This window comes from Helianthus annuus, chromosome 1, assembly GCF_002127325.2.
Source record: "Helianthus annuus cultivar XRQ/B chromosome 1, HanXRQr2.0-SUNRISE, whole genome shotgun sequence".
NCBI classification, from domain to species: domain Eukaryota; kingdom Viridiplantae; phylum Streptophyta; class Magnoliopsida; order Asterales; family Asteraceae; genus Helianthus; species Helianthus annuus.
Window position 1 is genome coordinate 128872500 of NC_035433.2, and position 72089 is coordinate 128944588.

Consider the following 72089-nt stretch of genomic DNA (forward strand, 5'->3'; position numbering starts at 1 on the left):
TGTTTTACCAAAAACAGATGTGTTTTAAAGCACATTATTTTTTGTTTTGACTTAGGAAATTACATATGTATTTAGAACATACCACTAGCAATGGCATTGGTCCAAGGAAGGGGTCCTTTGGTGTCCATGCTTCCACCGTTCGATCCAGACATCTGATCATGTACTCACACCAGTTAAAACTTTTGATATCCTTCCCTCGATGCAAGGCTGGTAAAAACTTCATATTAATTGATGAATTCGTAGTTGTCTCTCCCAGAAGTGTGTTGTAGAACAACAAAAAGTTCAACACAAAGATCCGTCCGCTCGCTTGTTGCCCCTTCATGTATGTTTTGAATTGAACAGGCGTCAAGCGTGCAGGATCACTTTCGAATAGAACAACAAAAAGTTCAACACAAAGATCCGTCCGCTCACTGTTTGTACATTCGCAGCTTTCTTTTCATCCGGTATGATTCCAGCCTTTTTGTGCTTCCTCTTCTTACCGGTATTGTTTCCCTTTTTGATTGTGTCGGCTGATTTAAAGCCCATAAAATTTGTTAGTATTATGCTGTTGTGTTTTAACTCATTAAACATAAGCTTTCACGTTTGTTCATTTAACTTACATATGGGAATTTCACTTTTTTCGTTTGGTTCCGACTGTAATACGACATTTTTATCCATTACGTTCGGAAAGAGATGTGCAATGTCAGACAGAAGGGTACCGGCAGGCGGTTGTTGTGTGGACGATACTTTGTTGTCTATTGTTTCTTTATGTTTTTAACACGCTCAACTGTTTGTAACAAAAAATAACACAACTGATCAGACAGGTGGCCATATAAGTTACCCACCCCCCCCCACACCCTTAACTGCCACAACTAACCGTACCCTGTAAAGGTGATCCTTCTTCTGTGTCTGATTCATCCAGTATTATTGGCTTGTCCGGTGGGTTTCCGGGTACCCTTGAAAGCCATTTTCCTTTTATTCTCTCACTTTTTCTCCGTTTGACTGAAAACACATCTTTATTATTTATAAAACACATTTCTACTGCCTTATCTAATAAATTAACCTTAAAACAAAGCATGTTCACCGTAAACTTATAACCAAAATGACCTTAAAACACATATGCTTTACGCACACCTCTAATAAAAAACCCATTAACAAAAACAGTTTTTGGATAACACATCATTAACCTAACCGTAAAACACAACATGCTAAAACATTCCAATAAAACACATCTTGTTCAAAACGTGTAAATCAAACATATTTTTTACGAAAAAAGCACTTTACAGGCTGACAGTAAAACACATCTGCACTGTTCAAGTAACAGGCTGACATTAAAACACATTTCAAGTAACATAACCATTAACAAACACAGTTTATGGAGAACCCACCACACAACCTATCCTTAAAACACATTATCTTTACACCTTTCCCATAGTACATAAAACACATTTGTCCACTGAAACCATCTAACTACCTAACCTTAAAACACATCACTGGAAACTCACCCATAAAACACATTTGGGGCAAACTCATTAACACAGAGAATTGGTCCACACACAACTCACACTCACAAATTGATACTCTATACAGAGTGTAAAACCTATATAAACATTCCATATCACACATAACCAACAACAAAAAAATCAAAACAAAAAAAACACAGTCATCCCCAACAATCGAAAATCATACTCACATTTTTTACTCTAAAACACATACCTAAGGTTCTCGCTACTACAACTTTGCTCCCGGATACTGGGTTTTCACTTTCACCGACTTTGATTTTGCTGGAATCCATCTTGTTTAAATCCTCTTTTTTTTTTGAATTTCTTACCTACAAACATAAAACACTTCAATGTAGACAACTATCGAATCCTAATCGCCTTCTAAAACACAGCAACCAATGTCCAATTGATCTTACGTATATAAAAGATTGAAAATCTCTTATCTTCATCCATGATTCTCGATATTTTTGGTATGAATTTTTTCTGATTTCCTCGATGGTTTAGAGAGAGAAAGTGAGAGAGAGGGAAATTCGCGTGTATTAAGGAGATGTGATGTGTTGACGGTTATACTTGATTGTTTTAAAACACTGTTAAGACGATTTTGCCCCTCATCATTTAAAACATTCTATTAAATTTAGTTGAATATTACAATCTTGCCATTGATTTGATCTCAACCACTAAACACACCAATCCAATGGACAAGATCGCTTCCTAGACTTTCTAGGAAAAACACACTTTCCGTGCCAACCCTACTCTATATATATATATATATATATATATATATATAGGGTAGGGTTCATGCGAGAACCACCTTTATTGTGAGAACCACGAGAACTGATGTGAACACAACAAAATAAACCCACTACACCACCAAAAACCTAAACCCCCACCCCCCCCCCCTTACACACACACAAGCTAAATGCTAAAAACTAAATCCCCAAAAAAACCTAAAAATATCTAAAAACACATAATTTTTTTTTATTATTTAATCGCTACTTTTAGTAGCCAATTTTTTTTTAAAAAAAATTAATAACAAAAAGTAGTGAATTTTCCATAAAAATCTTAAAAAAAACATATTTTGTGTTTTTTAGATTTTTTTAGGTATTTTTGGTTGTGTTCACATTGGTTCTCGCAATAAAGGGTGGTTCTTAAATGATCCTTCTCCTACATATATATATATATATATTGAAAGGGGATCATGAGAAAACTACATATAAATGAGAAAACTAGAAAACTAACTAAGAAAACCTAAAAAAAAGCTAAAAAACATACCAAAATCTTTTTTTACAATTTTTTATAAAAAAAATCGCTAGTTTTTATATATAAAAAAATTAAAAAAAAATTTGTTGTACTGCACATGTACATTATATGTGTACTACACATGTGCACTATATCCGTAATAGTGCACATGTGCAATACAACAAAAAAAAATTATTATTTATTTTTTTGAAAATTTTTTCTATGCATAAAAACCTGTGATTTTTTTTATAAAAGTTTAAACAAAAATTGGTATGTTTTTTGGCCTTTTTAGTTAGTTTTTTGGTTTTCTCATTTAAACTAGTTTTCTCATGATCCATCCCCCATATATATATATATATGTATATATATAGAGGCCGGTTAACATACAATATCACTTATCCTACATTATGTACGGGATATCCCCAACCGTAGGATCTTCAATCCATCAAACTAATTTATATCATTAAATTAATCATATTAATATATTCAAATCTTATCGAAAAGGTTAAAATCGTCATTACGAGATCGTAATCTCTGTAACTGACGGAAGATAATTCAAAATCGAACCCTAAATCCTCGACCATCGATCGAAGAGGTTAAAATCGTCATTATTCACAACCTCCTTTTGTTCTTCTTGCTGCGATTTCATAACAGCTGATTTGGAGTTCTGAACTACAATAACAACGATCGACCATCGATCGAAGAAGATGATCCAGGTTGGTAGGCCATGCGAAATGTATCCTGAACATGCGAAAACAATTGAAAAACAAAGAAAGGTTATTGTTTTTTTTAATAAACATGGAAAACGAATTGAAACATGCGTAAATATGTCATGTTTTGATTATTATAACATGCGAACTATATTAAAGTATGGTTTGAAACATGCGAAAATAAAAAGGTGATATTGTTGGTAGATTGTTATAGTGCGCGAATTCTGTTTCGACCCATATGCGATTTTAAAAACATTGATTCTGATGATTTCATATAGCTATATCAACGTTGATTAAAGTGCACAATAAGAAATTATGAATTGATAATTAAAATAGATATAAATTTACTATTTTATATAAGAAAAAAATGAATTTAATACCGATGTGACTGTAATGTGACTTGTAATGATCACATTTAACATAAATACCCTGAAGTTACCACCCTACCTATATAATAAATTTACTATTTTAATGTATAATACCCAGTTATAACAACCTTCCATATTAAGACACCAAACACAAAACACACAAAAGGAAAAAGTACGAGATAAAAACGAAAAAAAAATATCTTCTGAAGATTCTGAACAATTGAAGAACATTGAAATAAAGGAACAATTGTCAACTTGCATGTTGGCAGAAATTAGCACCGATGTCAACTCTTCTCACTTGATTCTTGATGTGCAGGGGAAGATTCTTTCAGAAATCAAGAAAAATCAACACATGTGGGAGAGACTCCTTGAACAACCACCCTCGAGCTTCAAAGACGCCGCATTGGAACACATCAAGGAACAGTCTCGAGCTGACGACTTGGTCTTCTCTTTTCTGAATGATGCTCTGTCTACAGTGAAAGAGAAGATGGAGTTCAGCTCGATAGAACGTGACAAGATCTTTGCTTCAAGTAACTAGGTTTCTGTTAAACTTTTAATAGTCTTTTGTTGTGTTAAACAATAATTTATGTTTATTATCTTGCATTCTACTTATTTTGTATACATATTTTATACATCTGATGGTTCATTACTTATATACATATCGCATGACTGAACCACATATATCGCATGTTGGTAACACATACAAGATAACATAAATCGCATGTCATATCATGGAACCACAATAAAATCGCATGTTACATTACTTATAAACTCATGTATATGAAATCACATGTTTAGATAGTAAAATCGCATGTTAGTATACTAAAACCCCTATGTATTAAATCGCATGTTTCTCGTGTAAATCGCATTTACAATTAAAAATGGCATGATTCTTTAATCTTCATCATCTGAAACCTCTTCCCAAACATCTTCTTCACTGCCATCATCACTCCCTCCACTATAATCATCGAACTCATCTTCCTCTTCATAATCTTCGTCTTCGACCTCATTGACTTTGTGGCTGGGATCTTTTTCAATCTGGACTCCCTTCATCTTCTTTTTTTTACCTTTCAGTATCTTGCAAGTCCGAATATCATGACGTTTTTCATTGCATACACTACATGTCCTTGTCCTCTTCCCTTTACGGCTGATCAGTTGTTCCTTCTTTTATTTAATCCTTTTATGCGAGCCAAGACCTTTGTTTCTTATACCAGTTGGGACACGGATAGTAGGAGGTGCATTAGTTACTGGTTGTTGATAACCAATCAACTTTGAAACCGGTCAAACTTTGGATCAAGCGGCTTGGTTATACGACTCTGGTCAATTTTTTCTTTAATCTCCTTCATTTGATCCTTGACTAAAACGAGTTGATCAAGGTCAGTAATCAAATTGCTAACCAGATACTCCCCTGTATACATGATTTCGCGAGCAATCTGTTTAGCCTTGTATTGCGCATCCTTAGCATCGACCTTTACATCAAACATGGAGTTTAATTCATTCGGAACCACATCTTTTGTCCATCTCTTCATAACATATTTGTTTGGTATTTCTTTAACGCCAAACATCTTGAAAAGAAAATAGATGTGTTTACATTGCAGCCCATACTGTTCGAAACGCAGACAGCTACCTTGTGCAGTTACATCTTCTTCAAGTTTCTTGAAACACACCTACAGAAAAAAAAAACAAAAAACCAAAATAAAAAATTAAAATCGCATGTGTATATGAACAAAATCGCATGTATAAAAATGATTTTCTTGAAAATAATTTAAATTCGCATGTGTTCCTCAAAATCGCATGTTGTAAAACATGTTCTGTATTAAATTCGCACGGGGTTTGTTAAAATCGCATGTTTTAAAGTATATTTTGTATTACCTCTAAAAACCCTTCTCCATGAGCTTTAAAGTCTTTCAATGATATCCTTATCTGGGCACCCTCGATTTTGGTGTCCATTGGCAGACATTTGGTAATAGTTCCATATATCTCTGTCTACTGATCGAAGTATATAGACCTGGTGTATATCTTTGCAGCATCTGCATCTAAAGTAGTTTTGCTCCAATCATCAGGCTCAGTATATCTTGAAATATGATCATTCTTTCTATGATTGAACCGTTGGACATCCATTGAACCGTCAAAATGATTCATAAACTCTACAAGAGTGAGTTGTGAATTAGCCACCTGGCAAAAAAAATGGTTCTCACTCTCGGATCTTGAAGTTGTTCTCATAAGTCCAGACATTGGCTCGTGCCGGTAAAAGGCCGGAATCCACATGGATCTCATAACAAACATATCATCAATCCATTTATTTTGTGTAAGACCGAACTCAATCATTACCAACTTCCACTGTCTCTCAAATACTTCTAACTTAATGGAATCAGTCCATACAATATCGCACATCTTCCTTTTAAACTCCTCATTGTTGCACAACTCGTGTCCAACCTACACCGATAAATAGTTTTCATATCAACATGTAATGGATATATAGTGTAAAAAAATGCTAATGACACATAGTATATCATAGTCTACCTTATCTACCACTTTTTTCATTATGTGCCACACGCACAATCTGTATCTGCTGGTAGTAAAAACACCCTCGATAGCCTGTTTCATCGCAGGGTCTTGGTCTGTCACTACGACCTTTGGCTGACGTCCAAATGAATTTACAAATGAATTGAGAAGCCATTTATCTGAGTCAATGCTCTCCGATGCCAACAACCCAGCTCCAAGGGTTACATTTCGACAGTGGTCGTCAATCCTAGTGAACGGAACAAACACCATCTTATACCTGAAATTCAATATAATTCATGATTTAGTAACGTGCGAAATAGAGAGTATAACATGCGAAATAGACATTATAAACATGCGAATTAGACATTATAACATGGGATATATTCAACACCTAACTTTCAATGTATATTAACATGCGATATTCCCATTTTACATGATCATATAACATGTGACAATATTAAAAAACATTAATGTAACACTTACTTGTTTGTTTTGAAAGTAGCATCAAACGATATCACATCCGTGAACTCCATAAAGTTACGCTTGCATAACCCATCGGCCCAGAACAAACCAGTTAACCATTTGTCCTCATCAACAGAATGTTCAAACGAAAAATCAACTAAAAATTCTTTTTATTTCAGTCAGCCTATTGATCACCATGTCAGCGTCATATTCTTCTATATAGCTATTAATTCAAGTTCTAAAGTTTTTGCAATCATCGACCGTGGCGCCAACATTCTCGAAACCATCGTATCGTTTCCTCATTATATGAAAAGCTTTGACATGACCAAGGTTTAGAGTACCTAGTTCCCATATCATTTCCTCTTGGACTTCTGACAATTTCCTGTAAGCTGACAGCATATGAATATCGTGTGGACATACAAACTTATGATTATGGCCATCAACAAATTTCTTGACTGTATATGATCTACCATCCACCGAACAAATCATAAGTTGGGCTTTGCACCCAGTTCTAATGGTCCCTATGTTCCTTGATTTGAATGGCTTTTTTGACTTTGAATAAGCATCGTCAATAAACAATGGCTTATGTCCATCTTTAGAACAAACAAAATACTTAGTTTTGATTATACCACCACTGTGTACTTCACCACATTTGCGAGTAGAAAAACCAGCTAACTTAGCATATGTTTGGTAAAACACGTATGCTTGTTCGAGAGAACTAAATTGCATTCCAACCACAGGTGTAGCAGATGCTTCAACCTCCGGAATATAAAGCCTTTCATCTACATAATCAAATAAAAAAGAGACAACACATGCGATTTATCGGACTCATAACATGCGATATATTTTCATCATAAGAACGTGCGAATTTTTGGACCCATAACATGCGAAATTGATATTTTGATAATATGTTTTACACATGCGATTTATGATATCATAACATGCGAAATCAACATTTAGAATTAACATCACATGTGAATTATTAGACTCATAACATGCGAACTTAAACACTTTGCTTTCATATCAATTATCCTCTAATAACATTCAAAACCTTCCAATCAATTATAATCATACAAAATCATTAAAACGATTAGACAAAAACATATGCGAACAATTTAAACATCTGAATTAACAAACTTACCATTCGAACACTAATTTACATGTAACACCTCGTAAAATCATACCCAATAAAATAAAGACACGTGTCATGTAAGATAAACGTGTTATAAACCCGGATCCAGATAAAGATGTACGGTGGGATTTAAAAGCGTCGACATGTTAATTTATACCTCTGAGCGACCTATTAATAAATCCCTAACCATGATATATTTAATCAACATCTAAATTATGCAAATAAATTTGGTTATCCTAAATAACAAATTGATTATAACTCAAGACTTGGATCCAATGTGAGTTCTCGAAAACGTTGGCACTTGAGGCATTCAACACAAAGAACCAAAATGTGTAAGAGCATGCAAAGCATGCAAGGTCTGAGCACTTGGTCCTTCTACTGAAAAGGAAAGCACAAGATTCGGACTTGTAAGGAATGCATGGTCAAAGCTTGGAAGTTTACAAATTTTTGGATTTTGGTCATCGGATACGGACCGCAAAGCCATGGGCTTACGGTCCGTAAGGATGGAACTGGGCGATATAATCCAAGGGCGGTTACGGACCGCAAGGCCAAGGGCTTACGGTCCGTAAGAGGTGCTTTCGGTCCGCAAGGCTTGTAGCTTACGGTCCGTAAGACAGTCGCTGGCAGCAGAAAATGGACAGGTGCTTGTTCAGCCTGTTGCACCGCCTTACTTGAGTGGTATTCGAATACTGAGGCTCCTGCAACTGGTTTTGGCATCATAGGGACACCTGGGATGATCTTGCAACACATGTAGACTAGTTTGGCATGATCTTGTGCATTTGGGTTCAATATATAAGAGAATGAAGTTGCAACCATTATGTTCACTTCATTCAAACTCATTTCAACTGATCTCTGGAGCTCTCTGGACAACAACCAACTTCTCTTAGGATCCATAAGCATACTTAGGACTCCTGTAAGTGTCCTTAATCCTTTTTAATTCAGTTTAGCTTAGTTAATTAGCTAAAAGTCAAACCATCGTAATTGAAGTTTGACTTCGAGATTAGTCCATAAATACCCAGTCAAATCTCGAATTAAAAATACCTATGAGTAGGTAATTATGTGGGCAATAAACCCTTAAAAGGGTACCCTCTGATTCCCACTCTATCTAGGTCAATTGTCGGGTCAAACTTGATCTTAAAAAGTCAACAGAAAGTTTAATTTCAAATAAATGCATAATTAGCAATGTAGAAGCTATACAACCTGTTTTATCATTAATATAACTTGGTAATTAATGTAAGAACATGTCTAAACATGTTCACCCCGACAATTTTCAGTTTAGGCTCGGTTCAAGACCAAAAGTCGCATAGTTTGACTTATACTTTGACTTTCAGTTTTGACCCGTTTAAGCCTAGTTTAGGATTGCCTTAGAGCTTCTTTTGGACCTAGTTGCATGTTAGTATAACCCTCTGTGATTATACGGCTTGGTTCATTAGTTGTCCAATTATTATGCAAGTTTCCGTTAATTGCCTAAATGTTGACTATTATGCCCTTTTCACCTTAAAATGTGATTTTTGAAAAAGTAAAAGAGTAGGAACCTTCACTACTGATTTATAAACTTGTACCCAAAATTTGATATCAGTTTGATGTCTAGAATAGGAGTTATGCTCATTAGCGTAAATAAGAAACTTTTTAGTAATTTAATGGCATAATTAGCGTATAGCCTATCTAAACCCAATTTTTGATATCAAAATTTTTACCTACTGATATAAAATAATATTTTGGGATTTTTTGAGATTTTTATTTATTTTTAGGCTGAGCATAACTTAGAGTTCTAAGCTTATTTCGGTTATTGCCGGTTTTGCCCTTTCGGGCTATAAAATGAGTTTTACAAATCCTTTTGATACCAAACTTTTTTCTACTGATCTAATATGATAAGTAAATTATTTTGAGCCTTCTGGAATTATAAAAATATCAGCTTTTCTTTGAAAACCCGAGAAATGGCTCCAAATCGCCTTTTTAAGCATTTTTAACGCATAGTATGTATCAAAACTAGTTTATGTATATAAGGGTTGATGCCTACGGATATTTTCAGTAAAATTGCATATTATAACAGTAAGCAAAAGTTTTAAACTCAGATTTCCAGTTTTGACCTTTTAGGCTTATGTGAAATTACCAAAATGCCCCTACGGTGCATAGTATGGTTATAATTAATAAATTTCACATATATATGATACTCTACTGTTATAACTTATTAAATTAAGTATATTTACTAAATAAATCAGACCTGTAAGTCAGATTACTATTTGAACTCTTTTATAACCTTTTTAAATGACTAAAATGCCCTTACGGGGCATAGTTTGAGTTTAAAATCATTTTGAGCATAATAGAAGATATCTTAGTGATGTCACAACATATTTATGGCATATTAGCTTGGGAAACTTGTATATGATTTATGTGGTTACTCGTTACGCACTTTCCACGTTCGGATCGGCTTATGTAACTAGTTTGCATATATTAGCCGAAACGGGTCAAACCATATCATTTTTGTCTCAAAATCCAGAATGTGATTAAGTTACCCACATTAAACAAGCATGCAAGCTTGTCGGGTCAAAACTACATTCTAAACCGGTCTTCGCCTTTCATGCGTTTGAACCGTATCTTCTTTAAAACTAACCGGTCTAAGCTTAGGCTTAATTAAAGACCCGTTAGAAATCTAATAGGTTATTATAAACATTCGTTCCAGAATAGGAGAACCGGTAAAAGCTACTTGCACTTGCTTATTGTGATCATACTTGCAAGGGTAAATACTTTTAACTTATTTTCCCTATACGGGCTTGGGGTACGGTATATAAAATACCGCTTGGTCGGGCGTGGAATCTTTAATCAAATCAAGGTTAAATCATTAAAATGACCCGTTAAAATTGTTTTGTTTGCTTAAAGCCTTTGGGGGGTTAATGACCATGTCTCGGATATCCTTGGCATCATTTTACGAAATGGCCACGACCTAAGCATGCGGGTGTAGGTGTACACCCGTTAGTGCATAAATAAATATCAAGGTATAACCGCCGTTTTTGGGTTTAACCGTTGCGGGACTATACCATGTGGTGTGTCTATTGATCTTTAACCCGGTGTCAACTCGGGCTACTGAATGCATAAGAAACATGTAATTCTTTTACAAGTTTATATTCAAATAATTATCCCAAGTTATAAAAATCTTTTTGTGCCATGTGCATTCAAATCAATTTTAAACCTTTTCAAAATGAGTCAGTTAAATTGTATTTACCAGTGTAAACTGACGTATTTTCCCAAAAAGGCTAAGTGCATGTACTACTCGTAATAGGCTGGCCTCTCCTTAGCATCAATAAGAGTCTCGCAAGCTTGGATGCATTAAGTCTGTTGAACAAGTTTCCTCTTTATTTTGATCTGCCTGTGGATCTGTTTCAACTAATTGTGATACTTAAATATTACAATTTTATTTGGTTGAAATAAATCTATCTTTTGCTTCCGCTGTGCATTTAAATTTGTGTTGTTTGACTATGATGATATCAACTACATCACGATACTCCCCATCGGGCCCACCGGTAATACGTGGAAATATCGGGGTGTGACTGGTTGGTATCAGAGCCAACACTGAGTGAATTAAACACTAGCCTTTTGTGTTTAATCTCAGTGCACAAATTGCACATTCCTCTATCCTCGAGTCTAGACAAATAACATAGGACAAATTCTGTTTGTTTTATTTTTGTCTTTCATTAAATATATATTCTTGTTGTTATCTTTGTTTATGTTGACAGGTTTGACAATGCCACCATGATTCCGGAGAGGCAGAGGCAAGGCCCAGTGACGGGCCATGACCACGAAGCCGGGCCTTCCCACCGGAGTACACCCTCAATCACCATGAGCACTAGTCCTCAGGAGCCTTGGAGGACATATATTGAACCCAGGAGGCAATCTGTCTCCCTAAGCTCCTCACCATCCTACTTTCATTCCTTTGGGCCACAGTCTGAAAATGAGCCCAACAACCCCCAACCTTCCTTCATACCTCTTCAGCGATCGAATTCGCACCCCTCTTTCAGCGACCCCACTCCCGCTTTTCAGAGCCGGTTCAACCCGGCTAATTACATACAAGAACCCGTGGGTTTTAACCCACTAGGACCCGAAGATCACTTTTCGGGTGACAACGACATGGACGAGGACATGGATCCCGTCGAACCAGCAACTGGGACCCTGAACCATCCCATCGAGATCTCTGATGGGTCCTCGTTTCATGGATCGCCTTACCGCGGTCCGGATAGCTACCAGCCGAGGTTCAATCAGTTTGAGTGGTATTTTACACCCTCAGAGCACTCGTCTCCGTACCACCAGCAACAGCAGCAGGATCCTTCTGTGGATTCCCGATTTGTGGCGGTCACTCCGCCACCACCACCACCAGTGGAGCAGTCGACTCCGGAACCACCGAGGCGGAGAAGATCAAACGCGCGGATGTCCGTGCGAGGAGGAGTCCGCATCAGCACTCCCCAGCCCTCGAGTGGCAGCCACTATCCGCCACTCCAAGAAGAAGACCTGCAGATGGGGGGACCATCAAACCCCGTCTCGGAGGCAAACTCTGCGCCTGTGGCGCCACCATTGGGTTTTGATAACCCAATCCTTGCATATGCCGGTTACGCGGCATATAACCCATTCGAGCTACCGGGCCACAACAGCTACAACTATGCCAATGTGGACCCATACTAGGAGGCGTGGGACTACAATGCTCGTCACCCTGAAGGGCCCTATGGTGGTCCTTGGACCACTGGGTACCCACCTTATGTGTACCAGCACCCGCCACCTCCTCAACCACTGCATCACCAGCCGCCGCAACCGCAACTAATCCCGCCGGAACGTCAACAAGAGGTTCTGGATAGATTGGACCGATGTGAGCGGGATATTCAAACGGAGCACAGTAACACTCGAGGCTTCTTCAAGGGGTTATCAGACCTGATCCAAGAGAAGGGGTCATTAAGGACCTTTGTTTATTTATTTTATTTTATTTTGTAATCAAGTCCCTGCGTGGACTTTTGTTTCAGTACTCAGCCCCTGCGTGGGCTTATCTTTTTGTATTCTGCCCCTGCGTGGGCATGTCTTTCTGTTAACCCCTGCGTGGGTATGTTTATTTGTTTCGCCCCTGCGAGGGCATGTTATTTTGTAGAAGTCCCGTTTAGGGCAAAAGTTGTACTTGTTAAAATTATTAATGAGATGGTTTAATTTAAATTTTCATTTTGTTTGTTTTTAATTATGTGCATGAACATGAAACATAAAATAAATGAAAATAGCATTCCTATTTAAAAGATCTACCATTATACTAAAATGGCAAAATCTAAAAAGGACAAGACCTAGCCACGTGTCATCATAAGACAGGGCCAAGATGGTAGTTCCATAATTAGATTCAGATCCACATTAACATCTCAATTTAGGACTGTTCTGCGTTAATTACTAAAAGGATCTTAAAGGTAAAACCTAGTCTAGATGTCGTTGCAGACATGGCCAAGATGGTAGAACCTACACAAAAGATTCCAATTCTTGTTACCATCTGAAAGAATGTTAACATTCATGACAAACTGTGATGCGATAAAATCACACAGGTCATCTTTTAATTGGGTTATTTTAAATTCCCTTAAGTATATAACCATCCCTTAAGGATGAAGTGCCTGCGGGCTATAATTAATGTTCTTTGAGACTAAAGACAGTAGTAGCTTACAACTCCCTGTCTAGAAAAGGTAATAAACTTTGATTCAAACCTTAATACCTTGATTCTGTAAAAATCTTGTTTTATAAATTAAATCTGTCTGTATGACTAGGCTTTTGTGCTATTATTAAATTAAAATTTAGGATTGTAATAAAGGTCCTGAATATATAAATAATTAACAAATTAACCAAAAATGGCTATTAAAACCATGGTTAATAATTCATAAAATACTGTAAAAGCTTCTAAATAAACCTTTCCCATTATTTTCTTGTATGCAGCAATTTAAGCTACATGGCCGGGTCGGATGAGGTAAACAGTCATCCGGTGGAAAACCACGAGAATGCTAGGATACAGATGACCGGTGCAGAACTGCAAGCACTAGTTGATAATGCTATTACAAGGGCTATGGATCGGCAGTATAGTGAATCTAGTGGGACTCAAAGTAGGACCCTATCTACGCCGCATTCCAAGCCTAAGACTCATTCCGAGGCTCACAGCAAGCCACCCTCTACCCAACCTAAGCCTAAGAAAGAAGAACCAAAGAAAGACGATGATCGACACTCCTCAAACCAAAACAGTGTTCCATCCAACAGGATAATATTTGATGGCAAACCACGTGCTAAAGGTTGCACCTATAAGTACTTTGTTTCTTGCAAGCACCAGGATTTCACTGGGGAGAAAGGAGTAATGGACTGCATGACCTGGTTGGATGAAACGGACACTGTGGTAGATATTAATGGATGTGCTGAAAGAGACATTGTGAAGTTTGTATCTCAGTCTTTTAAGGGTGAGGCATTAGCTTGGTGGAGGTCTTTGATCCAAGCTACAGGGAAAATCCCACTGTACAACATGTCTTAGGAACAGTTTGTGACATTGATCAAGGAGAACTACTGCCCTCAGCATGAGGTTGAAAAGATTGAAGCTGATTTCTTATCTCTGGTTATGAAGAACCTGGATTGTCAAGCCTACCTCACGAGCTTCAATACTATGTCAAGATTGGTTCCTTATCTGGTAACACCGGAACCTAAGAGAATAGCTCGTTTCATTAGGGGTTTAGCCCCAGAGATCAAGTCGAGTGTGAAGGCCTCTCGGCCAGCTACATTCAGGTCTGTGGCTGATATATCCTTGTCCCTTACTTTGGACGCGGTCAGGCAAAGATCGCTAAGGAACTCGGATGCCGAGAAAAGAAAGCGTGAGGATGACAACTCACGACATTCGGATAAGAAACACAAGGGAAACAATGACCACAAGAAAGGTTCTGGATCTAAGAAAGATGGTCATCAATCTGGAGATAAGCCCAAGTGTAAGGTCTGTAAGAAGCACCATTTTGGGAAGTGCAGATATGACTCAAAATCCCAGTCTCAGCCAAGGCCATGTGGGATTTGCAAATCTTCTGAACATAAGACTCTAGATTGTAAGAAGCTGAAGGACGCAACGTGCTACAGTTGCAATGAAAAAGGGCACATTAAGACAAATTGCCCAAAAGCTGCAAAGAAAGCTGATGAAGGGAAGAAGACCAATGCCAGGGTCTTTTAGATGAACGCACAGGAGGCGATCCAGAATGACAATGTCATAACAAGTACCTTTCTTATTTATGATGTTTACGCAAGGGTACTATTTGATTCTGGAGCAGATAAGTCTTTTGTAGATAATAAGTTCTGTGAGTTATTGAAATTGCCTGTTAAAGCTTTAAGTGTGAAGTATGAGGTTGAATTAGCTGATGGTACCTTAGAGACAGCCTCAACCGTGTTAGATGGATGTTTCATATCCATTAGGAACCACTCTTTTCCTCTGTCCCTACTTCCCTTTAAGCTAGCCGGTTTTGACATAGTGATAGGCATGGATTGGTTATCACATAACCAAGCCCAGATCGTGTGCAACAAGAAGCAAGTGGTGATCAAGACTCCGACTGGTGAGCCACTTACCATCCAAGGAGATACCCAGTACGGGTTACCCAAGCAAGTGTCTATGCTCAAGGCATCTAGATGCTTGAAGAAGGGTTGTGTCATTTATATGGCACAAGTAACCGTTGATGAGCAGAAACCCAAGATTGAAGATATTCCAGTCATTTCTGAATACCCCGAAGTTTTTCCGGAAGAACTACCTGGTTTGCCACCAGATAGACAAGTAGAATTCAGAATCGACATCATTCCAGGAGCTGAACCTATTGCAAGAGCGCCCTATAGGTTGGCACCAATAGAGATGAAGGAATTGAGGTTACAGCTAGATGATTTGCTAGCCAAAGGTTTCATTAGACCAAGCTCGTCTCCATGGGGAGCGCCAATCTTATTTGTCAAAAAGAAAGATGGGTCGATGCGTTTATGCATCGATTACCGTGAGCTTAATAAGATCACTATCAAGAATAGGTATCCTTTGCCCAGGATCGACGATCTGTTCGATCAATTGCAAGGGGCAAGCTACTTTTCTAAGATTTATTTGAGGTCAGACTATCATCAATTGAAGGTTAAAGATGAAGATGTACACAAGACTGCATTTAGGACTCGCTATGGCCATTACGAGTTCCTAGTGATGCCTTTTGGGCTCACTAATGCACCTGCCGCATTCATGGATCTCATGAATCGCGTCTGCAAGCCTTATCTGGATAAATTTGTCATCGTCTTCATCGATGACATCCTCATCTACTCGAAGAGCCAAGCTGACCACGAGAAGCATCTCCATTGTATTCTGAAGCTACTTCATCAAGAAAAGCTCTATGCCAAATTTTCTAAGTGTGAATTCTGGCTTCGAGAAATCCAATTCCTTGGACATGTTGTTAGTGAGCATGGTATCCAAGTGGATCCCGTGAAGATTGAAGCTACTATGAACTGGCAAGAGCCGAAGACGCCTACGGAGATTCACAGCTTCCTAGGATTGGCAGGATATTACAGGCGATTTATTAAAAACTTCTCAAGAATTGCAGCACCCCTGACTTTACTCACTCGCAAGAATAGCAAGTTTGATTGGGGGCCTAAGCAGCAAGAATCCTTCGATATTTTGAAGCAGAAGTTGAGCAACGCTCCAGTACTGACTTTGCCTGAAGGAATTGAAGAGTTTGTAGTGTATTGTGATGCATCACACACCGGGATGGGGTGTGTGCTTATGCAAAAAGGCAAGGTCATTGCCTATGCTTCACGACAGTTAAAGGTGCATGAGAAGAACTACACCACCCATGACTTGGAGCTGGGTGCCGTTATATTTGCACTAAAGCATTAGAGGCATTACCTGTATGGAACTAAGTGTGTGATCTATTCTGACCACAAAAGCCTTCAGCATCTGTTCAATCAGAAGGATTTAAAAATGAGGCAGCGACGTTGGATGGAAACTTTGAATGATTATGACTGTGAAATAAGATACCATCCAGGCAAGGCAAATGTAGTCGCTGATGCCTTAAGTAGAAAGTAAAGAGTGAAGCCGATGAGAATCAATGCCAAGAGCATTGAGATCAAGAATAGCTTGAATGAAAGGTTGTTAGCTGCCCAGAAGGAGGCTGTATTAGAAGCTAACTATCCCGATGAAAAGTTAGGAGTAACTGAAGAACAGTTATCCTATGGAAAGGACGGAATCCTGAGATTAAATGGGAGAATATGGGTTCCTGTTCATGGAGGACTTCGGGACGTCATCCTTCAGGAAGCCTACAATTCCAGATATTTCGTTCATCCTGGAGCTGATAAGATGTACCAAGACTTAAAGGCAAATTATTGGTGGATAGGCTTAAAAAAGTCTATAGCTGCTTATGTAGCTAAATGCTTGACGTGTGCTCAAGTCAAAGCTGAACATCAGAAGCCGTCAGGGTTGCTACAACAGCCTGAAATTCTCACTTGGAAATGGGAAATGGTGACAATGGATTTCATCACCAAGTTGCCAAAGACAAAGAAAGGAAATGATACTATATAGGTGATAGTAGATAGACTGACTAAGTCAGCACATTTCCTACCCATTAATGAAACTTATAGTTCTGACATGTTAGCCCAATTGTATGTTGATAAGATTGTATCTCTGCATGGAGTACCAGTGGCTATTATCTCTGACAGAGATACCAGATACACGTCGCACTTTTGGAAAAGTTTCCAACAGTCTTTGGGCACGCGCTTAAACTTCAGTACGGCTTACCATCCTCAGACGAACGGGCAGAGTGAACGTACCATCCAAACTTTGGAAGACATGCTACGTGCATGTGTGATTGATTTAGGTGGTAGTTGGGATAACCACCTGCCGTTGGTCGAGTTCTCCTACAACAATAGCTACCATACAAGCATTCAGGCTGCACCTTTTGAGGCATTATATGGTAGGAAATGCAGAACGCCTATTTGTTGGGCAGAAGTAGGAGAAGATCAGTTATCAGGACCTGACATAGTCTTTGAAACGACGGACAAGATTGTCCAGATTCGTGACCGCCTGAAGGCTGCCAGGGATAGGCAGAAAAGCTATGCGGATAAAAGACGAAAACCTCTAAAGTTTGAGGTTGGTGATAAAGTCCTGCTTAAAGTGTCGCCTTGGAAAGGGGTGATGCGATTTGGTAAAAAGGGTAAGTTAAACCCGAGGTATATAGGACCATTCGAGATCATCGAATGTGTAGGAACAATGGCTTATAAGTTAAACTTACCTGAAGAGCTCAGTGGTATTCACAATGTATTCCACGTCTACAACCTAAAGAAATGTCTAGCTGATGAATCACTAGTCATACCGCACACAGATGTGCACATGGATGAGAGCTTAAAATTTGTGGAAAAACCTTTGTCGATTGAGGATCGACAGATAAAGAAGCTTCGAAGGAAGCATGTGCCTATTGTCAAGGAAAAATGGGATGCCCGCAGGGGTCCCGAATATACGTGGGAGTTAGAGTCCACAATGAAAGAAAAATACCCTCAAATGTTTCAGTAAATCTCGGGGTCGAGATTTCTTTTAAGGGGGTGAGGGTGTAACACCTCGTAAAATCATACCCAATAAAATAAAGACACGTGTCATGTAAGATAAACGTGTTATAAACCCGGATCCAGATAAAGATGTACGGTAGGATTTAAAAGCGTCGACATGTTAATTTATACCTCTGAGCGACCTATTAATAAATCCCTAACCATGATATATTTAATCAACATCTAAATTATGAAAATAAATCTGGTTATCCTAAATAACAAATTGAATATAACTCAAGACTTGGATCCAATGTGAGTTCTCGAAAATGTTGGCACTTAAGGCATTCAACACAAAGAACCAAAATGTGTAAGAGCACGCAAAGCATGCAAGGTCTGAGCACTTGGTCCCTCTACTGAAAAGGAAAGCACAAGATTCGGACTTGTAAGGAATGCATGGTCAAAGCTTGGAAGTTTACAAATTTTTGGATTCTGGTCATCGGATACGGACCGCAAAGCCATGGGCTTACGGTCCGTAAGGATGGAACTGGGCGATATAATCCAAGGGCGGTTACGGACCGCAAGGCCAAGGGCTTACGGTCCGTAAGAGGTGCTTACGGTCCGCAAGGCTTGTAGCTTACGGTCCGTAAGACAGTCGTTGGCAGCAGAAAATGGACAGGTGCCTGTTCAGCCTGTTGCACCACCTTACTTGAGTGGTATTCGAATACTGAGGCTCCTGCAACTGGTTTTGGCATCATAGGGACACCTGGGATGATCTTGCAACACATGTAGACTAGTTTGGCATGATCTTGTGCATTTGGGTTCAATATATAAGAGAATGAAGTTGCAACCATTATGTTCACTTCATTCAAACTCATTTCAACTGATCTCTGGAGCTCTCTGGACAGCAACCAACTTCTCTTAGGATCCATAAGCATACTTAGGACTCTTGTAAGTGTCCTTAATCCTTTTTAAATCAGTTTAGCTTAGTTAATTAGCTAAAAGTCAAACCATCGTAATTAAAGTTTGACTTCCAGATTAGTCCATAATTACCCAGTCAAATCTCGAATTAAAAATACCTATGAGTAGGTAATTATGTGGGTAATAAACCCTTAAAAGGGTACCCTCTGATTCCCACTCTATCTAGGTCAATTGTCGGGTCAAACTTGATCTTAAAAAGTCAACAGAAAGTTTAATTTCAAATAAATGCATAATTAGCAATGTAGAAGCTATACAACCTGTTTTATCATTAATATAACCATGGTTGCAAAAGTCGCTAGGCGCTCCCTAGTCGGTCGACTGGGGAGTTGAGAGTACTCGGCCTAGGCGGAGAGTACACGGGGAGTACTCGGACATGCCAAATTATAAAGAAATTAGTTTTCGGAAATTAATTATATGTCAAATAACATAAATTTACTAATATTGATAACAAAATACGTGAAAATGATATTCACTCTTTAATACGATAGGCATAGAAATTATGTTTTATTTTATTTTAAGTCAACCTCAGCCCGAGTTGACCTACTAGATCCGATTTTGGCCGATGTTGACCGCATTTGATCGATTCCGAGTAATTAGTCGGAGTTGGAGAAAGTCGCCTAGGCAACCTACCTTGTAGCGACTACTCGGGGAATACTCGGCCTTGGAGACCTTGTTTTACAACCATGAATATAACTTGGTAATTAATGTAAGAACATGTCTAAACATGTTCACCCCGATAATTTTCAGTTTAGGCTCAGTTCGGGACCAAAAGTCGCATAGTTTGACTTATACTTTGACTTTCAGTTCTGACCCGTTTAAGCCTAGTTTAGGATTGCCTTAGAGCTTCTTTTGGACCTAGTTGCATGTTAGTATAACCCTCTGTGATTATACGGCTTGGTTCATTAGTTGTCCAATTATTATGCAAGTTTCCGTTAATTGCCTAAATGTTGATTATTATGCCCTTTTCACCTTAAAATGTGATTTTTGAAAAAGTAAAAGAGTAGGAACCTTCACTACTGATTTATAAACTTGTACCCAAAATTTGATATCAGTTTGAGGTCTAGAATAGGAGTTATGCTCATTAGCGTAAATAAGAAACTTTTTAGTAATTTAATGGCATAATTAGCGTATAGCCTATCTAAACCCAATTTTTGATATCAAACTTTTTACCTACTGATATAAAATAATATTTTGGGATTTTTGGAGATTTTTATTTATTTTTAGGCTGAGCATAACTTAGAGTTCTAAGCTTATTTCGGTTATTGCTGGTTTTGCTCTTTCGGGCTATAAAATGAGTTTTACAAATCCTTTTGATACCAAACCTTTTTCTACTGATCTAATATGATAAGTAAACTATTTTGAGCCTTTTGGAATTATAAAAATATCAGCTTTTCTTTCAAAACCCGGAAAATGGCTCCAAATCGCCCTTTTAAGCATTTTTAACGCATCGTATGTATCAAAACTAGTTTATGTATATAAGGGTTGATGCCTACGGATATTTTCAGTAAAATTCCATATTATAACAGTAAGAAAAAGTTTTAAACTCAGATTTCCAGTTTTGACCTTTTAGGCTTATGTGAAATTACCAAAATGCCCCTACGGTGCATAGTATGGTTATAATTAATAAATTTCACATATATATGATACTCTACTATTATAACTTATTAAATTTAGTATATTTACTAAATAAATCAGACCTGTAACTCAGATTACTATTTGAACTCTTTTATAACCTTTTTAAATGACTAAAATGCCCTTGCGGGGCATAGTTTGAGTTTAAAATCATTTTGAGCATAATAGAAGATATCTTACTGATGTCACAACATATTTATGGCATATTAACTTGGGAAACTTGTATATGATTTATGTGGTTACTCATTACGCACTTTCCGCGTTCGGATCGGCTTATGTAACTAGTTTGCATATATTAGCCGAAATGGGTCAAACTATATCATTTTTGTCTCAAAATCCAGAATGTGATTAAGTTACCCACATTAAACAAGCATGCAAGCTTGTCGGGTCAAAACTACATTCTAAACCGGTCTTCGCCTTTCATGCGTTTGAACCGTATATTCTTTAAAACTAACCGGTCTAAGCTTAGGCTTAATTAAAGACCCGTTAGAAATCTAATAGGTTATTATAAACATTCGTTCCAGAATAGGAGAACCGGTAAAAGCTACATGCACTTTCTTATTGTGATCATACTTGCAAAGGTAAATACTTTTAACTTATTTTCCCTATACGGGCTTGGGGTACGGTATATAAAATACCGCTTGGTCGGGCATTGAATCTTTAATCAAATGAAGGTTAAATCATTGAAATGACCCGTTAAAATTGTTTTGTTTGCTTAAAGCCTTTGGGGGGTTAATGACCATGTCCCGGATATCCTTGGCATCATTTTACGAAATGGCCACGACCTAAGCATGCGGGTGTAGGCGTACACCCGTTTATGCATAAATAAATATTAAGGTATAACCGCCGGTTTTGGGTTTAACCGCTGCGGGACTATACCATGTGGTGTGTCTAATTATCTTTAACCCGGTGTCAACTCGGGCTACTGAACGCATAAGAAACATGTAATTCTTTTACAAGTTTATATTCAAATAATTATCCTAAGTTATAAAAATCTTTTTGGCCATGTGCATTCAAATCAATTTTAAACCTTTTCAAAATGAGTCAGTTAAATTGTATTTACCAGTGTAAACTGACGTATTTTCCCAAAAAGGCTAAGTGCAGGTACTACTCGTAATAGGCTGGCCTCTCCTTAGCATCAATAAGAGTCTCGCAAGCTTGGACGCATTAAGTCTGTTGAACAAGTTTCCTCTTTATTTTGATCTGCCTATGGATCTGTTTTAACTACTTGTGATACTTAAATATTACAATTTTATTTGATTGAAATAAATCTATCTTTTGCTTCCGCTGTGCATTTAAATTTGTGTTGTTTGACTATGATGATATCAACTACGTCACGATACTCCCCACCGGGCCCACCGGTAATACGTGGAAATATCGGGCTGTGACATTACACCACTTGTATTTGCATTTGTAGAATTAGGATTTATAACTTCATCAATCGTAACTCTCTGATAAGCAGATAATTGAACCTGATCACAGACCGATCGAGCGTCGTTAAACTCAACATCTGTTTTTCGTCCGGTACTGCTCTGTGAATCCATTGAAAACAACAATCGATTCAAACCCTAATGCAGAAAAACGAAACTGCAGTGTATTGTTTTGAGAATTATGAAAATTTGAAACTCATACGAATCATAATTACCGGGATAGTGGTGTAACGAACTTCTCGCTGATTGAATGAATAGACTAATTTGGCCTCAGCTGATTGAATGAATTGTCTGATTTAACCTTATGAAAGAAAAATGAATCAAGGACATGTGTAAGGCCATGGATATAACGTACGTAATGTAGGATAAGGGTATTTGTATCCTACACTTCCTATATATATATATATATATATATATATATATATATATATATATAGTGTGAGGTTCATTGGGGAACACTAAAAAAGTGGGGAACCGGAGAACACTTTAAAAATTTAACTTAACATGTTATAAATCAATTTTTTTTTAAAATTGTTTCAAGCGCTTCTCCTTATAAATACTTGTAGAAGCATTTTTAATAAACAAAATCAAAAACTAAAAATATAAAAAAATAGTTAAAAAAAAGGTAAAAAAAATTCTTTACAAAAATTATTTTTTATTATTTTGAATAGTTTCTACCCATTTTTTTAAGGAAAAGCACTGAGAAAAAATTTAAAAAAATTTATTTTCAACATGTTTAATTAATTTTATAGGATATATAAGTATATATATATATATATATATATATTGTAACTGTTTTTTTAAACATTTTTTTATATTTGTAGTTTTTGTTTTTTTTATTAAAAACGTTTCTACATGTATTTATAAGAAAAAATGCTGAAAAAATAATTTTTAACATGTTAAGTATAATTTTAAGAGTGTTCCCCGGTTCCCCACTTTTTTAGTGTTCTCCAATGAACCCTCCCAAATAAATGTATATATATATATATATATATATATATATATATATATATAGGGGACCGCTAGAATGAGAACCACCACGAGTTGTAAGAACCACGAGAACCGCGACCCGCGGGTGGCCGTTGACCACGAAATTTTGTTTACACCTAGATCCGTATATTTTAAGACCGGGTGTAAATTTTGGGTTCAAACGGCGCACCCGAGGGGGTAGTTTTTTACGCCCAAAGTTTGGTTAAAAAAAAGAAAAATTAAAAAAACCCAAACTTTGGGCGTAAAAAACTACCCCCTCGGGCGCGCCGTTTGAACCCAAAATTTACACCCGGTCTTAAAATATACGGATCTAGGTATAAAAAAAATTTCGTGGTCAACGGCCACCCGCGGGTCGCGGTTCTCGTGGTTCTTACAACTCGGGGTGGTTCTCATTCTAGCGGTCCCCTATATATATATATATATATATATATATATATATATATATATATATATAGGGAGCCGCTAAAATAGAAACCACCCCCAGTTGTAAGAACCGTGAGAACCACTATCAACCAATCAGAATAAGCCAACGAAAAGGGTGTTTTGGTCATTTACTATATAATTGTCTAATCACTATCTCTCATATCTTCTCTCTCCTCTCTCCTCTTTAAATGTCCAAGTCAGACCTTTCTCTCATCTATCATCTCTCCTCTCTCCTCTCTCCTCTCTCCTTTTCATCTTCATCACCATCATCACCCATAAATCAGAAAATCAGAGAGATCAACATTCAACCATCTTCAACCCCTCCAAAACCACCGAATGTAAACCGAAATTGGCAATGAAGTCACGAATTTCCGACACAAGAATCATTCTTCAAACAGCAATTGCATCAAGACTCATCCACTAGTTGCAAAAATATTCCAATATCAAGTGAACCCATGGTGTCAAATGATCATGTAAAAATACCTACTGATGGAACTGATGTATGGGAAATTGATGCAAAGCTGCTGAAATTCGAAAATAAATTCGCATCTGGTACTTTTGGCGATCTGTAGGTGGTCGAAACTCAAAAGCTAAACTTAGTTCCGACCGTGAGATAAATCTTGGCTTTAATATTTTCTATTTTTATTAGGTATAAAGGCACATATTGTAGTCAAAAAGTGGCTATTAAAGTTCTTAAACCAGAATAGATGCAGATATGCTAAGAGAATTCTCTCAGGAAGTATTTATTATGAGGTTTGATTTTATTTTATCATTCAAGTAATTGCCAATTTTATTCATTTATAATGCCATAAGATTCTGGATTTGTTGACAATTTATTTATATTTTCTCTGTTTTTCATTTCTTGGCAGGAATATTAGACACAAGAACATTGTTCAATTTATTGGAGCATGTACAGAACCTACAAAACTCTGCATAGTAACTGGTAACAATATTAGTTTTAAAGGCTTTCTCATATATTGGCAGTTGAGTCGGAGGCTAGTTTGTGATGTCATTTGTAAAATGTCAGGATCCATAAGGTAGTTAACTAGTGGATTACGACACAGATATGGTTAGATTCAGTGGGTCTCGATTCAGTCTCAGGTCCGACGTGGTTCGGTTTGGGTTAACAACAGTGGTGGCGGTGTTATACAACTCAGATTAGGTTTGTTTGACACCGGGTTTTGTCGGGTTTTCGGCTCGGTTTCGAGTCTCGATCAAAGCTGGTCAGCCGCGGTTCGGGTGTGGTTCGACGGGTCAGTGGTGGTGTCGTCGGTGTCGGAGGTGGTGGCTGTGTGAGGATTGACGGTGGTGGTGGGTTTTGACGGCGATTATGTGGGTTTGGGGTTGTTTAATAATTGATAATTGTGATTGGTTTATTGTTGTATTTTGAAAAATGTTTATTTTTTACAACCGTAAAAAGGTGTTTGTAAAAAATGTTTTTTCACAACCGTAAATGTTTTTTTTGTAAAAAATGTTTTTTTACAACCGTAAAAACAATTTCTAAATTTTTTTAACGTAAAACTATAAAAATTTTACATAAAACGTAAACTTTTATGTAAAAACTTTTTAACGTAAAACGTAAACTTTTTAACGTAAAACATAAAACGTAAAACGTAAACTTTTTAACGTAAAACGTAAACTTTTTAACATAAAACGTAAAGCGTAAACTTTTTAACGTAAAACGTAAAATGTAAACTTTTTAACGTAAGACGTAAAATGAAAACTTTTATGTAAAAACTTTTTAACGTAAAGTAAAACTTTTTTATGTAACCTGTAAAACGTACAACGTACAACGTAAACTTTAAGCGTAAAACGTAAAACATAAACTTTATGTAACCTGTAAAACAGGTCGTAAAAAACGCACGTAAAAAACGGGGGCGTAAAAAAACAGCATGTAAAACGGGTCGTTAAAACGGCGTGTAAAAACGGCGCGTAAAAACGGGACGTAAAAAACGTGGCAAAAAAAAACGGCGCATAAAAACGGGACATAAAACATGGCGCGCTAAAAAACGGTGCGTAAGCCTCGAAAGAGTAGTTCAGATTACAGATTCGAGATGTGTTTGGCTCGGATTTGAGTTATGTTCGGGAACCGAGTCTCATTTTGGGTCGGCTCAAAAGAGTAGTTCAGATTACAGGTTTTGGCCGACAAGCAGTGACGTTACACTCCGGGTAAGCCTCGAAACATCGCTTATCTTTTTTTCCTTCTCCTAAATGAGTGCTGCAAAAATTACTTTCTGCACTTTATTTTTGTTTTGTTATAGCTGTTAACCTCTAAATCCATTTGTTATGGCTAGTGATTGCTCAGCGCATACGTATTATCATGGGTTTCTGGTTGAATTGCTTCTTCAAGAGACTTGTTTTTGTTTGTTTCAGAGAGTTAAAATCTTTTGTTTATTTGAAAGAATATATGTTATTTGTTGCTCTTTAAACGTAGTTCAAAATAATTTTCTAACTGTATACTAATGTGTTCTAATATTAAGGGCTGCCGTGGGTCGAGTTTCGGGTCAGTGGGTGCAAGTTTGGTTCAACCCGGTTCGGAAGCATCAGGTCGACGGCTCAGTCAAACCGGGTTAGATTCAGAGTTGTTCGGGTCAAGCTTCGGCTCGGTCTCGATTCTGGTCTGTCAGTTCGGTAGCGAGTTATTATTACGTTAGTTAAGATTTTATTTAGTTAACGCGCACCGAGCTCGAACCGATACTTTAGTGACTTGTTACGTTTGGCATTTTGATAGAAATCTTATATATTGTGTTTATATTGTTGAGTTTTGAAAAGATAACGACAACTTGAGTAGTCGGCTTATTCCAAAAACAGAGGAAACTCTGTCCGTAAACTTTTTAACGTAAAAACGTAAACTTTTTAACGTAAAACGTAAAATGTAAAAAGTTTTACGTAAAACGTTAAAAGGTTTACGCAACAGTAAAAAGTTTTACGTAAATCGTAAAACGTAAAACGTAAAAAGTGTTACGTAAAACGTAAAAACGTAAAAACGTAAAAAGTGTTACGTAAAACGTAAAAAGTGTTACGTAAAACGTAAAAAGTAAAACATAAAACGTAAAAAGTTTACGTAAAACGTAGAACGTAAAACATAAAATATAAAAAACCGGCGCGTAAAACGTAAAAACGTTAAAAATGTTGAGGTAAAAAACCGGCACGTAAATCGTAAAAAAACGTTAACGAAAAAAACCGGCACGTAAAACGTAACAAAACCGGCGCGTTAAAACGTAAACTTTTTTATCGTAAAACGTAAACTTTTTGACGTAAAACGTAAATAACGGCGCGTTAAAACGTAAAAATTTTAACGTAAAACGTAAAAAAACGGCGCTTTAAAACGTAAAAAAACGGCGATTTTCTGTTGCGTTTGGTTTTGCGTAAAAACGTTTTTGTAAAAAAAAATTAAACCGTAAACTTGTTAACGTAAACCGTAAACTTTTTATCGTAAAACGTAAAAACGTGAAGCGTAAAAAGTGTTACGTAAATTTTTTCTTAAGTTTTACGTAAAATGTAAAACGTAAAAAGTTTTTCGTAAGTTTTACGTAAACTTTTTAGTAAGTTTTTAGTAAATTTTTTTCGTAAATTTTTTTCGTAAGTTTCACGTAAACTTTTTCGTAAGTTTTTCGTAAAACGTAAAAAGTTTTACGTAAAACATAAAACGTAATAAGTTTAACGTAAAACCTGAAAATGTTAACGTAAAATGTAAAAAGTTTTACGTAAAACGTAAAAAGTTTTACGTAAAACGTAAAAAGTTTTACGTAAAACGTAAAACGTAAAAAGTTTTACGTAAAACGTAAAAAGTTTTACGTAAAACGTAAAAAGTTTAAATTTTTAACGCAAAACGTAAAAAGTGTACAAAAAGGGGCGCGTTAAAAAAAGTGAAAAAAACAGCGCGTTTAAAACGGCGTGTAAAAAAACGACGCATTAAAAAAGTGGAGAAACGACGCGTTTTAAAAAAACGACGCTTGAAAAAACTGCGCGTAAAAACGTGTAAAAAACGGCGCGTTAAAAAACTTCGAAAAAACGGCGCCTTAAAAAACTTCAAAAAAACGGCGCCTTAAAAAACTTCGGAAAAACGGCGCGTTAAAACGGCGTGTAAAAAATTTGGCGCGTTAAAAAACGTGGAAAAAACGGCGCGTAAAAAACGTGTAAAAAACCGCGCGTTAAAAAAAACGCCGACTGAGAAAAACGACGACTTAAAAATACGGTGCGTAAAAAACGGCGCGTTAAAAAAACGCCGATTGAGAAAAACGACGCCTTTAAAAAACGGCGCGTGAAAAACGGCGCGTAAAAACGGCGTTAAAAAATGGCGCGTTAAAAAATCGGTGCGTTAAAAACGGCGCGTTAAAAACGCCGATTGAGAACGGCGCGTTAAAAAAACGGCGCGTTAAAAATGCCGATTGAGAACGGCGCGTTAAAAAACGGCGCGTTAAAAAACGGCGTTAAAAAACGGCGCGTTAGAAACGGCGTGTTAAAAAAACGCCGATTGAGAAAAACGACGCCTTAAAAAAACGGCGCGTAAAAGAGCGGCGCGTAAAAAACGGCGTTAAAAAACAGCGTTAAAACGGCGCGTTACGCTTGAAAAACGGCGCGTAAAAAAACGGCGTTAAAAACGGCGCGTTAAAAAAACGTAAAAAGTTTAACGTAAAACTTAAATTGTAAAAAGTATAAAAATCTTTAAAAAAAAAATCTGAATTTAAAAAAGTTTCTAATAAAGAAATTATGTTTAAAAAATAAAAGTAACAAAAAGTAATTAATGAATAGGATAAAAAAGGTAATTTAAAATTAATATATATAAAAGGACAAAATAGAGTTATTTTACTTAAATACCCTTTTGTATTATAATATTAAAGACATAATAAGACAAAAAGCTTTTAATATTAATATTAACTACTTTTAATCACATCCATCCATCTAGTTGATCTAAGGGCCATAAAGTGGTTCTCATGGTTTTTACAACTAGAGGTGGTTTTCATTTTAGCGATCCCCTATATATATACATATATATATACGTATATATATATATATGTATATATATGTATATATATATATGTATAGATATATGTATATATATATATATATATATAGATATATATATATATATAGAATTGCGCTAAAATAAGAACCGCCTCGAGTTGTAAGAACCGTGAGAACTTTTTGATCCGGGGCGAGGTGGATCAAATTTTTTTTTTTATAAACGTAGATGCGTGTATTATAAACACATTTGTAAAAAAAATTCAAAAAAAAATGTCGTGTGTGTAGTTTTGAGCACCACAAGTTTTTGTTTACGGGTACCGTAAATTTTCCAGTAAGATTTACGGTACCCGTAAACACAAACTTGTGGTGCTAAAAACTACACACACGACATTTTTTTTTTGAATTTTTTTACAAATGTGTTTATAATACACGCATCTACGTTTATGAAAAAAAAAAATTGGTCCACCTCGCCCCGTACGGTGTAGTTCTCACGGTTCTTACAACTCGAGGTAGTTCTCATTTTAGCGGCCCCCTATATATATATATATATAGGGGATGGATCATGAGAAAACTAGTTTTAATAAGAAAACTAAAAAACAACCAATGATCAAACAAGATCAACGGCTGATATAAATCAGTATCTAAATCACGGACAATTAGCTTTAATTTATACACGGGAGGGTAGTTTGGGAAATATACAAGTAAAAAATTACACTGCCTATCCTCACCAACATTCATTCAGACCTGAGAAAAAAGGAATTATACATCTCTCTCTCGGCGACATCCGGCGACATCCTAGGGTTTCATACAAACAGAGATCGCTACACAATCGATCCATCATATCGGCAAAAATATCGAATATCTACCAGGTACGAACTCGTATCACGTTATTTGCCTAAAAATCATCACACATTTTGATGTATCACTCACACAACACATCGATTATAACTATGTTCGCACCGATCACTGTTCTTATATGCAAAATTGCTAAAATCGTCGCACATTTCATGTTTAAGTCGTTAATTGTGGATGAGAATTGACGTTTGTCATCTGTAATATACTGATATGGACTTAGATACATATAATCGCCCAAATAATTCAATATTTATGAAATAGTATTTCACATATGTGATATATGTGTGAGATTCATGACTACAATGTTGAATGATAATTAGGATGCGCGGATGCGTCTCACATGTGTGATACTCGTGTATACGGTTCACATGTATAATACAATGATAAATGATATTTAGGATGCGTGTAATGTGTCTCACATATGTGATACTCGTGTATACGGTCCACATATGCAATATAATGTTGAATGACAGTTAGGATGCGTGTAACGTGTCACACATGTATCATACTCGTTTATATGGTTCGCATGTGCAATATAATGTTGAATGATAGTTAGGATGCGTGTAATGTGTCTCACATGTGTGACACTCGTGTATACGGTTCACACGTGTAATACAAGGTTGAATGATATTTATGATGTGTGTAATCACATATGTGATACTTGTGTATACGGTTCACATGTGTAATACAATGTTGAATGATAGTTAAGATGTGTGTAACGTGTCACACATGTATGATACTCGTGTATATGGTTCACATGTGCAAATATAATGTTAAATGGTAGTTATGATGCGTGTAATGTGTCTCACATGTGTGATACTCGTGTATACGGTTCACATGTGTGATACAATGTTGAATGATATTTAGGATGCGTGTAATGTGTATCACATATGTGATACTCATGTATATGGTTCACATGTGCAAATATAACGTTGAATGACAGTTAGGATGCGTGTAACGTGTCACACATGTATGATACTCGTGCATATGGTTCACATGTGCAATATAATGTTAAATGATATTTAGGATGCGTGTAACGTGTCTCACATGTGTGATACTTGTGTATACGGTTCACATGTGCAATATAATGTTGAATGATATTTAGGATGCGTGTAATGTGTATCACATATGTGATACTCGTGTATTTGGTTCACATGTGCAAATATAATGTTGAATTATAGTCAGGATGCGTGTAACGTGTCACACGTGTATGATACTCGTGTATATGGTTCACATGTGCAATATAATGTTAAGTGATATTTAGGATGCGTGTAATGTGTCACACATGTGTGATACTCGTGTATATGGTTCAAATGTGCAATACAATGTTGAATGATATTTAGGATGCGTGTAATGTGTCTCACATATGTGATACTCGTTTATACGGTTCACATGTGCAATACAATGTTTAATGATATTTCGGATGTGTGTAATGTGTCTGACATGTGTGATACTCGTTTATACGGTTTACATGTGCAATACAAATGAAATATATATACGTATATATTCGTATGTTACGATGGCCATGTGTAATATAAATAATAAATATATTATTGATATACGATGATTATATGTGTTGTAATTATGAATCGTATCCACCACTTGTGTATTATGGTCACACATATAATTGTAGTATATTACACATATGTTATATTAATGATATGTTCCATTTAGCAGCTAAGGCGAGAAAACAAGGATGGTGAACCTCAACAAGGATGACATTACCGACAATATCGAAATCAAACAAGCAAAACCAAGTATTGCTAAAAAAAACATTAATATTCTATTCTTATCATTACTGCTATTAATATTCATTTATTTTTTTTGTTCATTCGTTTATTCAGTAATTATGGTTACTATTTTTTTTTTTTTAATACGACATACAACATCACAGTTCGCAAGAAAGTTAGATTTGTACTTAAATCAAACAACAAGAAAAAAGATGATGTTCAAAACAGCAAAATTAAGTACATGCACAACAATAGCAATGATGAAGGCCATAACAAAGAAAATGAAGCTGTAAACAACAACAACAACAACGATAAAGCTCGGGACACCAAAAGTAACGTTGTGAACGACGAAGAATTTGGTAAGTTATGATACATAACAATAAAAATAAATACATATGTTCGCTTGGAAACGTTACATACCGTTATGATGCACACACACATATATATACACATATACATTGGGTATTTTATTTATTTATTTACTTATTTATTATTTATTTAATTATTTTTTTATTTTTTTATAAAACAGCCAACAATATGAATCACTCATTGGCATGTAAAAGGAAAAGGCTGAAAGCATCTGACACGGACGATAGTGTTACAGGTATGTAATTAATACGCAAATACACGTCATTAAGTGTATAAGTATCGCACACGTGCACCACGATTATGATATATGATAATGATATATGTACCAAACTGTTACGTAACTGTATTATACAGTATTTACGTGTGACTTAAATGCATTTTTAGTGAACACATGCACCACAATTATGGTTGTTAAGCGTTAACATGTGATTGTGTGTTATACGTATTGTATTACACGTATGCTATTGAATATGCATGTAATGCACATGTGCATCATAAATGTAATGTGATATATGCAATGCACGTGAACACCAACAATATAACCTGTAACTGTACTGTAATGTATATATGGGTGAATAAACTCATATTTGTTAAACACATTGATACGGTCAAAGGGTTAAAGCAATTAAAAAAACAGGGACTTAAATGTATATTTTGTGAAACGCATGGACTAAAGTTGTAATTGTAGTTAATAGTTAGCTAGTTAGTTGGTCGCGAATTACTGCCAAATACTGTTAACAGTGAATAACAAACTACAGTGGATTCATCCCTAATTTCTGTGTTTCCCTATATCTATATGTTCTATCTGTTGTCGTGTGATTATATGTTGTATGTGTTATATTACACATGTGATTGAATGTGCATCCAATGCACACGTGCACCATTAATGTAACATCATAACGTGTTACATGCACTACACATGTTCACCATTTAAATATAATATTATGGAATGTTAATAACATGTATTGCACACGTCTGATTTTTTTGCAGGTGTGCATATTAAATCCAAAAAAACAAGGAAACGCTCAAATGCACCCGATGTTAAAAATGACAACCCAGAAAACGAAGGATCTGTTACCGTAAATCTGAGGCCGAGGAAGTCGATACGCTCGAAAACAATTGACGAAGAACACAAAGACGCAAAAAACACACCCAAGGGTAAAAAAATGAAGGTTACAAATGGTAGTAATTGGTGTTCGATACGAACACGTGTATCCCCGAGACAACTGTGTATAGCGATAAAGGGTATGACACAGAAACAGAAAGAAGCTGTTAGAAGCCTAGGTTTTGCTAAGCTTCTATCAATCCAAAACGACAGCATACCTGGGAGGTTAGGCCATTACATAGTTGACAATCTTGACACGGACAATATGGAGATCAATGCAGGATGTGTTAAGATTAAGGTTGATGGGGATGCAATCCACAATCTTCTGTGGATAAGAAACAATGGTATATATCTGGAGACATTCCAATATAAGAAAAATGTTGTTGGGGTTACAAAAGAATGGAGAAACATGTACAAGGGAAGTTACGTTACACCTTCAGCCATATCAAAAAACATAGAGGAGAACGGCGATGATGATGGAATAATGTTCAAACTGAATTTTTTTGACATTATTCATGAGCACATTTGTTGAAATTCAAGACCAAGGAAAGTGTGATCTTAATTTCCTACACCATATGACGGATGAAATAGACCCACAACATGTTGATTGGTGCGCGTACATCGTCAATTCAATTCGATCAAGAAATGCAAAAAAACATGGAGAAGGTGTGACAATAATTGTTTCTTCACAGGCGCGTTAACAATCCTAATAGTATGTATTACATGTTTTATATATACGCACGTGTGTGTATGTGTGTAACTGTAATTCACAATTTACATTTGTTATTATTATAATGATCACATGTGCATGTTAATCCAATTTCACGTGTAATATGTCATGTATTACACATGTGATATGAATTGTGTTATAGTTAACATGTAATATAAAAAATGTGCTTGTAATTCACTTGTGATGTATGTGCATTTGTAATTCACACGTGTGATTCACATATGTATCAACTGATAAATATGTTCTAACTGTTTTATGTCACACATGTGAACAGCTGTTGTACGTTGATCGAACGAATGTCCCTCCAATAAATGTTGATCGACATATGAGCCCGCTTGAATTCTGGACAATCGAAAAGTTGCGAAAGAAGGAGAAAATCGAATTGAAAAATAGAGGTTTTCGCATGGGCGAGTTAAGAGATCAATACGTTTATCCAAAAAACGACACATCTGAACATGTCAAAGAAAACAATTTGAACGAGATAATGCTTTATGATGATAGGAGTAATCCAGCTAATTTGACGGTACGTTATTGTATACATTTATCCAAACCTGTATTTTATATATATATACATATATATGTATATACTCCACACGTGTGCTACATACTTATCATGTAATATCAACAGGGACATGTTACAAAACTGGAGCTCTGTTCGATCGCATCACGAGGGACAAAAAAATATTAGAAAAAGCGTTATGTGATGCATGCTTGGCTTTCCCGGACGTACCTGAGATACAAAACTGCATACAAAAATACAAAACAATATACAAAGAAGTGATTGATATCAATGAACATGTAACACAAACTGGATGGACACAGTTTTTTGAAGAAAATATTGGAGAAATCATTGCAAAAATGAACAAAGTTGAACATGTGCAAAAGAAGAAAGAACGTGACAGCTCAATGCCAAACTTTGATCTCGGCATTAGTTCACAAGAGTCTGGTAGCATATCGGGTGAAATAAACTTAAAATCTGCTGAGCATCAATAAAGCGCGTCTATTAATCAGCCGGTAGACATCAATGAAAAACTAAACGGCGACGAACAACTGATATGGCCGTATATGTTGGCAATCGCCCATGACAAAAATGATGGAGAAAAACGACAAACAACTCAAGAAAAGAATGCAACGAAAAAGAAAACGAGAGCAATGTCAGAAGAAGATGCAAAAGCAGAACAAAAACAAATGGAAAAGGAACTAAAGGCAGCAAAAATAGAAGCAGAAAAGAAAGAAGTCGAAAGACTGTTCTTGTAAGTTCTATTACATTTATGCATTATGAAGTTTGCAAACTATTATTATGATTCACATGTGTAACTGATGTGAACGTATGTATACAAGAAAGATATTTTCGCAACTACATACGAACTAGAAACAAGAGTGTTTCTGTTAGCACACCTTATTCCAGGCAAACAGCTGTACACATGTGCTATAGATTGTTGGGCGGGTGTTTTGAATCATCAAGAAGGTTTGAAAAATAAGGATGGACCTAAACGTTTGTTTTGTTACACGTCGACAATTGTAAGTATTATATGATAAATAAATTTTTGCCATTACTATAAAATATATTCAAACGTGTTTTGTTTTTTTTTTTTTTTTTTTTTAATAACAAAACAGAATGGATGGATGCTAAACAGAAAGCATATTGTGGAGGCAAGGACAGCAGCATTCAAAAAGAACCTGTTAATAGTGCTTGAACGTAACGGCGACAGACTTGATCTGAAATCATATGATGTAGTTGTGATTCCTGTACTGGAAAGTCATCACTATTACCTAGTATGCTTTGACTTGAGGGAGCCTTCAATTGAAGTGATAGACAACATGCATCCAAAATTTGCTTGGGTATCGATGAAAGACGGTAACAGCTTCACGTCAAAGGGCACACCAAACAAGATTGTAAGTTATTAACTGTAATGACAATGACATTAAGTAGAGATACACATATGCACCATTTCAATGTGGATGTTGATATCACCTAACATATAGTTTATTATTGGCAGAAACATATCGTATGTGCTTACATGCGTAGTGTCCAACACCCGAGTGCACAAGCATTATCAAGCATAACACTATCAAAGAAAGAGATTGGCTGGGCAACAAGAGACAACTTCACTGACTGCGGGATTTTCGCCATGCGGCATATGGAGTTATACTATGGAAAGAACAAACCGTTTGAATGCGGATTCAACGACAGGAAATCAATGCAACAAAGCCAAATAAACAACCTCAGGATGAAATATTATGCAAGAATCCTGCTTTCTGATGCAAACATGTTCAAAGAAAAGGTTATAGCGGATGCAAAGAATGAAGCGAACACGGCCAAACAAAATGAATTGTACGGTGCAACAGATAAAGGATAGATGGAAAATCGAACATACATGTGAAAGGTTTCATTTTTAACATGTGGGTCCAAAAAGGTTTCATAGTTGCCATTTTAGTCCACTTGGTTAACTTCATCCATTTTTTCTGTTAACGAGAAGGCCAATTTGGTCATTTTGTATATAATTCTGTTAACTAAAAGGGCAATTCAGCCATATAAAATGACCGAATTGGCTTTCTCGTTAACAGAAAAAATGAATGAAGTCAACTTAGTGGACTAAAATGGCAACTGTGAAACCTTTTTGGACCCACAGGTTAAAAAGGAAACATTTGGACTAAACTGACAAAATGACCCAAACTACATGAACTAAAATGGCATTTAACTCAAGGAAAAAAATAGTAGATACCAAATAAAATCCAACGACTGATTTAAGTGTTCACCAGAACTAATCAGAATGAATCACTTTTCATTCAATTCTTCCGTTATATATACTATACTATATACTATATAGTATAGTTATCAACTTTGTTTTGTGAGCCAAAATTTACTATTCAAATTTTCACTAATTTTTAGCATGGTTTACAACTATATCTTCCTTTTTTCACCCTATTTGTTTTCTCATCTTTGTTTTATATTAATTAACTAGTATTAAGCACCCGCCGTGTTGCGGCGAGGGCCTATAACTGTGCTAAATAGTATCAATGTCACACCACCGTGATCGATCACCAACACAGAATTTGCGGCGTGTTAATACTAAGAAATTAGATCGTAACGTAAAACACAGAAGATGATAACTAAGTCGATCTAGGACCCGCATATTTTGACGAACCCGTCAAACGGGAAAAAATAGACAACGTAAAAACGTTGAACAACACACGCACGTTGCGTCATGTTAACTCACAAAACTTAGAACGAAGCGTAAAATGAAACGTAAAAACGTTGAACCACACACGCACATTGTGCCGTGCTAACTTGCAAAATTTAGAACGAACCGTAAAACGAAAAAATTAGCGAAAGATGAAATGTATATGGGACCAAAGTTGAAGTAAAAAAATTGTGAGGTTAAATTTGTAAAGATGAAAAGTTTTGGTTAAAAGTAGAAATTAAAATAGTTTTAGGTTATAAGTAATTTTTCAAATACTTTTGGACTAAAACTAAAAAATCCAATTTTTTTTTTAAATACTCCCCAAGCATTAGTTACAACACCTAGATTCATATATGAGTTGCTAATTTATGGTATTTAAATAAATTTAAATATTTTAACAACAATAATAATAGTTATAGTTTTAACTATAATAACAATATTAAAAATTCTAACAATAATACAAATATTACAACAACAACAATAATGATAATAATAATAATAAAACTAATTTTATCAATAATAATAATAATTATAATTTAAAAATATTAAAAATATTAATAATATTTTTTTCAATAATACATATTATAACAATTATACAAATATAATACTACAAAAATTAATAATTATAATTTTAACATTAATACTAATATTTTAACAATAATACAAATTATAATATTAACAACAACAATAATAATACAAATATTAATGTGATACTTGATTAATTTGAAACGGATTGCCCGGGTTATAGTGTTGATAATCATCATACAGTGGTGTATTCGGAGGCTCATAACCGTATCCATCGTATCCTCAGTATCTATCTGAATTATCTGGTTGCACGTAAGAAACTTCACACCCGTATCCGTAATCCGGATACGATTGTTGTGTTTGGTAATATGGTTCATCAACAGGGGCATTCTCAACACCGTATCCTACATATCCATCCGGATCACCTTGTTGCACGTACGAAGATTCACACCCGTATCCGTAATCAGGATACACTTGATGCGCCGGGTAATATGGTTTATCAACAGGTGGAGTCGGAGCCTCGTTCAAGTCTAGAAACTGTATGTTTTGATCAACAGGGACGCCAGACACAACATCCTCCTCCTCATTAGCATCATTCACTCCTCACGAGTCGTTAGAATACTGCTTACAGAAATAATTTCCGTCCCAGAATGATGCCATTTTAGCTCCACAGTCGTGCGAGAAATTATAACCGATGAAATGAAGAATGCGGCTGTTGAATTTGTAGGCAAGGCGGGTGGATGTCTAAATACTAATTTGAATTCATAATTATCAGCTTCTTATAGCTCTATACGCGGCGTATATCTTTATTCATGTGCCTAGAAAACATCGTATCAATGTCAAATCTGTCTAACATACGCTGCGTATAGCTCTATACGCAACGTATAGGTGCTTCGTGTACGGGCTTCGTATGGCTCTATACGCACCATATATATGCATGATTTGACAGTATACGTGGTTGACTGAGTGGTCGTGTACGTACCCTGTATCTATGCTGCGTATAGGTTTATACGCGGTGTATAGGTGTAACCCTATACGCTGCGTATAGATCTATACGCAATGTAGGTACATGTAGGGTTTGATGTGCAAATAGCCAAGTTGGTGTGTTGTGGACCCTTATTATATATGATGATTATTATATAGGGATAGTTTAAGTGAAAAAACCATGTATTTCACATTAATCATTGCTTATTCTCTAGCTCATTAAATAGATCCCCACCACCACGTTTGTCTGCATCCCAATTGCTTCCCAAAACTTTGACACCCACAATTGTTTCATACATTTATTCCACAACCATTTTCTTGTTCGACAAAATGGGAAGCCCCCTTTCCGAGTTTATTTCATCCTCAGAACCATTTTCATATTCTAAAGAGTTCAAGCCTATGAACCCTGAAGAGTTTCGCGACAAAGCCCATAAAGCGGTCGATTTCATCACTGATTACTACAAAAATGTTGAAACCTTCCCGGTTCTAAGCCAAGTTCAGCCCGGTTACCTTAAAAATCTGCTACCAGAAACCCCGCCCAACACCCCTGAATCATTTGACACTATCCTAAGAGATGTACAAAACGTTATTATCCCTGGTATGACACATTGGCAGAGTCCAAACTTCTTTGCATATTTTCCTGCTACCATAAGTTCAGCTGCGTTTGTTGGCGAAATGCTATGCACTTGTTTTAATGCGGTTGGGTTCAATTGGATCGCTTCGCCTGCTGCGACCGAGCTTGAGATGGTGGTGATGGATTGGCTTGCTACTATGCTTCACCTTCCGAAAAGCTTCATGTTCTCTGGTTCTGGAGGTGGGGTTTTGCAATCCACCACAAGCGAGTCGATTTTGTGCACCCTTGTTGCGGCAAGAGATCGTGTGCTTAATGAAATTGGAGTTGAACATGTTTGGAAGTTAGTCGTGTATGGGTCTGATCAAACTCACTCTACATACAAGAAAGCATGCAAGCTTGCTGGTATTGATCCACGAAACATACGGTCTATATCGACACGAGTGGAGGACGAGTTTTCTCTTTCTCCTATCGCCCTTCGAGAGGTTATAGAAGCTGACCTCAAAGAAGGGTTGGTCCCTGTTTATCTGTGTGTTACAACGGGGACCACTTCCACGACTGCAGTGGACCCCATTAAAGAACTTGCTGAGGTGGCAAGCAAGTATCATATATGGGTCCACGTGGACGCGGCTTACGGTGGAAGTGCATGCATATGTCCCGAATATCGACATTTTCTGAAGGGAATTGAGAAGGTCGACTCACTGAGTTTGAGCCCACATAAGTGGCTACTCAGTTACTTGGACTGTTGTTGCCTGTGGATAAAAAGCCCTAAATTGTTTGTTGACGCGCTGAGCACCAATCCCGAGTACTTGAGAAACAAACATAGTGAGTCCGACTCGGTTGTGAGTTACAAAGATTGGCAAGTTGGGACGGGCCGAAGGTTCAAGTCTTTACGTTTATGGTTCATCATACGTAGTTATGGTGTTGAAAACCTACAAAATCACATTCGGGCAGACATCCAAATGGCAATAACGTTTGAGAAGCTTGTAAGATCAGATGTAAAGTTCGAGATCGTTGTTCCACGAAGGTTTTCCTTGGTATGTTTCCGGTTAAAACAATTAAATGGGTTCGACTCCAACTGCACTGAGTTTGTAAACAAAATGCTACTTGAGCGAGTCAACTCGACAGGCCAAGTTTACTTGACTCACACGGTGGTTGGTGGGATTTATATGTTGAGGTTTGCAGTTGGAGCCACACTCACAGAAGAACGCCATGTGATAAGTGCTTGGGAGTTAATAAAGGAGATGGCTAATACCATGGTGAAAGTTGATAGTTAGAAGTATCGTGACAATCTTGCTTTGACGTAATAAAAAGTTTATTAATTTGAATAGTTTCTTTTTTAATTGAAAATAAAGATCCATTGAGAATAGCCCAATGGTGTTGATGAGCTAGATAAGGTATAGAATAGTAGGAGGTCATGGGTTCAATCCCCATGGTATGTAACTTTAGCCATTAAAAAAATTGAAAATAAAGAGTGCCACGTTGTATTGGAACGCATTCGATTGTTTGTTTGAAGCAATATATTGAATCCATTTGTGTTATGAGATAGAAAAACAAAGTTGAAATTATTATCTACATATACATTATCTACATATACATTTATAAGTTGGGGGAATAGTGACAGGCAGCTGTCTGGCACTCTCCCATTGGATCAACACGTTTTTTATCTTATATTCATTTTAAAATTACGTTTTTGCCCTCAACTCAAAATAAAATTACCCTTTTTGTCCCCATCTCAGAACCTGGCACTCCCCCATTGGATCAACACGTTTTTTATCTTATATTCATTTTAAAATTACGTTTTTGCCCTCAACTCAAAATAAAATTACGCTTTTTGTCCCCATCTCAGAATTACGATCTTGCCCTCAATTCAAAATTACGACTTTTCCTGGCACTCCCCCGTTGGACCAACTAGTTTATTATTTTATATCCATCTAAAATTACGTTTTTGCTCCCCTTTAAAATTACGGTTTTGAGCTGCCTAGCACTCCCCTATTGGACCAACACGTTTTTTATTTTATATCCATTTTAAAAATACGTTTTTGCCCCAAAATCAAAATAAAATTACGCTTTTTGTCCCCATCTCAGAATTACGATCTTGCCCTCAATTCAATATTACGACTTTGCCTGGCACTCCCTCATTGGACCAACCAGTTTATTATTTTATATCCATTCTAAAATTACGTTTTTGCCCCCTTTAAAATTACGGTTTTGCCCCCCAGCTCAAAATAAAATTACGATTTTGTCCCCAGCTCAAAATTACGATTTTTCCCTCCATTCAAAATAAAATTGTGGTTTTGCCCTCAACTCAGAATTACCTTTTCGCCGCCAGTTCAAAATAAAATTCTGTTTCCCCCCCCCCCAGCTAAAAGTTACGATTTTGCTCTCTGTTCAAAGATGTGATTTTTCTCCGTTTAAAAAATTGTGATTTTGCCCTCAATTCAAAATTACGTTTTGTCCCCAGTTCAAAGTAAAATTATGCTTTTGCCCCCAACTCAAAATTACGATTTTGCCATCGGTTCAAAATAAAATTGTGCTTTTGCCTCCAGCTTAAAATTACGATTGTGCCCTTAGTTCAAATTTATATTACACTGTTACCCCAAGTTCAAAATTACGAATTTGCCCCTGTGAAAATTTACAACTTTGCCCCTGGTTCAAATTTTCAGTACTGCCATTACTTTAGCTTTTGGCAAATTACGATTTTACCCCAGTCAAAAGATACAACTTTCCCTCAGTTAAAAATTACAATATTGCCATTGTTTTAGTTTTTTTTTCAAAACTATAAAAGTGTTTTTTTTAATTGTTTGACTCGATTTAATTATTTTTCGTGTCAATGAGCTGGCTAACACTCGCTCGTTATTCGGCCATCGCCCCGCAACGCGGGCGGGGCCTCAACTAGTTTGTTACATATTAAAATGTTGAAAGGGAGAACTCAACCTAAAGGACTAGTCTGGTTGACGAGAGAACCCATTTGGTATATAAACAACACCTTGTAATGGTTTCGGTCCATAACAAATTCCATGATAAACTATTGTATTTTATACGACAAATATCGTATCCTACATATTCCACAAAAAAAACAAACATGTTGGTAGGGTATCGAAAGAGCGAGATGTATTCAAACATTACCTCTATCCCTCTTCCCTAATTAATGAAGTGGTAGTAACTTTATGATGTGAGAGTGAAAAATAGTTAAACCATAACACATGATCTAAAAGACACTTTTAATTAGAATAATAAATTAGTTGGCAAATACAATAGAATGTTGTTATATAGTGTTTCGTCTAAGTAATCACCTGTACTATAAACAAACGAAAAATGTAATCTAGTTGAACACCATTTCACTTAAGAAAAATGAAAAAGTAATAGTTGGATAAGTAAAGCTGGTATTAAATTGTAGGATCGGAATCTGACCCGAACGAGTCAATCAGAGGAGTTTGATCAGATACAGGTGCGGAAAACAAGTACCTGATGTAGAAACAGCTAGATATCACTTTAATTCTCTTTTCTCATTAATTTGACGCTTTTTACATGCAATTCTCACACCGGCAGCACCTCGGTATGGAATCCGGAAAGTTACAATTGTAGACCTCTCTTGTGGTATTTATAGGAGTTGTGGACCGCTTATACGGACGTGACAAATAAGCGGTCCAAGAATGTCCGTATAAGGGGTTCCAGAGTTTAGGTTGTGGACCTCTTATTCGACATGCCGAATAAGCGGTCCAAGACTTTAAACCGTCTAAACTCTCCAGTTTTCTTGTTTCTCCGCAAATCACCGTTCGCGCATTGTAAGGTCGGATAGACGTTCCTAGGCACTCCGAAGGCTTAATTAAGTTAATTCGCGTTGTAAACACTATTTATTATCGCGTTAATTATCTGTTAATCACGTAATTAAGCGCGTAAATTACCGGTTGTCACATTCTCCCCCTGTTACAGAAATTTCGTCCTTGAAATTTAGACTATGTTATCTCTTCAGAATTGTGTTTCAAAAGTTGATGTCAAGGGAAACAAGATGTATAGTTACAGTCACTAATGTGACTAAGTTAACAGGATCAAACAATGAACAGGAACTTCGACCAATCGAATTCCATATGAACGTTTATAATATGTAAACGAGTTCTAGAAGCAATAACATCCACTGGATGAACTTAGAATCATCAACCTCAAATATAATAGTTTGTATGAAACGCTCGATCGTGATCAGCACAAGCTGCAAGTTATACCGACGCCTCAAGGTGTCGTAATGAATGAAACGATTCAATAATAGGGGTGATCGAACATGTATCACCTATGTTTTGCATGAAACGCTCAATCATGATTAGCCCAAGCTACAAGTTTGTACTGACACCACGAGGTGTCGTAGTGATTCAAATAATTCAATAATAGCGGTGATCAAACAAATCCACCGTGTTTGAAGTCAAATGAAAGCGTAATAAGGTGAATCCAAAAGTTTGTTTCAAATGACATCATAGAATTTTCAATTGAAATTTGAACATCAAAGAAATAATGTTTTCGATCGAATGTGAAGAAGCAATGGATATCGCAAAATTTTCGATCGATAATGAAAGAACCGTTAGTAGGTACACCGAAATGTAAAAATGAATTTGTGTACCATTGTCTTAACACACTATTGTATTAAGACCGCTTTGATATAATAAATCGAAGTGAATTGGAAAACAATCAATAAATTTTTAGATCCGTGTATGAGATGCGTAAACGAGTTTAGCGCAAGCTTCAAGCTAATGAAATTCACCATCACATGGTGTCGAAATCAACAGACAATTTAATGGAGTCGAATACCAAACAAGTTTACCTCGACTCGGAACAAATGAAACGCTTGTTAATACAAATTTGAATACGATGCTCCCAATACATCATATTATGTTCTGAAAGGAATATGTGTAATGAACAAGTTCAAACAATTGAACTTGGTTTTAGCGTAACCCGACAATAAGTATATGTATCGACAAGAAAACTTTCGGCATGGTCACAACGAAAAACCATGTATGTAACTTGTAAAGAAATGATCGTGATACAATGACCATTAAGAGGAGTAGAGATGCGAAAATCTACTCAGTGAGCGTGAAATTCGAAATTTCAATAATAGAAATTTGAGGACTTTACCTGGGGTTTCGTGTGACGACCAATTGTTAGGTGACATTACCGTCGTTAACCGAAATAGGGGGGGATGTGGAGACATACGTCTTTTCCTTGGAGTGATTCGTGTCGTTGCAGGATCGCGTGACAAGTTGTCGTTTCCTGGCCGTTAGTTCTCCTGCTGACAGGAATCTAGCGTCGTCGTTGAATTGCGCCATCGCGTCTTTTCAAAGGCCTCGCCTCGATAGTCGTATGTGACGTACTTCAACCTTTGTTGATGTAAGCTTAAATTTCACGTATACTTGCGCACTAGCGTCGTGTGCCATGGTGCTGTACCCCGACATCCGTTGACGTAAAAATCGAGTTCCATGTGTTCTCGTGCGCTAGCGTTCTGTTATGCGTAGGCTGCCTGCTCGGGAAGTTAAAATATCATAGACAATATGGATAAGAGTGTGTACCCGAGTTAATATTCGCGGTTCCTACGTGATGTCCATGCACAAATAATCGATCATATACGCATGTTAGTCATCAATAAGCAATCAAGTAATTCCCCTAGTCCCACTAGTCTATCCTCCCAGCCTCTCAGACTGAATCCTCTAGTCCCACTAGACTACCCTTCCAGCCTCTCAGACTGAATCTCCTAGTCCCACTAGACTATCCTCCCAGCCTCTCAGACTGAATCTTCTAGTCCCACTAGACTATCCTTCCAGCCTCTCAGACTGAATCTCCTAGTCCCACTAGACTATCCTTTCAGCCTCTCAGACTGAATCTCCTAGTCCCACTAGACTATCCTTTCAGCCTCTCAGACTGAATCTCCTAGTCCCACTAGACTGCCCTTCCAGTCCTCCCAGACTGAATCTCCTAGTCCCACTAGACTATCCTTCCAGCCTCTCAGACTGAATCTCCTAGTCCCACTAGACTATCCTTCCAGCCTCTCAGACTGAATCTCCTAGTCCCACTAGACTATCCTTTCAGCCTCTCAGACTGAATCTCCTAGTCCCACTAGACTATCCTTCCAGCCTCTCAGACTGAATCTCCTAGTCCCACTAGACTGCCCTTCCAGTCCTCCCAGACTGAATCTCCTAGTCCCACTAGACTATCCTTTCAGCCTCTCAGACTGAATCTCCTAGTCCCACTAGACTATCCTTCCAGCCTCTCAGACTGAATCTCCTAGTCCCACTAGACTGCCCTTCCAGTCCTCCCAGACTGAATCTCCTAGTCCCACTAGACTATCCTTCCAGCCTCTCAGACTGAATCTCCTAGTCCCACTAGACTATCCTTCCAGCCTCTCAGACTGTTGTGTACTGTATGTAATTATTTTATGCACCGTGTATGAAACACCGTAACAGCGTATGTTTGAAAACAATATTTTGACTGCTTGTTTTTCGGCAACGGTTGGAGACCATATTCGAGTACTAGGCGTTCTGTATGTATTCAACGTCTCAATGATCTAAGTCCCCAGGGGGGGGGAGGTGAGGTTAGAGCCTAGGTATAACAGAAACCTAATTCGCTGTAACCTATAGCTCTGATACCAATCTGTCACACCCCGAAATTATCAGAGCGTTGGCGTGACTGGACTGGTATCTTCATTGCACAGCGGAAGCAAATAAGCTAAGTCTTTCTAGCAACTGAACGCCCACTAAGTACTCGACTCTTCATGGTCCTCCTATTCCAACCGTGCCTTGTCTTAGAAATGCAACCTGAGAAAGAACATGCGAAAAAGTCAACATAAAGTTGAGCGAGTTCATAGTTTGTTTGTAAAAGATCTGAAATAAATCTTTTGAGTTGTGAAAGGTTTGAAATAAATCTTTGGTAACCGGTTTTTGAAATAGTATTGAGAAAATGAATTTAAAAATCATTTTCTTGCCAAGTTATATGGAAACGTTGTGTTTGTAACACGTTATGTTCATAAAACCATGTATTTGTAAAGCCTTGTTTTTGTAATGTTCGCATAACCGTCAATGCCCACCCTGACTTTGACTCCATACCCCCATAATTCTTTGTATTTGTATAAAACATGGTAGTTAATTTGTATGAACAAGAAGTTTCCGTAAGTATAAAATCCCTGGTATGTAGCAGTGTAAGAGGACTTGTGATCACCAATGGTTTGCAAGGCCACTGACATATGTGAAGTGCAAATAGGGAGACTCAAACCTAGCAGATTTCGCCACGGCAAAGTATGTGGACAAAGTCACCCCACGGTCCGTTTCTAGTTTGGCCGGGGGCTGGGCTCGCTACACCCAGATAGATCTACCGCTCCTGTCCCTCGGTCCCTCCATGAGGACTAATGGCCCCATGTTGTTCCTATCCACTCACATGATCGTATAACACCTCCTTACGTTAAACATACCATGTAAAAATTTTTCGTAATTACTGTATCATATATTCCACCTCAGCCACCCTGGCTGAGCCTCCCCAGCCACCCTGACTGAGCTTTCCCAGCCACCCTGACTGACTCCTTAGTTATGAAAAATCATTCATATTTCGAAAATAAGCATTTGTTTTGTAAAAACCGGTATGTTTAGTATAAACCTTTCGTAAATCGTTTGAGTTCCTCGAAATCCATTCGTGATATGATTTAGAAATACGAGTTTTGCGTTTGTTCAAAACTTTGTATGTTTCTGAAAATTGTGCATGTCTTTCCACCCCGAAAACATTTACAAAAAGAATGTAAAACAGTAGTAAAAAGTGGGGGTTATGAACTCGCCTGAATATTCCTGTGCAAAGCTAGCTAATTACGACTTCGATGATGTCGTTTCCAAGACGTGGCTTGCTAGCGTGCATTCTACAATATTCCTAACATGGAATATCTAATAAGTTTCTAACCAAAAACGGTAACTAAACCACGTGTCACGAGCCCTACCGAATCGTTAATCGAACGATTCAACGATAAGTTGTTAACTTAATAGAAAAGATTAAGTTATACATGTTAAGTCTCGTTTAATGTCGGTAATAGTTTACTAAGCCTTGAAAGTACTTAGTTTTCGAGAATTTCAAATATATAAATATTTATACAAAAATATCCATATATTGACGAAATAATGTTAGTCGCTCCGAGAAGTCGTACGCGTACAAAAAGAATATTTGTATGAAAATATCATATAACCAACTCGTATTATATATCGCGTTTCGGATGATCTTTGTCAAAATATACGTATGTGCCGTTTAGGCGTATAAAATAAATATGAAAAGTTATATTTATTTTATAAAAGAATCGTCGAGTTGTATTTGAAAATAAATATATAACAATATTTATTTTTTATAAAAGAACTCGTGTCGTACGATATTTGAAATAAATAAGTATATAAACTATATTTACCTTCGTAAAAGAATTCGTCGAGTTTTCGAAGTCTAAAAATAAATATAATAACTATATTTATTTGTTGTAAGAAATTTTCGACTCGTCGTTTTCGTGACTATTAAGTTGTTTTCGTACAAAATTTCAGAGTTGTATTCGTTTTTATAAAATAGTTACTTAAATCCGATAGTTTGATTAATAACAAAACGTAGTTATTTTACGGATTTTCTCGAAAAACGGGCAGAGTTTCCTCTGTTTTTGGACGCCCCCGACAACACCAGTTGTCGTTATTAGATCAAAATTCAACCAATAATATCAATATGTTAATTTTTCTTCGTATGCTTGAAATGTAAAACAGATTTCTATCGAGTCGGTTCAAGCTCGTGTGTCACGTAACATATAAAAAAAAAATAACGAGATAATCGTGCCGCTTTACCAAATTTCTAATGTTGTAACGCCAAAAATGTTGACTGAGTGGACCGAGTCACCCGGGTTAACCGAGTTGACCCGCTGAGTTGACTGAGTCAACCGAGTTGAGCTGAGTTGACTCGGTTTGACCGAGTCAAACCGAACCGAGCCGTTTGACTGAGCTGTTGACCCGATTGACTGAACCGAAACCTGTTAAACCAAACCCGAGAATAACACCCGAGTCACCTTGTTGACTGAACCGTCTGTGGACTGAGTTGACTCGGTTTGACCGAGTCAAACCGAGTTGAACCTAACATTGACCTGAAACACAGAAACCATGAACCGAAACCCAGTCTGCTCCGACATCGAACCAACCTGACCCGCTTAAACCCGAGACCCGATACCTAAATCCGAATCAAATCTCACCGTTGACAACCACCACAGCCGTCGCCGCTCCTCACCGCCGTGAGCGGCCTTTTGTCGCCGGAAACGGTGGCTGTCACCACCATCATCAAACAGCATCATTGAAATCGCCATCAACACCATTAACCCGCTGGTCAAAAGCAGAGACCGCCGGTTAAAAGAAGAGACCGGCCCGAGACCAAAACCACCGGAAAAACGAATTGACCGGCGGTCCGAGCTTCCGACCGCCGGTTCTCTCCCTCTCTCTTTCTTTCTTTCTCGGTCTCTCTCTCTTTCCTTCTGGTTGCACCGCCGCACCACCACCGTCCAGTGGTGGTGGTGTTCCGACTCGTCTGATCGAACAAAAAGGGGGGGTTTGTGGGTGTGTGAAGAGATGAGAGAGATATAGGTGCTTGTGTGTGTGATCTGGCCGGAAACCGGCGCCGAACGGCCGGATTTTGCTCCGGTGACCGGAGATGTGAGAGGGAAAGGGGAGTGGGTTCGGTTGTGAGTGTTGTCTGTGTATTTGGTTTTGTGGTGACTGCACAAATGGGGAAGTAACAATGAGAACTTAGACAAGAGATCAGTATTTATAACTAGAATTAGGTTAGTGGGCTTTGGGCTTGGGCCCAAGGCCCACAAGCCCAGTCGCACGTTCAGAGATCCCGAATTTTTTTTTTTTTTTTTTTTTTTTTTTTTACAAACCCGTTAACGCACCTGATTTTTGTAAAAAATATCGTAATTAAATTTTTAGAATCAGATTAACGAGAAAAGATAGCGTCACTAGTCGAGTTGGGTGCGTTCTACGGTTTCGTTAAAATCGCGTAAATGCCCTGTTTGCCGTTTCTGATCCGTTTTCCGATCTGATTTCAACAGCGTATATTAAAATTCGAAAATGAAGCCAAATATATCATAATGTATTAACATCGCGACGAAATTCGAGTCCGGTGCGTCAGTTCCGTCGTTGATTGTCGGTGCGTTACCGTTTCCACGTTCCTCGTTCGCGTCTGCGTTTTGTGGCGTATGAAAGTACGATATATTCACAAAATTAATTTCATGAACATAAAATTTTCATAGAAAATTCGTATTTGTCGGCGTTGTCAGTATTTTGTACGGTTTCATTTCGTTATTGCTTAACGTTTAGCATGTTTCTCCGCAAATCACCGTTCGCGCATTGTAAGGTCGGATAGACGTTCCTAGGCACTCCGAAGGCTTAATTAAGTTAATTCGCGTTGTAAACACTATTTATTATCGCGTTAATTATCTGTTAATCACGTAATTAAGCGCGTAAATTACCGGTTGTCACATTCTCCCCCTGTTACAGAAATTTCGTCCTCGAAATTTAGACTATGTTATCTCTTCAGAATTGTGTTTCAAAAGTTGATGTCAAGGGAAACAAGATGTATAGTTACAGTCACTAATGTGACTAAGTTAACAGGATCAAACAATGAACAGGAACTTCGACCAATCGAATTCCATATGAACGTTTATAATATGTAAACGAGTTCTAGAAGCAATAACATCCACTGGATGAACTTAGAATCATCAACCTCAAATATAATAGTTTGTATGAAACGCTCGATCGTGATCAGCACAAGCTGCAAGTTATACCGACGCCTCAAGGTGTCGTAATGAATGAAACGATTCAATAATAGGGGTGATCGAACATGTATCACCTATGTTTTGCATGAAACGCTCAATCATGATTAGCCCAAGCTACAAGTTTGTACTGACACCACGAGGTGTCGTAGTGATTCAAATAATTCAATAATAGCGGTGATCAAACAAATCCACCGTGTTTGAAGTCAAATGAAAGCGTAATAAGGTGAATCCAAAAGTTTGTTTCAAATGACATCATAGAATTTTCAATTGAAATTTGAACATCAAAGAAATAATGTTTTCGATCGAATGTGAAGAAGCAATGGATATCGCAAAATTTTCGATCGATAATGAAAGAACCGTTAGTAGGTACACCGAAATGTAAAAATGAATTTGTGTACCATTGTCTTAACACACTATTGTATTAAGACCGCTTTGATATAATAAATCGAAGTGAATTGGAAAACAATCAATAAATTTTTAGATCCGTGTATGAGATGCGTAAACGAGTTTAGCGCAAGCTTCAAGCTAATGAAATTCACCATCACATGGTGTCGAAATCAACAGACAATTTAATGGAGTCGAATACCAAACAAGTTTACCTCGACTCGGAACAAATGAAACGCTTGTTAATACAAATTTGAATACGATGCTCCCAATACATCATATTATGTTCTGAAAGGAATATGTGTAATGAACAAGTTCAAACAATTGAACTTGGTTTTAGCGTAACCCGACAATAAGTATATGTATCGACAAGAAAACTTTCGGCATGGTCACAACGAAAAACCATGTATGTAACTTGTAAAGAAATGATCGTGATACAATGACCATTAAGAGGAGTAGAGATGCGAAAATCTACTCAGTGAGCGTGAAATTCGAAATTTCAATAATAGAAATTTGAGGACTTTACCTGGGGTTTCGTGTGACGACCAATTGTTAGGTGACATTACCGTCGTTAACCGAAATAGGGGGGGGATGTGGAGACATACGTCTTTTCCTTGGAGTGATTCGTGTCGTTGCAGGATCGCGTGACAAGTTGTCGTTTCCTGGCCGTTAGTTCTCCTGCTGACAGGAATCTAGCGTCGTCGTTGAATTGCGCCATCGCGTCTTTTCAAAGGCCTCGCCTCGATAGTCGTATGTGACGTACTTCAACCTTTGTTGATGTAAGCTTAAATTTCACGTATACTTGCGCACTAGCGTCGTGTGCCATGGTGCTGTACCCCGACATCCGTTGACGTAAAAATCGAGTTCCATGTGTTCTCGTGCGCTAGCGTTCTGTTATGCGTAGGCTGCCTGCTCGGGAAGTTAAAATATCATAGACAATATGGATAAGAGTGTGTACCCGAGTTAATATTCGCGGTTCCTACGTGATGTCCATGCACAAATAATCGATCATATACGCATGTTAGTCATCAATAAGCAATCAAGTAATTCCCCTAGTCCCACTAGTCTATCCTCCCAGCCTCTCAGACTGAATCCTCTAGTCCCACTAGACTACCCTTCCAGCCTCTCAGACTGAATCTCCTAGTCCCACTAGACTATCCTCCCAGCCTCTCAGACTGAATCTTCTAGTCCCACTAGACTATCCTTCCAGCCTCTCAGACTGAATCTCCTAGTCCCACTAGACTATCCTTTCAGCCTCTCAGACTGAATCTCCTAGTCTCACTAGACTATCCTTTCAGCCTCTCAGACTGAATCTCCTAGTCCCACTAGACTGCCCTTCCAGTCCTCCCAGACTGAATCTCCTAGTCCCACTAGACTATCCTTCCAGCCTCTCAGACTGAATCTCCTAGTCCCACTAGACTATCCTTCCAGCCTCTCAGACTGAATCTCCTAGTCCCACTAGACTATCCTTTCAGCCTCTCAGACTGAATCTCCTAGTCCCACTAGACTATCCTTCCAGCCTCTCAGACTGAATCTCCTAGTCCCACTAGACTGCCCTTCCAGTCCTCCCAGACTGAATCTCCTAGTCCCACTAGACTATCCTTTCAGCCTCTCAGACTGAATCTCCTAGTCCCACTAGACTATCCTTCCAGCCTCTCAGACTGAATCTCCTAGTCCCACTAGACTGCCCTTCCAGTCCTCCCAGACTGAATCTCCTAGTCCCACTAGACTATCCTTCCAGCCTCTCAGACTGAATCTCCTAGTCCCACTAGACTATCCTTCCAGCCTCTCAGACTGTTGTGTACTGTATGTAATTATTTTATGCACCGTGTATGAAACACCGTAACAGCGTATGTTTGAAAACAATATTTTGACTGCTTGTTTTTCGGCAACGGTTGGAGACCATATTCGAGTACTAGGCGTTCTGTATGTATTCAACGTCTCAATGATCTAAGTCCCCAGGGGGGGGGGAGGTGAGGTTAGAGCCTAGGTATAACAGAAACCTAATTCGCTGTAACCTATAGCTCTGATACCAATCTGTCACACCCCGAAATTATCAGAGCGTTGGCGTGACTGGACTGGTATCTTCATTGCACAGCGGAAGCAAATAAGCTAAGTCTTTCTAGCAACTGAACGTCCACTAAGTACTCGACTCTTCATGGTCCTCCTATTCCAACCGTGTCTTGTCTTAGAAATGCAACCTGAGAAAGAACATGCGAAAAAGTCAACATAAAGTTGAGCGAGTTCATAGTTTGTTTGTAAAAGATCTGAAATAAATCTTTTGAGTTGTGAAAGGTTTGAAATAAATCTTTGGTAACCGGTTTTTGAAATAGTATTGAGAAAATGAATTTAAAAATCATTTTCTTGCCAAGTTATATGGAAACGTTGTGTTTGTAACACGTTATGTTCATAAAACCATGTATTTGTAAAGCCTTGTTTTTGTAATGTTCGCATAACCGTCAATGCCCACCCTGACTTTGACTCCATACCCCCATAATTCTTTGTATTTGTATAAAACATGGTAGTTAATTTGTATGAACAAGAAGTTTCCGTAAGTATAAAATCCCTGGTATGTAGCAGTGTAAGAGGACTTGTGATCACCAATGGTTTGCAAGGCCACTGACATATGTGAAGTGCAAATAGGGAGACTCAAACCTAGCAGATTTCGCCACGGCAAAGTATGTGGACAAAGTCACCCCACGGTCCGTTTCTAGTTTGGCCGGGGGCTGGGCTCGCTACACCCAGATAGATCTACCGCTCCTGTCCCTCGGTCCCTCCATGAGGACTAATGGCCCCATGTTGTTCCTATCCACTCACATGATCGTATAACACCTCCTTACGTTAAACATACCATGTAAAAATTTTTCGTAATTACTGTATCATATATTCCACCTCAGCCACCCTGGCTGAGCCTCCCCAGCCACCCTGACTGAGCTTTCCCAGCCACCCTGACTGACTCCTTAGTTATGAAAAATCATTCATATTTCGAAAATAAGCATTTGTTTTGTAAAAACCGGTATGTTTAGTATAAACCTTTCGTAAATCGTTTGAGTTCCTCGAAATCCATTCGTGATATGATTTAGAAATACGAGTTTTGCGTTTGTTCAAAACTTTGTATGTTTCTGAAAATTGTGCATGTCTTTCCACCCCGAAAACATTTACAAAAAGAATGTAAAACAGTAGTAAAAAGTGGGGGTTATGAACTCGCCTGAATATTCCTGTGCAAAGCTAGCTAATTACGACTTCGATGATGTCGTTTCCAAGACGTGGCTTGCTAGCGTGCATTCTACAATATTCCTAACATGGAATATCTAATAAGTTTCTAACCAAAAACGGTAACTAAACCACGTGTCACGAGCCCTACCGAATCGTTAATCGAACGATTCAACGATAAGTTGTTAACTTAATAGAAAAGATTAAGTTATACATGTTAAGTCTCGTTTAATGTCGGTAATAGTTTACTAAGCCTTGAAAGTACTTAGTTTTCGAGAATTTCAAATATATAAATATTTATACAAAAATATCCATATATTGACGAAATAATGTTAGTCGCTCCGAGAAGTCGTACGCGTACAAAAAGAATATTTGTATGAAAATATCATATAACCAACTCGTATTATATATCGCGTTTCGGATGATCTTTGTCAAAATATACGTATGTGCCGTTTAGGCGTATAAAATAAATATGAAAAGTTATATTTATTTTATAAAAGAATCGTCGAGTTGTATTTGAAAATAAATATATAACAATATTTATTTTTTATAAAAGAACTCGTGTCGTACGATATTTGAAATAAATAAGTATATAAACTATATTTACCTTCGTAAAAGAATTCGTCGAGTTTTCGAAGTCTAAAAATAAATATAATAACTATATTTATTTGTTGTAAGAAATTTTCGACTCGTCGTTTTCGTGACTATTAAGTTGTTTTCGTACAAAATTTCAGAGTTGTATTCGTTTTTATAAAATAGTTACTTAAATCCGATAGTTTGATTAATAACAAAACGTAGTTATTTTACGGATTTTCTCGAAAAACGGGCAGAGTTTCCTCTGTTTTTGGACGCCCCCGACAACACCAGTTGTCGTTATTAGATCAAAATTCAACCAATAATATCAATATGTTAATTTTTCTTCGTATGCTTGAAATGTAAAACAGATTTCTATCGAGTCGGTTCAAGCTCGTGTGTCACGTAACATATAAAAAAAAAATAACGAGATAATCGTGCCGCTTTACCAAATTTCTAATGTTGTAACGCCAAAAATGTTGACTGAGTGGACCGAGTCACCCGGGTTAACCGAGTTGACCCGCTGAGTTGACTGAGTCAACCGAGTTGAGCTGAGTTGACTCGGTTTGACCGAGTCAAACCGAACCGAGCCGTTTGACTGAGCTGTTGACCCGATTGACTGAACCGAAACCTGTTAAACCAAACCCGAGAATAACACCCGAGTCACCTTGTTGACTGAACCGTCTGTGGACTGAGTTGACTCGGTTTGACCGAGTCAAACCGAGTTGAACCTAACATTGACCTGAAACACAGAAACCATGAACCGAAACCCAGTCTGCTCCGACATCGAACCAACCTGACCCGCTTAAACCCGAGACCCGATACCTAAATCCGAATCAAATCTCACCGTTGACAACCACCACAGCCGTCGCCGCTCCTCACCGCCGTGAGCGGCCTTTTGTCGCCGGAAACGGTGGCTGTCACCACCATCATCAAACAGCATCATTGAAATCGCCATCAACACCATTAACCCGCTGGTCAAAAGCAGAGACCGCCGGTTAAAAGAAGAGACCGGCCCGAGACCAAAACCACCGGAAAAACGAATTGACCCGCGGTCCGAGCTTCCGACCGCCGGTTCTCTCCCTCTCTCTTTCTTTCTTTCTCGGTCTCTCTCTCTTTCCTTCTGGTTGCACCGCCGCACCACCACCGTCCAGTGGTGGTGGTGTTCCGACTCGTCTGATCGAACAAAAAGGGGGGGTTTGTGGGTGTGTGAAGAGATGAGAGAGATATAGGTGCTTGTGTGTGTGATCTGGCCGGAAACCGGCGCCGAACGGCCGGATTTTGCTCCGGTGACCGGAGATGTGAGAGGGAAAGGGGAGTGGGTTCGGTTGTGAGTGTTGTCTGTGTATTTGGTTTTGTGGTGACTGCACAAATGGGGAAGTAACAATGAGAACTTAGACAAGAGATCAGTATTTATAACTAGAATTAGGTTAGTGGGCTTTGGGCTTGGGCCCAAGGCCCACAAGCCCAGTCGCACGTTGAGAGATCCCGAAATTTTTTTTTTTTTTTTTTTTTTTTTTACAAACCCGTTAACGCACCTGATTTTTGTAAAAAATATCGTAATTAAATTTTTAGAATCAGATTAACGAGAAAAGATAGCGTCACTAGTCGAGTTGGGTGCGTTCTACGGTTTCGTTAAAATCGCGTAAATGCCCTGTTTGCCGTTTCTGATCCGTTTTCCGATCTGATTTCAACAGCGTATATTAAAATTCGAAAATGAAGCCAAATATATCATAATGTATTAACATCGCGACGAAATTCGAGTCCGGTGCGTCAGTTCCGTCGTTGATTGTCGGTGCGTTACCGTTTCCACGTTCCTCGTTCGCGTCTGCGTTTTGTGGCGTATGAAAGTACGATATATTCACAAAATTAATTTCATGAACATAAAATTTTCATAGAAAATTCGTATTTGTCGGCGTTGTCAGTATTTTGTACGGTTTCATTTCGTTATTGCTTAACGTTTAGCATGTTTCTCCGCAAATCACCGTTCGCGCATTGTAAGGTCGGATAGACGTTCCTAGGCACTCCGAAGGCTTAATTAAGTTAATTCGCGTTGTAAACACTATTTATTATCGCGTTAATTATCTGTTAATCACGTAATTAAGCGCGTAAATTACCGGTTGTCACAATTATATCGATTTATTTTATTACTATAAAGAACCAATAAATATAGACATCAAGGGTCTGTTTGGTACGGGGTAATGGAATGGACGAAGGAATGGAATGGACGAGGTAATGGAATGGACGAGGGAATGCAATGGATCATTACCATTCCATGTCTTGTTTGGTTACCATGTGTGAATGGAATAAATTGTTATTGTGTATTGTTCGGTAGGCAAGAAAAAACGAAGTAATAAAATATGCGGTGAGTGGTGGTGGTGGTTGGTGGTAGTAATTGTGGGTGGTTGGTTATAGGTGGCGGCGATGGGTGTCGACGGCGGCGGTGGGTGGTGGTGGTGGCGGCGAGTGGCGGTGCGGCAGTGACGACGAGTGGTGGTGGCAGCAAGGTGGCCATTGGTGGTGGGTGGCAACAGAGGGCGGTGGGTGGCAGCGGCGGCGGTTGGTGGTGACGGTGGTAGTGGCGTCGACGATGGTGGTGGGTGGCGGCGAGTGGCATTGGCAGTTGGTTGCTGCTATGGGTGATAACGGTGGCGAGTAGGCGGCGGCGACGGTGGCTGTCGGGGTGAGGTGGTGGCGGGTGGCGGCGATGGCTTTGGCGATGGGTGGTGGTGGTGGTGGTGGTGGTGGGTTGTGGCAAAGGTGGTGGGTTGTGGTGTTGTTGATGAATGGTGCAAGAGGGGATGGAATGGAAAAAAAAACATGGGGGGTGGAAGGAATGATTTTGAGGGAATGGAATGTCTTTTGGAATGGGTGATTCCATTCCATTGACCAACCAAACATCTTCTTATTCATTCACTCGTAATCATCCATTCCATTCCACCTCTCATTCCTGCATACCAAACATTACACAAGAGTTGTAACTTGTGTTTAGGGTATTTTTCAAAAAAAAAATTAGATTTTTTACTTTTAAACCAAAAGGTTTTTACCTTTTCCATTTTAACCCTACATAATTTGTTTTTTTAACTTTAACCCAAAACTTTTCATTATTTGCAATTTAACTTCACAACTTTTGTCACTTATACTTTTCATCTTTCGCAAATTTTCGTTTTACGTATAGTTCTAAATTTTTCGAGTTAATACGACGCAACGTGCATGTGTGGTTCAACTTTTTTACCTCTATTTTTTCATATTTGACAGGTTCGTCGCAACACGCATATCCTAGGTCGAGTCAGTGTTGGTGGTCGATGACGGTTGTATGACATTAGTACTATTTGACACCGTTTTACGCCCCGCCGCAACGCGGGGTGTGCTTTGGAGGTTTTTCAAAGAAAAAATGGTTATGCGTATGGTTGTCGTAACGTTGGCTTTGGGGGTTTAAGAAAAATTGATTTTTTTTACTTTTTACCCAAAAGTATTTCATAAATTAGTTTTAACCCAAAACTATTTGTTTGTTTACTTTTAACCCAAAACTTTTTATTTTTTGCAATCTATCCTCATAACTTTTTTTACTTTCAACTTTGGTCCTTTATAGTTTTCATTTTACGTAAATTTTTCGCTTTATGCTTGGTTCTAAATTTTGTGACTTAACACATCGTAACGTGCGTCTTTTGTTTAACGTTTTTATGTTTCATTCTAAATTTTGCGAGTTAACACGACGTAACGTGCGTGTGTAGGTGAACGTTTTTACATCGTCTTTTTTTCCCCGTTGACAGGTTTAACATAACGTGCGGGTCCTAGATCGCCTTAGTTATAACTAAAGAATACCCGCCGCATTGCGGCGGCTCTCAGTCCTAGTTATTATTATTAATGAAGTATGTAATATTATTATTATTTTCTAACTTAGTTTGAGGCGGTTATCATCATGAAACCCCTCGTATATATGTAAACATGACGTAACGAATTCATTTACAAATTCAATTAAGAACATCTTCAATTACTCTCATTCGGAATCCAAGTCTGATAGTGTAATTTATTTCAATAAAGTGGTATCAGAGCCACCGATCAACAATTACAATTCTGCAAAACATTATCAAGTGCACAACCCTAATTTTTCAAAGATATCAATACATGACGACCAACGTAGGAATTCAAACCCAGATTCCAAAATTGCTGGGACAGAATTACTATCACTGGCACATACAAATGAGAGTTTTATTGGAATCACAAGATTTATGGACGATAGTGGAAGAAGGATATACAGAACTTCCGTCAAATGCATCAGAGAATAAACAGAACATTCAGAAAGAGAAGATTAAAAGGGACAAGAAAGCGTCGCATATTATGTTTCAAGCCGTTAATGAAACAGTGTTTGAACGTGTGGCTACGTGTAAAACTTCTAAGGAAGCATGGGAAGTCTTGCACAAAGCGTACAGAGGCGAGAATAGGGTAAAAACGGTAAGATTGCAAACCCTAAGATGTGAATTCGATGCATTAAGAATGAAAGATAGTGAAACGATAGAAGATTACATTAATCGAACAACAGTAATAGTTAATCAATTACGTCTGAATGAAGAACGAATAGAGAAACAACGAATTATCGAAAAAATTCTCAGAAGTTTAACAAGAAAATACGAATCAGTGGTGGTAGCCATAGATGTCACGGCTCCCCGACCCACCCTGGACGGAGTCGGGGCCCGCGAGGCAGTTCCCGTGGTATTTAATTTATGCGGCAGCGGAAGTCTTTTTATAACAGGATCTTTTATCCGTAAAATGCTCGTTTAATATATTACACAAAGTTTAAGGGATAAATCCCATAATTTACAATAAGTTGATTTCACACAGAAATCTTTATTTTTCAAAACACGTTTTATTGGTTTATTTACACTGAGCCACTTCTCTGAGCTTGATAGTGCTTTACTGCACTTTTCCTGGATCACACAGATCACCTGAAACATGTTTGAAAAAGGTTTTGTCAGCGGGAAAATACTGAGTGAATCATTCTGTTTTCTAAAACGACCCGTTAGTTATAATTCACAGTATTAAGAGCGATTACAATGTTTCTATCAACCAATTATCAAGAATGGGTATTTGTCACTCGATTCATTTCTGTGACTGTGGTCATACCACTATTGGGTCCCGTTGCCCTAATAGTGACGGTGTACTCACACAGAGTAATAATAACTCACATAGAGTAATATTCACTCACATAGAGTGATAATAACAGTAATGTGCACAATACCCCACATACCAGCTGTAATTTGGTGATTACAAAGACTTAATCCCTGTAATTATAACCTTTGAAAATAATTTGAGGTATTGTAATACTTACTCACAAACTGTGAGAAAACAATTTAAAAAGAAGAATGACTCACAAACTGTGAGAAAAGAGTTTGTAAAAGGGGAATGACTCACATTGCAGATTAACGAGCAATAAATATAAGCCTACTGATTAGCCTTGATTACACCTAGTTTTAACACAATGCACACACAAACAGGTTAGTAACTAATACAGCAGTTACGTCAATTCACGAGATTAAACCTTCACAACAATTAATCAGTGCAATACTCGATAATTCAATCGGATTCACAACGAATAACAGAGCATCGAATTCGAACAGCACTCTAATATTCAAGTCGAAATCACGACGAATAATCAAAGTACAAGCTCAATTGAGCAGCACCTGGACTATCGTTGGATAGTTATAATCGATCGGACGTTGAATCGTAATAGCGATCGAGTTATTACCCTGATTGCGGCAGCGTTTCGATAATTGTGTGTGTGTGTTGGACTGTTTTGCTAATAACTCGACGTATATTATGAATTTTAACGTCGTTCAAGTGCCAAATTTCAAGTCCCAACCCCTGCTATTTATACTGAAAATTTGACACCGTCGCGTAGTGCGAGGGGGTACCCTTATAGGCGTCGCGCTACGCGAGTGGTCACCCTACTTTCATAGAGTAGCCCTTCGTGCATGTAGGCTTGCTGTGTCGACAGTTTTTCAATTTTCGAATTTTACAATTAGTTATGAGGATAATCGTTGGCTAGGGTTTATCCCCCCCTGAGTTTTAGGGGCCCTGATCCTGATTCCGATTGTTCTGGAAATTTTAGGGTTAGTGCAGAATTACTTGGGTTTCTTAATTAGGGTTTCCTTAATAGCTAATTATCATCCTAATTATGGATTTTAGTGGCAGTTGTTACATCCTCCCCACCTTAAGAAAAATCTCGTCCTCGAGATTTACTGGAATAGATGAGGGTACTTTCGCTTCATTTCCGATTCCAGTTCCCAAGTGTATTCTGGTCCTCTTCTTGAATTCCATTTGACTTTTACTAGCACTAGTCGTTTGTGCTTGAGAAACTTGACTTTTCTATCTTTGATCTGTAGTGGTTTCTCTATAAACTTCAACTTTTCGTTCACCTCTACATCTTGAAGAGGTACTACCAGGGATTCGTCTGCTAAACATTTCTTAAGATTGGATACATGAAATACATCATGTACTCCAGCCAATTCTTCTGGTAGTTGTAAACGATAAGCAACTGGTCCTATTCGTTGAACCACGGGGAATGGTCCAACGTATCTTGGACTTAGCTTTCCTTTCTTACCGAATCGTACTACTCCTTTCCAAGGAGAAACTTTTAAAAGTACCTTATCTCCGATTTGAAATTCTAAAGGCTTGCGACGATTGTCTGCATAGCTCTTTTGACGATCTCGAGCTGTTTTCAGTCTTTCCTTGATCTGAGTTATCTTGTCAGTAGTTTCTTGTACTATTTCAGGACCTGATAATTGACTTTCTCCGATTTCTGCCCAACATACTGGAGTTCTGTACTTACGTCCATATAGTGCTTCAAATGGTGCAGCTTCGATGCTTGAATGATAACTATTGTTATAGGAGAATTCAATTAATGGCAAATGGCTATCCCAATTACCACCAAAGTCAATTACACATGCTCGGAGCATGTCTTCTAGAGTTTGTATTGTCCTTTCACTCTGTCCGTCTGTTTGTGGATGATAAGCAGTACTTAGATTTAGTCGAGTTCCCATTGCTTTCTGAAAACTTTTCCAGAAATGAGATGTAAAACGACTATCTCTATCCGATACAATGGAGAGCGGGACTCCATGTAGGGATACTACTTCGTCCACGTACAGTTGTGTTAACCTTTCCATACTAAAGGTTTCTTTCATTGGTAAGAAATGAGCTGACTTGGTTAATCGGTCTACGATTACCCAAATTGCATCATTACCTCTTTTGGTTTTGGGTAACTTTGTAACAAAATCCATTGTTATGAGTTCCCATTTCCATACAGGCATTTCTAACTGTTGTAGTAGTCCTGAAGGTTTCTGGTGTTCAGCCTTAACTTGTGAACAAGTTAAGCACTTGGATACGTATTTGGCTATATCCTTTTTCATTCCTATCCACCAGAAATTATTCCTTAAATCTTGGTACATCTTATTGTTTCCTGGGTGCATAGTATACCTAGATTTATGAGCTTCTTCTAAAATCTTATTTCTTAACTTTCTTTGCTTAGGTACCCAAATTCTCTTCTTATGGAATTTCCAAATTCCATCATTTCCTTGTTCTAGTTCTTTTAAGTAACCTTTCATTCCTTCAGCATCATCTTGGATTGCTGTTTTCTGAACTTCTTTGATTTGTGCTATTAAATCTACTTGTAGATTTAACCTCAGAGCACGGACTCGTTTCTGTTTCTCATGGTACTTACGACTTAAGGCATCTGCAACTACATTTGCCTTTCCTTCGTGATATTGGATATCACAGTCGTAATCACTTAGCATCTCCATCCATCTTCTTTGCCTCATGTTTAACTCTTTTTGCCCAAATATATATCTTAGACTCTTATGATCTGTATAAACAGTAAACTTACTTCCATACAGATAATGTCTCCATATCTTAAGGGCAAAAATTATGGCTCCTAATTCTAGATCATGAGTCGTATAATTTTCTTCGTGCTTCTTCAATTGTCTAGAAGCATACGCAATTACCTTCTTGCGTTGCATTAACACACATCCGTATCCTAATTTTGAAGCATCACAGTATACCTCAAAATCTTCTGTTCCTTCGGGTAAAGCTAAGATTGGTGCATTCGTCAACCTATGCTTTAAAATCTTAAAGGCTTCTTCTTGTCTAGGTCCCCATTCAAACTTAGCAGTTTTACAGGTTAACTTAGTTAATGGTACAGCTATCTTAGAAAAATCTTTGATAAATCGTCTATAGTATCCAGCTAAGCCTAGAAAACTTCTTATCTCCATAGCTGTTTGTGGAACTTTCCACTTCGTAATTGCGTCTATCTTAGCAGGATCTACATGGATACCTTCGTGATTTACCACATGACCTAAGAATTGTACTTCTTGCAACCAAAATTCACATTTCAAGAATGTGGCATAAAGCCTTTCGTTTCTTAACAAAGTTAAGAGAACATGTAAATGCTCACAATGTTCTTTTTGGCTTTTGGAATAAATAAGTATGTCGTCGATGAAAACGATTACAAATTTATCCAAATATGGTTTACAGATTCGATTCATCATGTCCATGAATGTTGCTGGGGCATTCGTTAACCCAAAGGGCATGACTGTAAACTCATAATGACCATACCTAGTTCTGAAAGCAGTTTTAGGTATATCTTCCTCTTGTACCTTCAACTGATGATATCCAGATCTTAAATCTATTTTAGAGAAATACCTAGCTCCTTGTAATTGATCAAAAAGATCATCAATCCTAGGTAGTGGGTATCGATTCTTAATCGTAACCTTATTCAATTCTCTATAATCGATACACATTCTCATCGATCCATCTTTCTTTTTCACAAACAATACTGGTGCATCCCAAGGGGATGAACTAGGTTGTATGAATCCTTTGCTTAATAATTCATCTAATTGCTTTTTCAATTCTAGCATTTCGGTAGGTGCTAATCTATATGGTGCTTTAGCTATTGGTGCAGTACCTGGAATTAAATGAATTCTAAACTCTACTTCCCTATTAGGTGGTAATCCAGGTAATTCTTCTGGAAAAACGTCTGGGTATTCTGACAGTACTGGGATGTCCTGAAGTTCCTTATCCTTAGTGTTAATGATTACTGAAATCATATACACCATTTCCTGTTTTCTCGAATAACTAGCCAATTTCATTACTGAGATAAATTCAGTGGCTTTCGAGGTCTATCTCCAGTAATCAAAATTACTTCTCCTGTAGGGGTTTGAATTTCTACTGCATTTTTGTCACATAGGATTCGAGCATGGTTGGCTATTAACCAATCCATTCCTAATACTACATCGAATCCTGCTAAATTCATTGGTAACAAATTTGCAGAAAACTTATGGCCTAATAATTCTATTTTTCCTTCTTGCCAGATTTTATCTATTTTCACAGAATTTCCTTCTGCGGTTTCTACTGTGAAGATTTGCCTAAGAGTGGTTAATGGTAACTTAAGATCTTGGCAAAATAAAGTATTTATAAAACTTTGGTTCGCACCAGAGTCAAATAATACTTTTGCAAATACGTTGTGAACTAAGAACGTACCAGCTATCACATCTGGAATGAGTTCGGCCTCTTGAGTGGTCAGCTGGAATGCACGAGCATTTTTCTTGGTTGTTCCTTCCGTGGGTTTGGCTTGGTTAACTATAGGTTTAGCTAACTTAGGACATTCAGATTGAAAGTGTCCCCTTTCTCTGCAATTATAACAAACTTTTGTTTTCTTCCTGCAGTCTTCTTCCCGATGTCCTTTCATTTGGCAAAAATTGCAAACCATGTTGCATTGTCCATAATGCTTCTTTTTGCAAATTTTGCAGAAAGGAGATGATGAGGATTGTCCGGTTCCTCTTTTCTTGGCATTACCCACACGAAATCCTTGGGTAATCTTGTGAGCTAATTCCTTCTTGCGATCTTCCTCTCCTGTGCGTACCAATTCATCGGTTAGGGTATTAGCTAATTCTACAGCATCGTCAATAGTACGAGGTCTCGCAGCTTTAACGATGTTTCGGATTTCACTAATTAACCCCCAGATGTAACGAGAGATAAGTACCGGTTCTGGCGAAGCCAGTGATGGCACTACCCTTGCGTATTCAAAGAATGTCGAAGTATATCCCCGACAATCTACTCCTAGCATACGATGACTTAGGAACTTGTTTGCCATCTGTTCCTTCTCGTATTCGGGACAGAATTTTCTTTCTACCAAACTCTTAAATTCTTCCCAACTCATTGCATAAGCTATCCTTCTTCCTTTTGCCTGGAGGACCGTGTTCCACCATTCGAGTGCTCCTTCTTTGAACAGATTTGATGCATACATCACCTGGTCTCCATCGGCACATTTGCTTATTGCAATTACTGCCTCGGTTTTCTCTAACCAACGCAGTGTTGCAGTTGCCCTTCGTTACCTGCAAATTCAGCGGGTTTGCAAGCAAGAAATTCTTTGTAAGTGCAACCAGGCGTTGCAGCTTTCATTCTTTTAGGGAGTGGGGCCTGCTGCGGATCATGATCGTCATGATTGCCGCCTCCATTTATGCTGTTACTGCCGTTATCTTCTGGAATACGTTTACTAGGAATTAATTGTGGTTTGGCAGGTTTTCGAACAGCAGCTACAATTTCTGGAATAGCATGAGCTATCCCTTGGGCGATAAAATGCTCGATATCTTGTCGAGTTATATATTGATCTTCCTGTTCTTGCTCAGATTGATTTACTTCATTAATTGGTTCATTGTTAGCGTTTTCCATCTGCTAATTGGTAAAATTATTAGTGTCTAACTTATCAATGACAAAATTCACATAGATACACATAGATTATCACAACATACGAATATAACCAAAATTGTCGATTTCTCGACTTTTACTTTGTTATGGTAAATTGTATATGCATCCATACACACCATATTTTACAGAGTTTTATTGCCCATTTTACAGAATTTTAAGTTACTATCATACAATACGGCTTTCTGTGGTTTAACTGACGGTTCTAGTAACGATGCTCCCTCTCATCGTACTTCCAAGTTAGATGCTCTCCCATTTCCCTGATCCTATTACCTGTACCTATCAGTTCTTCACCGAACTGACGGAGTTCAGCTAGGTTTTCATTACTCATGGGAGGATTTGGGAGTGGTTCTGGGTCAAATTGTGGAAGGAAACTATAAGGACTGTTAACTATGTTTTGGAATTGACAGTCATTAGTCCACCATTCCTCCATTTGGCCTAATTGTCTGGTATGAACTAGTGGGTCTGGAATAGCTGGTCCTAGGTTTAGTGGGAATTGAACTGTAGCCGGGTAAGAAAAGAGATTATCGTTGATAGGCTCTAAAACATCACAATTCTCCAGTAGGCGATCTATTTCGTCCTGGAACGTGATTTCCTCAGACTGTTTAGAGCTTTCGCCAATCTCTATTCCCTTTTGTTTCAGATCTATTCCTATTTCCTTTTCGGGTGATTTCGAACCTTCTCCAGTTTCTATTTCCTTTCCCTTGCCCACACTCACAGGATTTTCTATTTTAGGGAGTTTCCTAGTGGCAGGTTTCCTACGGCGCACTTTCCTCCACCCTACATATCTTCTCTTCTTTTTAGGTTTGGCTTTTTCCAGCGGTGGGGCTTGGAATTCCACAGGTTCTTCTATGTCAGCAATGTAACCAGTAAAGTCGTGAGAGACTTCGATAGGCACTGGATATAAGTTGAGATTCTGGAATGTTTCCGACATCTCATTCATGCTGCATAGCATATATGCAAAATGCAATGTTAAAACTTTGGAACAAAGTTTAACAAACAAAACACTGAAGTTTTATTGCATACTAATTTATACAAAGAACAACAGAAATAAACACACTTAGGACTTTATTTATTTACGGGATTGTGATTTCTCTTACTAGACCCAACTTATCGGATATTTAGAGATTAGCATTTTCTGCTACAGTAGCTAGCATATAGAGATTTGCCCATTTCCCGTCTATTTTATCTTCCCAAGGTGTACTATTACCCAACTCTTGGACTTCTGGGTTAAACCTAACTCTCTTGGTTCGGGGTTTCTTTGTCTCCTGACTCTTTTTAAGTATCGAATCCCTTTTCTCTGGGGAAAGTGGATTCTCATAGTTTACCTTGCGGACAAAGATTCCTTCTTCTAGATTTACTGGATTTCTAGAAGAAGATGCCACATCTAGTTTGTGGTAGATAGCAGACAGCTTTTGTTTACCCATACTGTAACTAAAAATAGCCAGTTAATAAAACATATAATCACCGAATAATAATTAGTAAAATTAAGCATTGTCCAAATACTTAATTTAGGCTTAATCAGTGGCTCGATCAGTGGCTCAATTTAATTATTAGCTCTGATACCACCTTCGCTGTCACGGCTCCCCGACCCACCCTGGACGGAGTCGGGGCCCGCGAGGCAGTTCCCGTGGTATTTAATTTATGCGGCAGCGGAAGTCTTTTTATAACAGGATCTTTTATCCGTAAAATGCTCGTTTAATATATTACACAAAGTTTAAGGGATAAATCCCATAATTTACAATAAGTTGATTTCACACAGAAATCTTTATTTTTCAAAACACGTTTTATTGGTTTATTTACACTGAGCCACTTCTCTGAGCTTGATAGTGCTTTACTGCACTTTTCCTGGATCACACAGATCACCTGAAACATGTTTGAAAAAGGTTTTGTCAGCGGGAAAATACTGAGTGAATCATTCTGTTTTCTAAAACGACCCGTTAGTTATAATTCACATTATTAAGAGCGATTACAATGTTTCTATCAACCAATTATCAAGAATGGGTATTTGTCACTCGATTCATTTCTGTGACTGTGGTCATACCACTATTGGGTCCCGTTGCCCTAATAGTGACGGTGTACTCACACAGAGTAATAATAACTCACATAGAGTAATATTCACTCACATAGAGTGATAGTAACAGTAATGTGCACAATACCCCACATACCAGCTGTAATTTGGTGATTACAAAGACTTAATCCCTGTAATTATAACCTTTGAAAATAATTTGAGGTATTGTAATACTTACTCACAAACTGTGAGAAAACAATTTAAAAAGAAGAATGACTCACAAACTGTGAGAAAAGAGTTTGTAAAAGGGGAATGACTCACATTGTAGATTAACGAGCAATAGATATAAGCCTACTGATTAGCCTTGATTACACCTAGGGTTTTAACACAATGCACACACAAACAGGTTAGTAACTAATACAGCAGTTACGTCAATTCACGAGATTAAACCTTCACAACAATTAATCAGTGCAATACTCGATAATTCAATCGGATTCACAACGAATAACAGAGCATAGTCCGAATTCGAACAGCACTCTAATATTCAAGTCAAATCACGACGAATAATCAAAGTACAAGCTCAATTGAGCAGCACCTGGACTATCGTTGGATAGTTATAATCGATCGGACGTTGAATCGTAATAGCGATCGAGTTATTACCCTGATTGCGGCAGCGTTTCGATAATTGTGTGTGTGTGTTGGACTGTTTTGCTTATAACTCGACGTATATTATGAATTTTAACGTCGTTCAAGTGCCAAATTTCAAGTCCCAACCCCTGCTAATTATACTGAAAATTTGACACCGTCGCGTAGCGCGAGGGGGTACCCTTATAGGCGTCGCGCTACGCGAGTGGTCACCCTACTTTCATAGAGTAGCCCTTCGTGCATGTAGGCTTGCTGTGTCGACAGTTTTTCAATTTTCGAATTTTACAATTAGTTATGAGGATAATCGTTGGCTAGGGTTTATCCCCCCCTGAGTTTTAGGGGCCCTGATCCTAATTCCGATTGTTCTGGAAATTTTAGGGTTAGTGCAGAATTACTTGGGTTTCTTAATTAGGGTTTCCTTAATAGCTAATTATCATCCTAATTATGGATTTTAGTGGCAGTTGTTACAATAGAAGAATCCAAGGATTTAAATGCAATTTCCACAGAGGAATTGCTTGGGATTCTACAGTCACATGAATTAAGGTTAAGACAGTATGACGATGCACCAACAGAACAGGCCTTTCAAGTGCAAAGCAATTATTATGACAGATCGAAACAATTTAGATATGAAAATAATGGCAGGGGATGTGGTAAAGGAAAAGGAAGATTTAATGGATCAATTCGATGTTTTAATTGTCAGAAGTTAGGACACACGGCTCGATTCTGTGATAAAAGGGACGAGAATGACAGATCTGGCAATGTTCTTTTGTACACAGATGAAGCAGAAGACGAGAACGATGACACCGTGTTCATGATATTCAATGTGGAAGAGGTCATAAAAAACGATTGTTGGTATTTAGATAGCGGATGCAACAATCACATGACTGGTGATAAGAATCTATTCGTAACATTAAATGAATCTGAACGGCGAGAAGTGAGAACTGGAGATGACAAACGGCTCGATGTACTCGGCTGTGGAGACGTAAAAATTAAAGTTAAAGGGGTAGAAAGACGAGTTCCTAACGTGTTTTACGTGGAAGGATTAAAACACAATTTACTAAGTATCGGTCAATTGATTCAAAAAGGATATGATGTGAGGTTTAATGATCGAGAATGCACAATTAAAGATCCATCCGGAATCTGCATTGGAACTGTAAGGATGACAGGAAATAAGATGTTTCCTCTAAACATGAAACAAGACTTGACACCTCGGGTATGCAATATGACAACCTCAGAATCTTCGAGATTATGGCACCGACGGTATGGGCACTTGAACTTTGACACGTTATATGATATGGGCATGAATGAAGTTGTGAAAGGTTTACCGAAAATCACTAAGTCGCACAATATTTGTGAAGAATGCATCTTCGGTAAGCATGCTAGGAAACCATTTGCCAAACAGGAAACATGGAACGCTAAGGAACCTCCATAACTCATTCATTCGGACATATGTGGTCCTCCTTTCCATTTTTCAAGAAATCATTTCTTTTTTCTTTAGAAAAAGATAAATTAAAATAAATAAGGGGCTAGTAGTCTGGGTAATGTCCACACCCTTAGGATAGTGGTTTTGGATGCTGGGTTAGAGGTGGGTGACATGACCACACCCTATACCTTATAGCCTAAGAAAATAAACTGAGTTTTAAGTACGTGTCAACTAGAATCAATTCCGTTTAACATTAATATTAACTAGTAATAACCACCCCCGTGTTGCGACGGGAGCATGTATAAAGTCTTTCGTAACACATCAATTGTAGCAACTCCAATTCTTTCGTAACATATCAATTGTAGCAACTCTAATCGATTAGGCCCTAGAATACACTATTTTACATATATCCATGCTAAGTTGCATAATTTTACAGATTGTGTAAACAAAAAAAAAGTAGCGTATACATTACAAGATACATACAATAATATCCCTTCGAAGAATATTATGTTTTGTTTAATGACACAAAATTTTTACTACTGCCTTCAATACACCATGATCCAAATCTTTTTGCTATTTTGCCACATCCACCTCATTAATAAAGTTATAAAGAAAATGAATTTGAAAGGAAATAAAAAAAAGGTAAAAACGAATATAAAGACATTCGAATGTAGCAGTGAGCAGTGAGTAAATGGGGATCAAATCTTTGTTTGTATGCCGCTTGAAAAAAAATAGTAGAATAACTTCATTCCTGACAAGTTTTTTTACATTTATTTGTTAATCTTTTTTTATAACTTGAAATATAATATAAAGATTTAACTTCAACAAAAATCGTAAGTAGCGTCGCATCAAAATTTCTTTCGTATATTTCTAATAGTCCTTGAATCCATAATCTCTAAAAGCGTTTCTTAATTAGTTGATAAAACAAAATATTAGCCTTCAACACCTTGTCCCTACTATACCTCACATCTAGTGCAACTTGAGTAGATTTTTGTTATAAACCAAATCTTTATCATCTAAAGTACCTTTGGTTTTCTTAACTTGTTCAAGCTGCTTACACAAACAAAATAAACGAATGATATAACTATACTCACTAAAATCAACGCACATTTTTCTCTCCATATTTGTCAATCGCAGATCAATAACCACCATGGGAATGGCATGTGTGATGCCGGACAAGGAGTAGAAAAATAAACCTAAATGGTTAGAGAGATAAAGAAACAGAGGTTGATTCAGGGTTTCTCTATCTGAAACCAAAAGTATTTTATGAAACCTTTACGTGTTACCAACAACATATACTCCAAGTATGAGTCACTAAACCTACTTAATTATAATACAGAAGTAGCACACGGATAAAAGAAAACCACGTTATAGTTTATTATGCATAGGGTACAAGCAATATTGCATAGTTGCAAATTATATCTTTATATAGTATGGCTAAAGCTAGGTAGAAAACCCTCCATTTTGAGAAAACCCTAGAAAACCCAACCTCCCGACTTTTTTTTTTTTTTTTGTAAAAAAATAACACATGTAATATACATGTTTTTAAGAGTTTTGGGCCAAAAAAACAAAAAAGCGTCGAAGGAATGTTTTTAAAAAAAAAAACAAATTTCAGCAAGTTTCAGCCTTTTTTGTGCCTAACACATGTTAGTCACCCGGAGTTTGCTGAAATTTGTTTATTTTTTTAAAAACATCCCTTCGGCGCTTTTTTGTTTTTTTTTTTTTTTGGCCCAAAACTCTTAAAAACATGTATATTACATGTATTATTTTTTTCAAAAAAAAAAATGTCGGAAGGTTGGGTAAAAATGGGGGGACTTTTGAGTTTCCAGAGTTTTCTAAAAACATAAGGGTTTTCAATATAGCCCTCCCCTAGTATAATAAATAAATAAATAATATCCACGAAAGAGAAAACTGGAATACAGTTAAAATATGGTTTTGTTTATTATATGAAAGTATGAAACACCCTCTTATTATACATTAGTATTATCTGATAGCTATGTTTACAAGTTGTCAAATACTAACAAAGTTGGTTATATATTTTTATATTAATAAAGAAAAACTATGACTAAACTTAGGGTAGTTATATGATATTAATAAAGAAAATTATGACTAAACTTAGGGAACACGTTGTACTCATTGTCGTATCAAAACAAGACTTTTTCTCCACAAAAGGATGGGACACCCAACGGCGACAAAGCAAGACCCATGTGATGTTACATCATTGTTGCTACTTAATAGGCTCATGCTAATTACACACGCCAAAAATAATTTTCACACCCCTAAGCGCCGCATTATGGCCAAAGCGGGGCGCTTAGGTCGACAAAAGTTGATACGAGGTTTGACTGACTGACTGACATGCAGAGACATAAAGGTGATACGAGGTTTCAGTTGTCCCGTGAACCCTAAATGCTCACTTTAAATCCCCGCTCAGACTCGGCATTCATCATTCGATTTGTTGTTTGTCGATTTTCTTTCCTCTATTAGTTACATGTTTTGAAAAAACGATGTCATGGTTAAGCAACTATCTTTTCGGTCAATATTCTGACGAGTCAGTTGTTCCTGATTCTTACGAGGGGACCGCTATTTCTGACTCGTTTGAGAAACCGGTGTCGTCCAACTTGAGGGAGACAGAGGTTGTATCTGGCATTCGTTATCGTGATAACACGGTGAAGCTGGATTTGAATACCCCTGTGGAGGACCCTTACGCACAACAAGGTTATTCGAATTTCGGTTACGGTGGCGAGTATAGCTTTGTACAGCAGGAGTGTTATCCAAACGACAGTTACGGTTATCAACAGAGCTTACAAGGTTATTCGAATTTCGGTTACGGTGGCGAGCAAAGCTTTGTACAGCAGGAGTGTTATCCAAACCAGAGTTACGGTTGTGAACAGAGCTTTGAACATCAAGTCTATTCGAACCTCGGTGACGATGGTGAGCCGGAGGATGTGTCTGTTGACGAGGAAGGTTGTTACCCAGTTACATTTTCGTTTGATACAACGCAGACCTTTTCGTCACGTAAAGAGTTGGTGCGTTGGGTACAAGACACGGCAAAAGACAATGGTTACCTCATTGTGACTAAGAGGTCGAATAAAAGAGGAGAGAATTACAAGATTTGGTTTCAATGTACTTTTGGTGGGGAGCATAAGAGTATAGCTACACAGAGGAAAACGGGTAGCAAGAAAATAGGCTGCCCGTTCGAGATGATCGGGTTTTCGGAATCATCCGGAAGTGTTTGGAGGATCGAGGTGACGAAGGCGAAGCATAACCACACTCCTATTGAAAACTTCGAGGGTCACGCGTATGCGAGAAGGCTTTCTTCGGAGGACAAAAAACTAGTTAAGGAGTTGGCAGAGCAAGATATTCCCAACCAAAGTATCTGGCGAACGCT

The 72089-nt window shown here is 37.6% G+C and overlaps 1 protein-coding gene and 2 long non-coding RNA genes across 3 annotated transcripts; all 3 read left to right on the forward strand.

Annotated features, from left to right (window-relative positions):
- Positions 1-24070: 24070 nt before the first annotated feature.
- Positions 24071-25345, forward strand: LOC110939791. Its single transcript, XR_002592505.2, has 4 exons — positions 24071-24436; positions 24518-24621; positions 24738-24811; positions 24896-25345. It is a non-coding gene; the product is annotated as an uncharacterized LOC110939791 (long non-coding RNA).
- Positions 25346-25525: 180 nt separating this feature from the next.
- LOC110939788 lies at positions 25526-26629 on the forward strand. The gene is made up of 2 exons (XR_002592497.2): positions 25526-26037; positions 26349-26629. It is a non-coding gene; the product is annotated as an uncharacterized LOC110939788 (long non-coding RNA).
- An 11947-nt stretch (positions 26630-38576) lies between these two features.
- On the forward strand, positions 38577-40405 carry LOC110877880 (tryptophan decarboxylase TDC2). Its single transcript, XM_022126105.2, has one exon. The coding sequence runs from the start codon at positions 38650-38652 to the stop codon at positions 40165-40167; it is 1518 nt and encodes a 505-aa protein (XP_021981797.1). The 5' UTR covers positions 38577-38649; the 3' UTR covers positions 40168-40405.
- The last annotated feature ends 31684 nt before the right edge of the window (positions 40406-72089 follow it).

Coding starts and splice junctions, on each gene's coding strand:
- LOC110877880 (XM_022126105.2), top strand. CDS start 38,650: ATGGGAAGCCCCCTTTCCGAGTTTATTTCATCCTCAGAACCATTTTCA.